Here is a 72089-nt window from a genome sequence, read left to right as displayed (position 1 = left end):
TATATTTTTTTTTTTTTTGACAGTCACACTGGAGGTCTAGGGTCTTCTGTTCTATGCTGTGTTGTGCGCTGTATTTAGTTGCTCAGTTGTGTCTGACTCTTTGCGACCCCATGGACTGTAGTCCACCAGGCTCCTCTGGCCATGGAATTCTCCAGGCAAGAACACTGGAGTGGCTTGCCACGCCCTCCTCCTTCTGTTCTATACCAACTTCTAATTCGATAGGCATGACACTTTATATTCATTTGGGTCATCAAAAAAAGAATGAATAATGCTCTGAACACAAATGAAAGAACTTGAAAGCCTTTGATGATTAGAGCAATCATTGTTACTACTCCCTAAGTTACAGAATAAATGTATAAATACTTCAAAACATAGTTTACACACAAAATATTACTTACTTCCAATAAGAAAAGTCTACTAGAATTTGAAGAAACAGTTCACAAAGACTACAGGTATTGTATAATAAATGATTTTAGAAGAAATCAAGGTCTGAAAATACAGAGAAAGTTTTCTTTAATGTAAATCTACAATAATATGTGATAGGGTTTAGAATCGCTTATTTGAAATTTATCAGGTTCTCATCAGGACTATTATGAGAATTTAAAAAATTATTTTTATTGCCACAAATCTTAAATTGATGCTCTATACATCTAGGAACATCATTTGAATTGTTTTAATAGAAAATCTAGTGAAATATTCCTAGCCTAGCACCTCTGGAAATTTAACTTCAGGACATTGTGTCAAAAATTATCCTCCCTTCTCAGTTATGCCACCACTACAGAATTGCCCAATACCTGCTGGGACCAAAAATTCTTTGGCATTATTTGCAGAAGTGCTGTGGGACAGAGATTTAAGTTCTTCTCTCCTTCTCCAATTAGATCAATGCTGACAGAAACTCTTATAGTACAAGTCTGGTTTAGAAGTAGTGATGGAAATGGAATTTACTGGATTTAGATTCAAATGTGCTAGTGCTCTATTGCGAGCTGATTGCTTTTCTATAGAATGTGGTTTCCAACCCTCACAGGCATCAGGTAAATTAGTTCTCCTGCTCTCTTTTCAGATGAGGTCGCAGGTAGTGAGTGGCAGGCCTGGGATTGGAAAACCAGTCTTTGGCATTTCTGGAGCGAAATTTTCAGAGGGAAAATCTTGGACAGCAGAGGGTAAACTGCTTGAGGAACTAACTAGGAAGCAAAAGACTTAATCTTGAAAGCTCGCTTTATAGCCCCAGTATATTAGGCGATTTCTTTGCTGACCTCCTACTTAAAACATTTTTGGTTTTCTTTCTTCAGGTACTTACTGTCTAACTACCTTGTCTTTGGGGAAGATAGCAGGAATACCATTCCTAAAGCTGTGCTACTTTAGAAATGAGCATGAAGATGAAATGCAGGCATTTCTGGAAAATTATTTTTATAACAAATCAAATGTCCCTTCAGTGAGAGTTTGTAAGAATGGCTTGGATAAAGCTGGTACAAGGACCCAGACTGAAGACTCCTGACTGCCTGATGAGACTTTTTCTTTATTGTTTGACCCAATATTGCTCTTTGTATAAGTGGATCTCTAAGAGTATGTTGGTTCTCTTATTTAAAATTGAGCATCTATATTTTTAGGAATTATTTCACAAAGCCATTACAGAGCCAAAATACAGATTTGATAACAAATAACTGGAAGTTTATTTTCTTTAATTCCACTCGGAGGAAAAAACCAAACAGTAGCTTTAAAAATTAGACTTAAGATCATGGGATCCGGTCCCATAACTTCATGGCAAATAGATGGGGAAACAGTGGAAACAGTGGCTGACTTTATTTTTCTGGGCTCCAAAATCACTGCAGATGGTGATTGCAGCCATGAAATTAAAAGATCTTACTCCTTGGAAGGAAAGTTATGCCCAACCTAGATAGCATATTAAAAAGCAGAGACATTACTTTGCCAACAAAGGTCCGTCTAGTCAAGGCTATAGTTTTTCCAGTGGTCATGTATGGATGTGGGAATTGGACTATAGAGAAAGCTGAGCACCGAATAATTGATGCTTTTGAACTGTGGTGTTGGAGAAGACTCTTGAGAGTCCCTTGGACTGAAAGGAGATCCAACCAGTCCATCCTAAAGGAGATCAGTCCTGGGTGTTCATTGGAAGGACTGATGTTGAAGCTGAAACTCCAATGCTTTGGCCACCTCATGTGAAGAGCTGACTCATTGAAAAAGACCCTGATGCTGGGAGGGATTGGGGGCAGGAGGAGAAAGGGATGACAGAGGATGAGATGGTTGGATGGCATCACCGACTCAATGGACATGGGTTTGGGTGGACTCCGGGAGTTGGTGATGGACAGGGAGGCCTGGTGTGCTGCGGTTCATGGGGTTGCAAAGAGTCGGACACGACTGAGCGACTGACCTGAACGGAACTGACTGAAAGTAAACCACACAGCTTTCTCTGATTATCGGTGGTTTAGTCGCTCAGTCGTGTCTGACTCTTGCGACCCCATGGACTGTAGCCTGCCAGGCTCCTCTGTCCATGGGATTCTCCAGGCAAGAATACTAGAGTGGGTTGCCATTTCCTTCTCCATCTCTGATTATTGGCATAGGACTTAGTTGGTATTAGAGGTTTCAGCACAGCTTCAGCAGTAATTAGTATTCAGCCACAGCATAATAGCTTCGGGTTTGTTTTGCAGGTCCTTTCCCACCCAGCTTGTTCCCAGAACTGAAAGCTGGAGTCCCTTTGAACTGTAGAAGTCAATTGCACGTTACATTACATCAGCCTTGTGGGTACATTGAACCCATCCTCCATCGCTGAAGGGAATAGGCCAGCAGAAGGCTTTGGGTGGCGTTGGCTTACACTTAAGTTTTATGTGAGACTGAGGATAATGTTATTCTGTTTCTGTATGAGAGATTTGTACTTCCCTCAGCAAACTGGCTTGCTCAAGAAACCACTGTGGTGTTCTCTACTAGGGCACATGATTTCCTCAGCAGCAATTCTGCATCTGTTACAAATGTGCTTCTGAATAGAAGCTTCTTCTAAATCCAGGTGAAGCAAATAGTTGGAAAACTGCCTGTGAGATTTGGGGAAAACCCTGGAGAGCCATCTTTCCCTTTTCCAATCTTGAATGTTGGGTCTCTCTAGGCTGTCAAATTAATCCACTCTTTTTTTTTTAAGAATACTGTGAAGCAGCACAGTCCTAATTCATTAATCTAATATGTTCTGCAAATGCTTATCAAGGCCCAAGTTTGTGTTATATTTCAGACATAGCAGCAATTAGACATGTTTGTGGACCTTATTAAATTCTCTACTGAAAAGAATAAAATAAAAATATCAGCGTTTCCTTTTGTTAGGTAGTTAGAATAGGGAAAACGAGTCCAGAATGGTGGCTAAAAGACCTGGGAGGGAAAAGCCTGAGAAAATAGAACAAGGAAGGTCTGAGGACTGGAGTGAGAACCTCAGGTAAAACAAACAACACTCCTGGCTGGCCCAATTTACATAGGACAGGCCCAGGGAGAGAGAAACATATAAACAGAGGAGCCAAAGCTCTTCTCTCACTCTCTCTCCCACGCGATGGGGCGCTCTTCTCTTTGCGTCTTTGGATCGACATGCCTTCATGCCTCGAAGATGGATTTTCCTGCTATTATCTAAATAAAATAGAGCTGTAACACTGAGCTGTAACACTGATTTATTTAAGAGCTATAACACAGTCTGTTCGAGACCTGAGAGGTCTGTCCAAGACCCGAGAGCTGTAACATGCTGAGGGAGCTTTAATGTCCGTCACTCCAAATCTTTGTTGTGACCAGACAAAAACCGAGGAGCATACACTCGCCTGACACTTTGTCTAAGTACACACTACCTGTAACTGATTTGAGCTCAGAGTCTGATCCTAGAATCCAAAGTCTTAACTGCTCTGCTATTCTGCTTTTAAGTGAAGTATCAGAACCTCACCGTCTCTAAAAGTCTTTCTAGCTTCTTTTGAATTTGCCTATGGGTTGTGTTCTAACATTTAAAGAATTCCCTTGGCTTGATGGATAGGAATTACTCAACAATGTAAATAAAAACAATTATTTGAAGAAAATGCTGATAGAATACATAATGGCTCTTGTTTTATTTTATACTGTTAGTGGAAATTTCAAAATATGTACTCTAGTTTTGCCTAGGAATGATTAAATCACCAAGAAGACATTATTTTAAATTTCAGGCAAACTCCATGAACCATCTTCTTGGGAGGACAGAATCTGTGAGAGGGACTGTGGGGGAGGGTGCCATCAAAGTCACAGTTTTATCATAGGCTACTCTGGACATTAGCTTGCAGTGTGCTCACTCATATTTGCTCTTTCAAACATCCCACAGTTGAATTTTTAGAACCACTGGTCAAAAAGTGATTAGGTTGAAACTGAAGCTTGATATGTTTGAAGTTAATTTTCACCTAAATGGAAAATTGTATAACATCTGATAGAAGCTTAAAAGGAACACTTATCACCTCACTCTTTCAAAGGCCTTTAAGATATTATTTAATTCACACTGAGTCACTTTGAAGCTCAGAATTTTCATATCCATTTCACAGATAAGTAGGAGAAGAACCATGGGAGGTTCAACATCTGGCCCCAGGCCATGTAAAAACTCAGTATCAGAGTAGAGATCAGAACTCTGCAAGCTTGGATCCTTTTGAATTCTCTGCTTTGAGGACAATGCATCTTGTAAATTGACCCAGGCTTTGAAAAGCTAGGCTCCTTGGTAAAGTCCCCATGGCCTTTGCAAATCAAAACTTTCTGACTTGTATTTCAGGTTCTTTGGAGACTCCCTACTTTCCAAAAGACATGGGGGATGGGAGATAGGGTATCAAAGAATCACAGTGGAAACTAAACTGATACAGAGTACTATACCCCTGATTTATCTATTAACTATGCCTGTTTAGGATCGTCACAACCAATGAAAGTGAAAGTTGCTTAGTAGGGTCTGACTCTTTGTGACCTCATGGACTATACAGTCCATGGCATTCTCTAGGCCAGAATACTGGAGTGGGTAGCTGTTCCCTTCTCCAGGGGATCTTCCCAACCCAAGGATTGAACTCAGGTTTCCCTCATTGCTGGCAGATTCTTTACCAGCTGAGCCACAAGGGAAGCCCAAGAATACCAGAGTGGCAGCCTATCCCTTCTCCAGTGGATCTTTCTGACCCAGGAATCGAACTGAAGTCTCCTGCATTGCAGGTGGATTCTTAACCAGCTGTTGTACGGCTTTATTTGGCAAAGTATAACATTTAAAATTATCCCAACAGTATTCTAGTGTACTGTGTTGACTCAAGAAAAAAAGCACAACCTAAAAGCTGAAAATTATGTCTTAGTGGACTTTCTGAGGAATCAAGCCTGGGAAGCAGTCTCTCAGTTAGCTCTGAGGGCCTATTCTGAAGAGATAAGGGCGGAGCCTGGATATATAGGAGTTTTGCAACAAAAACCTGGTAGTTGAAACTCAAAAGATTACTTCTAATTAAAGAAAACCAGACAACTCAAGTTAGTTAATTTAGTACTTTTCTACGTATGGAAAGATGTAAGAGTCTGAGCACATTGAAATCATTCCTTTGATATGCACCTCAACTATCTAGGGCCAGTATCCTCCTTTTCTTCATTCTAAAGTCCTTCATGGTGCACATCTTGGGGTGGCTACAGTGGCTGCTGGCCTGGTGGCCACAACATCCTTTGTGTACTGATGTAGCTGGCAACATGTTTTGACCATAACTCCTAGTTGAACATTGAGAAGAACCTAACCAGGATCAACATTTTTCAGTCCCTTCTTCCAAGGAAGAGAGGTCAACAAATTAACTTTTCAGAGAAGAAGCAGTTTCTTACATTTTTCTAATGTAACTCCAGGGCAAAGGTAAACAAATGACAATAAAACTTTAATCATGAGCATCTAAGTGATGATCTCAGTTCAGTCAGTTCAGTTGTTCAGTCGTGTCTGACTCTTCGCGACCCCATGGACTGCAGCACGCCTGGCCTCCCTGTCCATCACCAACTCCTGGAGTTTACTCAAATTCTTGTACATCGAGTTGATGATGCCATCCAACCATCTCATCCTCTGTCGTCCCCTTCTCCTCCTGCCTTCAATCTTTCCCAGCATCAGGGTCTTTTCTAATGAGTCAGTTCTTCCCATCAGGTGGCCAAAGTATTGGAGTTTCAGCTTCAGCATCAGTCCTTCCAGTGAATATTCAGGACTGATTTCCTTTAGGATGGACTGGTTGGATCTCCTTGTAGTCCAAGCTACTCTCAAGAGTCTCCTCCAATACCACATTTCAAAAGCATCAATTCTTTGGCGCCCAGCTTTCTTTATAAAGAGCCTCTTGATGAAAGTGAAAGAGGAGAGTAAAAAAAGTTGGCTTAAAACTCAACATTCAGAAAACTAAGTTCATGGCATCTGGGCCCATCGCTTATGGCAAATGGTGACTGCAGCCATGAAATTAAAAGACGCTTGCTTCTTGGGAGAAAAGTTATGACCAACCTAGACAGTATATTAAAAAGCAGAGACATTACTTTGCCAACAAACGTACATCTAGTCAAAGCTATGGTTTTTCCAGTAGTCATGTATGGATGTGAGAGTTGGGCTATAAAGAAGCCCCAAAGTGATGGTCTAATCCCCCCTTTTCTCTACGGAGAGATATTCATGTTCCTCTCAATCTCCTTTGGACCAGCTTGCAGATGATTTATGTACAACCTTGTTATTTGACCCACATTCACATTTAGAGTGCTTGGGAGACAAACAATCACTAGGGCTAGTTAGAGAAGGAAAAAATTCTTGGAGACCACACAGAGAGTTCATAAGATAAGGAATGGGATGGAGAGGCAGACCAGGCAGAGAGGACAGCAGCAGAAGTAAAAGTAACACTTGTAGAGTGTCTATTGGTACCTTATGAATTGCCACAGGAAAGGAAATCTTTGTAGTTACTTCTTTTCCTGTACACTCTGCCCCTTTTACTCCACTCCTCCTTCTGATACAGTTACATCTGTTTCCTTGAATTGCACATATTGTTATAAAATATTTTTTAAGTTCCTCTTTATGACTATGTAGCTATTCATGAAGTTTTCCAATGGAATATTATTATATCTTTATCTCCTTTAAAAAAGCTAAGCATCATTTTATATATATGTATACATGTTAGTTATTAATAATATATATATTAGTTATTTATTGCTGTGTATCAACTTACTACTAAATGTATCAGCTTAAAGTAGCTGATTTATTATTAATATTTAATCATATTGTGGGTCAAAAATCTGAGCACAGTTTAGCAAGGTCCTGTGCTTTAGGGTCTCTCATAGACAGCAAGAAGGATGTCAGCTGGAGCTTTGGTCTCATCTGAAGGCTCAATTGGACAAAGGCCAGCTTCCAAACTCACTCACTTAGTTTCTTGAGAGCTGATGGACTGATGGGCTTGGTTCCTCACTACTTATTGCTGCCTTAGGTTTCTTGTCAGGTAAGTCTCCTTAGGTTATTTTATCAGAGTAAGCTTGTGAGAAGAAAAAAAGAGATTTCATTTGTTTATTTTTGTTTTTATTTTCATTGCTCTAGTAGATGGGTCAAAAAAGATCTTGCTGAAATTTATTTCAGAGTATTCTGCCTATGTTTTCCTCTAAAATTTTGTAGCAGGTTTCCCCAGGTGCCGCTAGTGGTGAAGAACTCATCTGCCAATGCAGGAGACATAAGAGACATGGGTTCAGTTTCTGGGTTGAGGAGATCCCCTGGAGGAGGGCATGGCAATCCACTCCAATATTCTTTCCTGGAAAATCCCATGGACAGAGGAGTCCGGCAGGCTATGGTCCTTTGGGTAGCAAAGAGTTGGACACAACTGAAATAACTTAGCATGCTTAGCATTTTGAGTTTATTTCTGTGTACAAGGTTAAGGAGTGTTCTAACTTAGTTCTTTCACATGTAGCTGTCTAGTGTTCCCACCACCATTTATTAAAGAGATTGTCTTTTCTCCATTGTTGACTCTTGCTTCCTTTGTCAGAGATTAGGTGACCATACATGTGTGGGTTTATCTCTGAGATTTCTCTGTTGTTCCATTGATGTATATTTCTGTTTCAGTGCCCAGTACCATTTTGTCTCGATTACTGTAGCTTTGTAGTATAATCTGAAGTTGTAGTCTTCCAGCTCTACTTTTCTTTCTCAAGTTTGCTTTGGTTAAAAACAAAAATAAACAAACGGAACTTAAAAGCTTTCACACAGCAAAGGAAAAAATAAGATGAAAAGACAGCCCTCAGAATGGGAGAAAATAATTGGAAACAAAGCAACCAACAAAGGATCAATATCCAAAATATATACACAGAGCATACAGTTCAATATCAGAAAAACAAACAACCCAATTAAAAAATAGGTAGAAGACCTAGCAGACATATTTCAAAAGATAGAGAGATGACAAACAAACACATGAAAAGATACTCAACATGACTCATTAGAGAAATACAAATCAAAACTACAATGGGTATCACCTGACACCAGTCAGAATGGTTATCATAAAAAAATCTACAAACAATAAATGCTGGAGAGGATGTGCTGAAAAGGGAACCTTTATGCACTGTTGGTGGGAATATAAATTGATTCAGTCACTACGGAAAACAATATGAAGGTAACTTAAGAAACTAAAAATAGAACTACCATATGACCCAGCAATTCCACTACTGAGCATATACCCAGAGAAAACCATAATTCAGAAAGATACTTGCACCCCAATGATCATTGCAGCACTATTTACAGTAACCAGTGCATGGAAGCAACCTAAATGTCCATCAATAGAGGAATGGATAAAGAAGATGTGGTACATATATATAATGGAATATTACTAAGCCAAAAAGAACAAAATTGGGTCATTTGCGGACATGTGGATGGACACGTGGAAAGTCATATATAGTGAAGTAAGTCAGAAAGAGAAAACAAATATATATTAATGCATATAGGCATAGATTATTTTCTATGCAAAGCAGAAATAGAGACACAGACGTGAACACATGTATGGATACCAGAGGGGAGAGAGGGGTGGGAGGAACTGAGATTGGGACTGAGAGGTATATACTATTGATCCTATGTATAAAATAGGTAACTAATGAGAACACAGCATACAGCTCAGGGAACTCTACCTACTTGATGCTCTGTGAGGAGCTGAATGGAAGTCCAAAAGCAAGGGAATATTTATACACGTTTGGTCATTTCTCTTTCTGCACAATAGAAATGAGCGCATCATTGTACAGGAACTATGCACCAATAAAAATTAATTGAAAAAAGATTCAGAGAGAGAACAAGTAAGACCAAGTTCACCATCTTTTGTAAGCTCTTCATGAAAGTGACATTCAGTCATCTATTCAGTACTCTATTCATTAAAAAAAAAAAAAAAAGTCACTAGGTCCAGCTCACACTCCAGGAAAGAGATTACACAAAGGTTTGAAAGTCAGAAGGTGGGAAATCTTTGGACTAGATCAGAAGCTGTCTACCGCCGTATGCTTGGGTTTTAGCTAGCAAGTGTGTTTTACTTAAAATATACATATGAGAGAAATGTGTATTTGACAACTCAATTTTGTCAGGGAAGGTTTTGAACCCTACAATTAGTCAAATTCTCTCTCTCTAAAGAAGTTAAGACTGATAAACTATTGGAAAATATAGCCTATCCTCAACTCCTCTGATAGGATGAAATATGTCAAAGAGGAACAAGTCCTCATTTCTCATATATTAGCCCTGATGAGGATGGATCCATAAAGAGTTGTCCCAGTTTTTGATGGTCAGGATTATAAATGTGTGTGGGATGCAAGTGGCAGTTCTCTGGGAGATGATGGGACAGTCCTGCAGAAAGGCCAAGTTCAGTGCACGGAGGAGCCTGGTAGGCTACAGTCCATAGGGTCATGAAGAGTCGGACATGACTGAGCGACTTCACTTTCACTTTTCACTTTCATGCACTGGAGAAGGAAATGGCAGCCCACACCAGTACTCTTGCCTGGAGAATCCCAGGGACAGGAGCCTGGTGGGCTGCCGTCTATGGGGTCACACAGAGTTGGACATGACTGACGTGACTTAGCAGCAGCAGCAGCGCATAGCAGGCCTGTTCTGCTTTGAAATCAAATTCAACCTTTTGTAACATGCCTTGTATAAACATACAAAACAATCAAATAGGGTCCAAACATGCTTGTTGTCACTGAACATAAAATGGATAATGTTCTGAGAGACAATGTTCCTTTTGAGTCTCTTATTTTATAATCAAGGGTGAAAAGAGAAACGATTCAGTTATTTGATTAGTTTTGACTCTTACAGCTAATAGTAATAGGTTCCTGACCCCTTTTTAAAGTGTGTGACATTAATAATACTTATTTCAATTTAACCACATAGATTAAGAATGATGTAGATAAACTGGTTCTTAATTTCTCACACTACATTGTAAACCATTTTGTAACAACAGAACATATATATTTATAATTGTTTTCAAAAAAGAGGAAAAGCAGAGCAAAAATCAGAGTCGGTTTTGAGAATTAGGCTTTGTGTTATTGCGTTGACAGCTCCTATGAGTGCTCCTTATGTCAGTTCACTAATTAGCATATGCTTTATACCAGTGGTACTATATGTACCCTTGGAGTGCTGAACTATAAATAGACCACTGCTTTTTCTTCAGGAGCTTATGGGGAACAAAAATATATGTTGATTCATTTGTTAAATATATATTTATTGAGAGCTTATTTTATGATGGCTATTTAAACTAATCATCAAGGATGAAAAATAAAAAATATTGACAAGTTCCTTCTCTTGTGAAGCATATGTTAACGTCAGGAAAACACATATGAACAAGTGAACAAATATATATTTAAAAGAGATCATACTAAAGTGCAATGAAGAAAAATAAATTGTGTGGTGCATGCCTGTCCAAGGGATTGAACCTGGGTCTCCCACATTGCAGGCAGATTCTTTACCATGGGAAAGAACCCACCTCCAATGAGGGAGACCCAGGTTCGATCCCAGGGCTGGGAAAATCCCCTGGAGGAGGAAATGGCAACCCACTCCAGTATTTTTGCCTGGGAAATCCCAGGACAGAGGACCCTGGCAGGCTACAGTCTGTGGAGTTGCAAAGAGTTGAAAACAACTGAGCGACTAAGGCTTCTCTTCTCTTTACCATCTGAGTCACCAAGGAAGCCAGTAATAGAGAAAAGTAAGAAATAATTGATCATGGGAGATTGCTCTGAAGATATGACTTTTAGACTGAGCACTGAAAGATGAGAAGCCATATGAGAACTACTATTTTATGGAGATGGGACAGTAAAGGTTGAAGCTCTGTACAGGCAACAGTTGACTTGCTCCAGAAATGGAAAAGAAGGTCAGTGTGATCTTTGGACCCATAATTAGAAGGAGATCAATGGTTAGAGACAGCTTTTATGGTATCTTTCAGATCATACTGAAGATTTTTAATTTTACTCCAAGTACAATGGGAAGCCATGGAGGTTTTCTTTTTTTTTTTTTGAAATCAGGGAGAGCTATCTGATGTATATTTTTAAAATATGACTTCATTGTTTGTGTAGATAATAGATTAAAAGGGTACAAAGCAGGAGGATCATGCAGCAGACCATTGACGATATCTAGGCAAAAGATGGTAGTAGTTTAGTCTAAGTGGTGGTGGTGGCTGTGGGCAAAAGGGATAGATTCAAAATATGTTAGTAAGTGCAACTGCTAGGACTTGCTGGTGCTTTGAATCAGATAAAGAAAAAAAGTCAAAAAATTGTTTCCAAGTTTTATGATTTAGTACCTAAGTGTATGATAGCATCATTCACTGAACTGAAGATATGTACATGGCAGAGGATTATTAGGAATTCAAATATATTATGTTAACATTTACAATACAAATATTACACACTGTATACAGTCATAAAAATATAATAATCATGGAAATGTTTTGAGTTACAGAGGTCATATATATCAGACCTTTGCAAAGTTGAATTTGGTATAGTTTCTGAAGGAGGTGATACATAGCCATAGTGGATACCTCACAGACAACAGGAGGAGTAACATTCCTTGAATGGGATAGTCTAATACTCATATTTAAATTAGCTCAGCTCACTGAACTAGGAAGCACTTGCTCAGGAAGTGAGTTGGTCCACCCTGGAGTGTGTGAACACTTTCACAACAGCCAGTTCCTGCTTGGAGTCTTCTCTCAGAGTCTTCTCTCAGGAGAACATTGCTTGGCACTAAACCACTTGTTACTGTAACTGGTACAAAGAGTTTGAATGAATTTATTAAAAGATGAAGCTTGTGTTTCAATGAAGTGGAAAATATGAATCTCGTTATGGTACTTCATGGAAAGCCAAGAGACTAAGAGGGGCAAAGCTTGAAACTGGTCGCGTGTGGCTGTGTGTTGTGGAGTTCTATCCAATTTGTGGGGCTGTCAGTCAATGATGAGCAGACCCACCCAAGTCTTCTCAAAGCTAAAGTTCTTCTCTGGCAACACATAGAGATGCAGTGGAGCACACTCACTCTCCAGAGCAGGAGAAGCCTCTTTAGTGAATAAAGAGCTCAGGATGCCTTAATGAAGTGGATGTCTCACTTAGGCTGTGAGGACACTTAGGAGCATGGATGACTGCTATTGAGATTCCAGATGTATTCATCTCTATGGAACTGAATCCCTAAGTACTACATCTCTGTATTACAGCCCCAATCTTACCCAGAAAACAAACACATAACAAACAAAACACATTTTTTTCCTTTTTATAATGAAAATAATAGTAGATCGAATATTAAAAATAGAAATTCTCTTTTCCTCACATGGAAGGAATAATCAAGTACTGAGCCATCACATACAAAAAAGATGTTATGACTAAGAGATAGGACTCTCCAGTTCCCTGGTTCCAGAGCTGAGAATTTATTCCAGAGAGAGACAGTATCTCAGTCTCTCATTTCTCTCCAAAATATTCTCATTTCCCCCTTCCTTTCTAAGCGTTCTTCTCTATACATTTCTTGTTCTCTGCTCATGCCAAGCAGCATATCATAAGTGAATATCATATATGTGATGTTAGAACACATACCACTATGCAAAGAGGAAGTCAAATGTGCTTTCTCAATTAGCAAATTTGAAACAAGGAAGTTGTAGTTTTCAATAGAGTCTTATACTATACAGTAGAACAAAAAATTATAGGGCCAATCTGGGATCCCCAAATTGTAAGGATAAAATATATTTATATTAAAGTTTCTTCAGTTATGAGGGTTATTTCTTTAAAGTAATATGATTTACTAAACTTTGCTAAACTTAATGATTTACTCAAGGAATTTGCTTTTTCTTAGTAAAAATTCAAATATTTATGTCAAAGTGTGTTTGCATACAAGGTGAAGAGAATCCAGGTGGGGATGGTGTGGGCAGTAGTTCTCAAATATTAGCACACATCAAAATGACCTAGATAGCACATGTAGGTCACTGCAGGGCTCTCCACCTCTGCAGTATCTGATTTAGTAGGCTTGGGTGAAGTCTGAGAATCTGTGTTTCTGATAAGTATACAGGTGATTCTTATGCTGCCAGTCAGGGAGCATACTCAGAGACCACTCATCTAGGAACTGGTTTCTAAAAATGTGTTCTCTAGAAAGTCAGGTCCCACCCCAGGCTTAGTGAATTAGAATGCACATTTTAATGAGTTAATAAAGCAATTCTTTTTTCAAAATAACAACTTTATTGGTAATTCACCTGCCACACAATTCACCCATTTAAAATGTACCATTCAGTGGGTTTTTGTATGTCCACAGATATGGGCAAATCTCACCTCTATCTAATTTTAGAACACTTTCATAATTCTCAAAGGAAACCTCATATCCATTACCAGCGACACACTGCACCTCCTCTCTCTCTCCTTGAGCTTGGAAACTACAGATTTACTCTATTTCTAGGAATTTGTCTATTTTAGGCATTGCATATAAAAGAAATCATACAATATGGGGTCTTATGTGTCTGGTTTCTGTCTCATATTAATATTTTAAAGAAGCATCATGTTGTATCATGCATAAGTACTTCATTCTTTTTTTATGGTTGCATAATATTCAAAGCTATGGCCTTCCCAGTGGTCACATATGGTTGTGAGAGCTGGACCATAGAGAAGGCGGAGTGCTGAAGAACTGATCCCTTCAAACTGTGGTGCTGGAGAAGACTCCTGAGAGTCCCTTGGAGAGCAAGGAGATCAAACTAGTCAATCTTAAAGGAAATCAACCCTGAATACTCTTTAGAAAGGCTGATGCTAAAGTTGAAGCTTCAGTATTTTGGTCATCTGATGTGAGCAGCTGACTCACTGGAAATATCTCTAATGTTGGGAAAGATTGAGGGTAGAAGGACAAGAAGGCATCAGAGGATAAGACGCTTGGATGGCATCACTGATGCAACGGACATGAACTTGGGCAAATTTCGGGAGATGGTGAGGGACAAGGGGCCTACTGTGCTGCAGTCCATGGGGGTCGCAATGAGTCAGACATGACTGGGTGACTGAACAACAACAATATTCCATACTAGTTGTTTATCTGTTCACTTGTTGATGGACTTAATGATTGTTTCAATTTTCTGACTATTATAAATAATCCTGTTATGAGTATTTGTGTACAGGTGCTGTCTGGACTTGGGCTTTACAATCTCTTGTGTATATACCTAGAAGTAGGATTGCTGAGCCATATAATATCTCTATGTTTAACATTTTTAGAGCCTTTTAAACTATTTTCCAAAGTAGTTCCTCTAGTTAACAATCATGCTAGCAATGTATAAGGGTTTCAATTTCTCTATGCCCTTGACAATGCTTATAATTGTCTTTTTTAATTTTAGTTGCCCTAGGATATTAGAAATAGTATCTCATTTTGATTTTTATTTACATTTTGCTAAATACTGATGAGCTTGAACATTTTTTAATGTATTTTCTGGCCATTTTCTGTATTCGTTGGAGAAATGTCTATCCAAACCCCAAATGATTTTTGTGTACATTAAAATTTGAGAAGATCTCTCCTAGGAGAGGTTTCAGATTACACAGTCACTTATACCTAGGACTTCCCTGGTGGCTTAGACGGTAAAGCGTCTGCCTATAATGTGGGAGACCCGGGTTCAATCCTTGGGTTGGGAAGATCCTCTGGAGAAAGAAATGGCAACCCACTCCAGTACACGTGCCTGGAAAATCCCATGGACGGAGGAACCTGGTAGGATACAGTCCATGGGGTCGCAAAGAGTCAGACACGACTGAGCGACTTTACTTATACCTAGGACAGTGACTCTCAAATAGGGATGATTTTGCCCTCCAAGAGGACATCTGACAACTTCAAGAGACATTTTTGATCATCACAAATGGGAGGAGTCCCACTGGCAACAAGTGGATAGAGACCAGAGATGAACAACACAGGCTAGACTCTCACAAGAAAGCATTATCCAGACCACGTTGTAAATAATGACAGCGTTGAAAAACAACAGCAGCAAAATCCTGATCTAGGGTATCCAACCGCCCTCTTTGCCAGAATCTAAGGTGCTTCCCAGGATATGAGACTTTCAGTGCTAAACATGGGAACACTGCTGGCAAACCAGGATGGTGGACCACTCCACTTCACAGGGCTGGGGTCCTCCTAGGCTTTCAGATATTTAAAATATTGGATGAGAGAAAGTCCACACGGTGAAATAGACTGGGAATGGAAAGGCAGTTTGTCATGGACTCACTCACACTCATCCTTCTGAGTTTTAGGGTGCTTCCTGCCAACCAGGCCCCTGCAGGGAATCAGAGCTTCACAGAGACTTCTCTCTCTGTCTCCACACACTGTGAGCTGGGCTCAGCTGTCAGTGGTTACTGACTTCAAGGAAACTGCCTGACCGCTGCCTACATTTTAGGCCTGCTGACACCTTTGCTTCTCTTGTTCTTTCTTTAGAAAGAGGTATAATAATAGACACAATACAGCCCGGGGTGGGCTGAGTGGAGTCCAGGGACACAAGCAAAGAAACCATCACAGTCTCTCTGGTTGGAGAAGGGTGGGATAACAGACTGTCAGAAGCAGAAAAGGCCCTAGAGAGTGGGTTCAACCTCTCATTTCATGGAGCCTGTACAGCTCAGTGCTTGAACAAAGAGCAGTGGGTTGAATTCATTACCCTGTGGGGGTAGTATGAGAATAAAGCCTTCTAATCATCAGGATGGAGAAAGAGAAGCAAACACTTTCCTTTATAAATAAATCCTAGATGCCCCACTGGGGAAAGTTCAGTCACATTTAGAGACTGAAGTGTTTGTGACCCAGCTCAGCCAGGCCAAACTGCGACAGATGGTTCTGTCATGGATCAGAGCAGAGGTTCCCAAACTTGAGTGTGGAGCAGAACCACCTGCTGGGCTTGTTCAAACCCAGTGTCCCACTCAAGGCTTCTGATTCAGTAGATCTGGGGCGAAAGCTGAGAATTAAATTTCTAAAAGTTTCCCAGCCCTGGAGAAGGGCGAGGGATTCTGGCCTTTCCAATTCTTGCTACTCAGTGTGTTGAGCCTGGGCCAGGAACATCCACATCGTCTGGTAGTTGTGAGAAATGAAGACTTTCAGGCCCCCGGAAACAATCTGCATTTTGACAATATCCCTGGTTGAATTGTGCGCACATTAAAGTGTGAGAAGTGATGTCAAGGTTATTTAATCCTGGAGCCCATGCTTTGGCTAATCCTCTAAACCAGAGGCTGACTACACTGTAGCATCATTTGAAGAGATCTAGAAAGGCCCCTACTCAGATACGGGCTTCCTGGGTGACTCAGTGGTAAATGATCTTCCTGCCAATGCAAGAGGTGCAAGTTCAATCCCTGGGTCAGGAAGATCCCCTGGAGAAGGAAATGGCAACCCACTCCAGTATTCTTGCCTGGGAAATTCCATGGACAGAGGAGGCTGGTGGGCTATAGACCATGGGGGTCACAAAAGAGTCAGACACGACTTAGTGACTAAGTAACAATAACAACCCAGGATATACCCCAGGTCAATTAAATCAGAACCTCTAGTGCTGTGTTCTTAGAATCTCTAGGTGATTTCAGTGTGGCTATGTTTTGAACCTCTGTTTTAAATACAGTTGACCTCGCCAGCCAAATCCAGGGGTCTACCAGGGAACTCTGCGTACCTGCTCCATCACTTGTCTCATGATTGCCTCCAAATTTTCAACCAACCACTTGCTTTGAACTTGGAGCCACACCATTTGTCCTCCTCCTGCTCAATAATCTACTCCATTTTCTCAAACTTTTGTCCAAGTTTCCTCTCTTGGTTCCAGTGCAGGTGGAAAGTAGCATCACCTCTAACATCTATGATGAATGTTATTCAAGTTTGAGGCTAGACCACTTCAAAATCACTTGTGGTGCTTCTTAAAAATGCTGACTCCAGGTGCCACCATAGACTGTTGAAACAGAAGATTTGGGATGTGTTTGGGGACCTGCTTTGTTTCAAACAAAATCCAAGTGATTCTGATGCATATAACACAACACTACTGACCTAGACCTTCAGATATACCTTCATCCCCTTCCTCAGCTTTATTGAACTTGTGGTAAACTTGATATCTAGAAAATGTTCAGCTCAAGTGCGTGAATTGAGAACTTCACATTGGTGAGTGTGTTCTCAGCTCCCTCAGAAGAGGCTAGACAGGTATATCTTTGGTGCCTAGGCAAAAGCCAAGGCCTGAGTCAGTCTGCCACATTCCTCCTTGCCGTCCAGCCTCTCTAGATTTTCTGGGTACTACCCCCAGACTCCAGTTTCCAGCTGTATTTGTTGTTACCAGTGAAAGGTTCATGGAGTTGAAGTATCTACATTCTGTGGCCTCTTGTAGTTTTATTTTCATTTTAAAGTTTTCTTGTTTCCCCAATAATATTTCAAGTTTCTGGTTATAAGTTTTCTACAAGTTTTCTCGCATCAGTTTATGTTCTCTTCTTGGGACAAGAGATTATTTTTCTTCTGAGGCATAGGGTAAGCTCTTAGAGGTGATTTTTCAGCACAGAGGAATGAAACAAATCACAAAAATATAATTTGTCTCATTGGTCTCAAACAGCATCATAGGAGACTTTTATTACCATAGGCCTGAAGGTCTATAAGTATTTTCAAAACAAGCAAAGCAGCAAACAACCACATCTGATTAAGTTCTCTGTTAGGTACAGGGTGACTCACCGGAGCAACCTTCCAGGGAGCCTGCATGGTATCTGTTGCAGCTAAATTCTTGCTCTGATGCTTGTGAGCGAACCTTCCATGTGAGACTCAGGAGTGGTTCCTTCCTGACTTGTTCCTGTTCCCATGTAGATAAACAGCAATTACAGGGACCTGTATTCAATATCTTATAATAACCTATAATAGAAAAAAATCTGAAAAAGAATCACTTTGCTGTACTCTGGAAGCTATTAATAATACAACATTATACATCAACTGTACTTCTATAAAACAAAGCAAAACAAAAAGCCAAACAGTAATGGTGTTCTGGGGAGGTAAATTGATTTCTGAAGCAATTACATTTTGAAAGTCTTTAATTATCTTAGATTACTTAGAAAAGAATAGCTTTATAAAATTGAGTTGGGTTGAAAATAACTTCTAGTGTTCTTTTTTTAAAATCAAATATTAGACACCTACAAATGAAACATAAAATTTGATTGATATAATAAATAAACTGGTATCGGAGAAGGCAATGGCAACCCACTCCAGTACTCTTGCCTGGAAAATCCCATGGACAGAGGAGTCTGGTAGGCTTCAGTCCATGGGGTAGCTAAGAGTTGGACACGACTGAGTGACTTCACTTTCACTTTTTACTTTCGTGCACTGGAGAAGGAAATGGCAACCCACTCCAGTATTCCCGCCTGGAGAATCCCAGGGATGGGGAAGCCTGGTGGGCTGCTGTCTATGGGGTCGCACAGAGTTGGACACGACTGAAGTGACTTAGCAGCAGTAGCAGCAGCATGTAAAAAAGTATGCAAATGCTAGAAAGAAATACATCAAAAGGCTAATGAAGGATATCTATGGGAGACTGGGAATTATGAATGGTTATTAATTATTTTATATTTTAGTGTATTCTAGTTGTCTGCAATGAATATTTTGCATTGTATTGCTTGCAAAACTGGAAAAAAGTCATTAAAATTGAAAAAAAAATTTAGGTTTACTAAGGAAATGTTCCCTTTTCAAAGTGACACAATGATGTGGAAGAGTTTCTAGATTTGAAAACACAATCAAAATGAGAAGCAAGCGTAAATTTCTATAAAAACTTCAGGGCTGGTGCTAAGGAGAGTGAGCTGTGAACTGGAGGATGGCATCCAGCCATTGGAACAATCTCGGGAAAGCTGGCTCAGTTTTCCACATGCCACATGCTGGCATCATCCTCTGTATAAGCTGCAGCTGAAGCTTCCACTCCAATTACTGTTTGAAAACAGGCTTGCTGACAAACAGGAAGAATCCAGGTTGTCTTTATCCAACTTTGCCATTTGTTTCCCATAGACCAATTAGGTTTGGCTAGAGGCTCTCTTAAATAGTGATACAATTTTCTGTTGAAGATTAAATTGGTCAAAGAGAACCTCTCTTATTAGGGAGTAGATGAAAATACAAAAACACTTTGAATTTCATCAGAGCTGGCCCCTGATAAGACTATGACAGAGGATAAGTTTCTCTCGGATGACTTCCTGGCAGCACCACAGCCTTCCTAAGTGAAAATAAACCTGCAGATCTCCAAAGTTGGCACTAAAGCAGAAACACACTGGTGGGAAGGGGCAGTAGATCTTTGACTCTGAAACTTTCCTAGCCTTACCTTTGTGAACTCTCCCTGACTGTTGTTTCCAGTCTCCTCCAGTACTTTTTCAATGCTCTGGCAAAAAACAGGAAGTGAAAAAAATGAAAAATTCCATGAAAGTACAACTAAGGTATGGCCAAAGCCTTCAAGCGATGCTTCACCCAAAACTAGAAGATAAAAAAAAGTAACAACATAAATCTAGATAATTCCAACTAACACTGTAAAAGTTACCATAACTATCTTGTAGTTTACTCTAGAGGACTCCAGAGAACTTTTTCCTTTGTAACTATTGATATTTCACCATGTAGCTGAAACATTGTATAGTGGAATAGACATAGACTTTAGAGTCAGGCAGATTTGGGTCAGAATATTGGTTCTGGCTATCTAACCTTGAATGAAGTAGCCAACTTCATTGATGGCTTCCCTGATGGCTCAATGAGTAAAGAATGTATCTGCAATGTAGGAAACACAGGAGACTCAGGTTTTATCCCTGGGTCAGGAAGATCACCTGGAGTAGGAAATAGCAACCCACTACACTATTTTTGCCTGAAAAATCCCATGGACAGAGGAGCCTGGTGGGCTACAGTCCAATGGGTCACAAAGAATCAGACTCTGCTGAGTGACTAAACACACACAACTTCATTGAGCTACCATCTTCTCAAGCTTAAGTGGTCATGATAGCAAAGTGTACTTTATTTTAGTTGTGGTTGATCATAATCCTATTTGCCAAGCATTCCACTTGGTATTCTATTCCATATCAATTGTTATTAAGTCATCTTTGGAGATTTTCCGGCTATTACCAGGGCCAAAAATAGCCTATGGTGGAGCTGTGCATGCTCAGTTACTCAGTTGTGTCTTACTTTGGGACTCCATGAACTGCCTGCCAGGATCCTCTATCCATGGAATTTTCTAGGCAAGAATATTGGAGCCATTTCCTCCTTCAGGGGAATCTTCCCAACCCAGTGAGTGAACCCATGTCTCTTGCATCTCCTGCATTAGCAGGTAGATTCTTTACCACTGTACCACCTGGGAAGCAAGAGAAACTGGGTTGCTAACCAAAATAAAAGCACTAAACTAGTGAATCAGGACCCACTCAAGAACATTCCACATCTCCAGTTTAAAGTTCGCCATATTTTCCCAGTGCTGTTTTGGGATTAACTATGGACCCGTTACTTCTATGTGCCTTACAGTATCACATTTTCACATGCCAGGCTCTATCTCAATTATTCTCTTTGTTCCACAATTGATACTATATTATATATCAGGAAAGGAAGATAATATCTTTTTGTTCATAAGAGGACTAACCTAGGCTTATGGTAAGAAAATTGAGCATCACCTAGACATCCTGGATTTTAAGCTAACAGTGGTGACCAAATGGGACTTTCAGGTTGTCTCCTTAGGGAAAGGGGTGTATATTGCATGTAACAGGGGAATCAAGTATATAGTAACTGAATAGGGCACTGCCAATTGTATTTCTGTTGGCCATGTACTCCATTTCCCCCCTCCCTCCTTCCCTGCAAGAGGGTTATGCTTCTCCTCCCTGTAGAACTTGGGAGTGACTATCTGACTCACTTGTCCAACAAAATAAAGCCAGAAGTATTGTGTCACGTGTGAGCAGAAGTTTAAGAACCAACACATATTTACTGTGTCTCTCTGCAGTTTTCTAGTCAGAAGCTGTTCTTTCTGCTTACATTCCGGAACACTAATCTGGATTCCAGAAAAGCAACAATAACAAAACAATGTGGAGCAGAGCTAACATTGATCTGAATTAGATCTAGAGTAGAATAAAAAATAAACCTTTGTATTGTATGTTGTATGTAACTAAGTTTTGGGTCTTTTCCTTCTTCATGTTACTAAACTCAGGTTCAATTGCTCACCACTTAGAAGCCAATAATCAAGGGACAAATGTCTGTAGAAAGATGCTTTTTCAGAAAAGTTGGCAATTTAGGGAAAAGGTGGACTCACGTCCAGAGATCAGCTCTGAAGATTATGCACAGTCATGACAATTTTTAAAGGGAAAAAGAGGAGACAATCTCAGTTAGTCATTAAGAGGTCAGATTCCTTATCATTTTTCCATTGTGTGCAGTCCTGCTGACTTCTCCTGATCTTTTGGATGTGCTCTTTCCTGCATAGTCTGCCTGCAAATTTGCTAAGGGGGTAGAGAAGTCCTGCAAGGTTCAACTCAGTTCCATTCAGTATCACCTAGACTAAGCTGATTGATACAATAGTTGAGGCTATTGTGAATATCACATAAGATAGCAGTATTTACCAGTTTCTAGAAAAGTGTGTGACGCACAATGTGGGTTTAATCATTTGTGTTATGATAAAGTGGTGGGTATAATCTTAAGCTTACTTAATAGGGAGCATATATTTAATTATTTGGACCCCTCAAAACCCATCCTCAGAGAGGCCCAATTTTCTCTCAAGCCTTATAGGACCCTCTTCATAATTCTTGTTTTCTGTCTGAGTACTTTCTTAATCCTTGGTCGTTACTACCAGGGACAATCTCAGTCTTTCAGCAATGCTTGCCTTCCATTTAACAGGGGTACAGACAAGGAAATCTTCACACAAATGATAAAAATATGATAATGAATCATGGCACTTTTAATTTATCATTTTAATATATCAAAGACATGTATAAAATATCACATACAGTATAATGGATTCTACATGTAATGACTTCTTTATGGCATTTCTTGCCTGGAATGTTGCTGTCTTTCATTGAATCTTGAGAAGTACTATGGGCATAATTAAGGAATTAGCGGAGAAGGAATAAAACTCTTCATGGACATTAAAAAAATTTTTTTCTCTTTAAGTATTATATTTTATTGAAGTATAGTTGACTTACAATGTTTCATGTGCACAGCAAGGTGACACAGTTATACAAATACACATATATTACTTTTGAAATTAATTTCCATCATGTTATTACAAGATGTTGACTATAGTTCCCTATAGTAAAGTAAACCTTTGTTGCTTGTTGCATATCTATTTTATAATTAGAAATCTAGCATTCTATTCATACTAAGTTAAACAAGTGGAATCAAAATGTCATAATTTCTTTAGTTAGGCAAAAATTCATGTTTTTAAAAATATATATTATACATATTTATATATATGTATACAGAAGCTTTTCTGCTACACTTGATAAAGACCTGAGAAAGAACATAAAAAAAAAGAGATGGATAAATTGGAGAACATAAACTAAATGAAATGGGAGCACTGAAAATGAAATAGAAAAAGTGAAAAAACTAGATAAAAGTAAAAGATCATCATATAGTCCAATTGTTTTTAAACATGAATGCTCATTAGAAACATCTGGAGCTCTGGAGAAAAAAGCAATACCTGAGCATTTGTATTTTTCAAAAAATTTGAAGATAATTCTGATATGCTTCTGGATTTTATTTTATTTATTTTATTTTTTTTTCTTTTTTTGCTTCTGGATTTTAAAAAGTGATTATAGATTTTTCTATTAGGTCCTAGTTTTGGCAATATAGAGTTCTATTATTTTTCTGTTGACCAATCATGATATAATGGTATTAAATGAGTAATATTTACATAATCACAATAGTAAAAGATGTTTACCAGTTTTTACAATCAATAGCCAGACAAAAAACAAAAGATAATTACAATTGCAAGCCATAATGGGAACATGATTAACTTAACAATATAAAATAATTGCATACAATTTGGGGGAGGGCAAGCAGTGTGATGTGGTAAGTGTGTGTACGTGGATGTTTTCCTCTACCCAGTCAGTCTATATCTTTTGGTTGTTGTATTTAATCCATTTACATAATTATCCATATGTATGATGTTATTACCATTTTCTTAATTGTTTTGGGTTTATTTTCTGTAGGTCTTTTCCTTCTCTTGTGTTTCCTGTCTAGAGAAGTTCCTTTAGCATTTGTTGTAGAGCTGGTTTGGTGGTGCTGAATTCTCTTAACTTTTGGTTGTCTGAGAAGCTTTTGATTTCTCCATCAAATCTGAAAGAGAGTCTTGCTGGGTATAATATTCTTGGCTGTAGGTTCTTCTCTTTCATCACTTTAAATATATCATGCTATTCTCTTCCTGCTTGTAGAGTTTCTGTTGAGGAATCAGCTGGCAGCCTGATGGGACTTCCTTTGTATGTTATGGCCATTTTTCCCTTCTTGCTTTTAATATTTTATCTCTGTCTATAATTTTTTCTGTTTGATTACTATGTGTCTTGGTGTGTCCTCCTCGGGTTTTTCCCGCCTGGGACACCCTGTGCCTCCTGCACTTGGTTGACTATTTCCTTTCCCATGTTCAGGAAGTTTTCAGCTATCATCTCTTCAGATATTTTCTCAGGTTCTTTCTCTCTCGTCTCCTTCTGGGACCCCTATAATACAAACGTTGGAGCATTTAATGTTGCTCCAGAGATCTCTTAGGATGTCGTCATTTCTTTTCATTCTTTTTTCTATATTCTGGTTTGTGGCAGTGATTTCTACCGTTCTGTCCTCCAGTTCATTTATCTGTTTTTCTGCCTCAGTTATTCTGCTATTGATTCCTTCTAGTGTATTGTTCTTCTCGGTTTGTTTGTTCTTCACTTCTTCTAGGTCTTTGGTAAACATTTCTTGCATCTTCTCAATCTTCACCTCCATTCTTTTCCCGAGATCCTGACTCATCTTCACTATCATTATTCTGAATTCTTTTTCTGGAAGGTTGCCCATCTCCACTTCATTTAGTTGTTTTCCTGGAATTTTATCTTGCCCCTTCATCTGGGACATAACTGCCTGCTTTTTCATCATGATTAACTTTCTGTAATATGGTTTTTGTTTTAGCTGCTGTTAGACTGTGCTTCTGGTTTCTTCTGTCTGCCCTCTGATGGATGAGATTATCTAGTAGGCAGGGCCTTACTCAGTAAATCTTTAAGCCAACTATCTCCTGATGGGTGGGGCTGCACTCCCTCCCTGGTAGTTGCTTGGCCTGAGGCAATCCAGACCCAGGGCTGGGTCTATTGTAGGGTTAATGGTGAACTCCAAGAGGGTTTATGCCAACGGGGACCTTCCAATGCCCATGTCCCTGTGGTGAGCCCCTGTCAACCCATGCTTCCACAGGAGACATTCAAACATTAGCCAGTAGTTTTGGTTCTGTCTCCTGTGGGGTACTACTCCTCTCCTCTGGGTCTTGGTTCATGCAAAATTTTGTTTGTGCCCTCCAAACCTGGAGTCTCTGTTTCCCTCAGTCCTTTGGAAGGCCTGTAATCAAATCCTACTGACCCTCAAGGCCAGATTCCGTGGACATTCCCAGTCCCTTTGTCGGATCCCCAGGCTGAGAAGCCTGATGTGGGGTTCGGAACATCTAAGACTGTGTGAGAACTTCTTTGGTATTATTGTTCTCCAGTCTTCCGGTCTGTGAGTCACCTACCTGGCAGGTATGGGATTTGGTAGTATCATGATAGTACCTCTCTTCTGTCTTGCTGCAGCTTCTTCTTGTCTTTGGACATGAGGTATCATTTTTTTGGTGTGTTCCAGCATCCTCCTGTCGATGGTTATTCAACAACTATTTGCAACTTTGGTGCTTTTGCAGGAGGAGATGAGCACACATCCTTCTACTCTACCATCTTTATCTGGAAAATGTTCATGGTTATAGACATGAGATTTTGTGGCCTTAGGCACACCAAATAACTGCTGTATGCCTTATTTTCAACATATATAAAATGAAAATATTTTCTTTAGAGAAATATGAGGGTAGTATATTCAAAAGGTCTAGGAGAACATTTAGTGTATAGTTGACACTCAATACAACCACAAATATTTAAATTCAAATAAATGTGTCTCTAATGGTAAAATTGTAGGTAGTGGTGTTGCTTTGGTTGTTGTATAGTTTTTGTTTGGCTTTTGAAAGTGCTGTCCTAAACTCAAACAATTACCAATTTTTGCTTGCTCTAGCCCTTCTAAGTAAAAATAACAAATTTTCTCTTATGACAGAATGTCCTGGATTTCTTCAACAAAAATTACCAACTCTTGGAAGATGAGAGCTTATAAATGGTTGGACAATGATAAGAAGACTTGATGTGCGATATGTTTCAATTTCAGAAAAATTATTTTCCCTCTACCCCCAAGCCTTTAAAGCAAGAACATTTGGACAACCTTCCTGAATTATAGCCCTTTCGGTGTAGTTTAAATCATCATCACTCACAGAGGCAGAAACCATGACTTACAGGATTAAGACATGGGCTAATAATATCCCAGTCCTAGGGCTTCAGATTCTTGATTTTCTCAAGTCACATAACCCTGCATATGTCACTTGACCTCCCTCTACTTACATTTCCTCTGCTGAAAAATCATATTTACTGCCTTTTGTATTTGTTGTTTGAGAAAATGTAGACAAATGGTGTAAAGCCTTTTGTAAGTAATAGCATTTGTAAATATGTTAAATTATACTTTTTAGAAATAAAGATGACTGGCTTTCTAAACAGATGTTAGGTATAATCTTAAGGCACACATACATGGTTGTAAGATGTCAACTTTAATGACAGTTCTGTTGAACTTCATATATTCAATATTTTTCACTAGTTCAGTTTTATTATTAGATTATTTTCAAGGTCTTCTCTGGGATAAAGTCATATTTGCCCTTGGAGTTTTATTGAAATCTCTTGTTAATTTAAATTTGCCTATTTCCTACTCAAAAAACCTACCACCATTGTTTCCTAATATTCTTGAGTTTTATAAAGATAGTTTCATCCACAGTGAAACTGTTATTATTCTGTTTAATTTGGAATCACGATGTCATTGCAGAATACATTATGATTTCCAGTTTTTCATGGGGAAAGACCAAGGATGTTTAAATTAACTGAACACAGTAAAAGTGATACAGTTTAATGATGCTGATGATGATAGCTAATATTTATTGACTACAAACTACATATCAGCACTAAGTTGGTTATAAATTTAAACATTTTAATCTCATTTATTTTCAACAAAAGCTTTCTAAGTTAGATATTGTTACTATCCAAATTTTAGAAATGAGGAAACTGAGGTTTAGAGCATTATTTGCAATAGTCAAACAGATCTAAAAATTGGAGAAATCAGGCTCTTCAGAAAATTAATAGATTAAAAATGTCCACAAGTCTACCTTTTTCTTTGTTTAAATTGTTTCAAGCCAAATAGCCATTAAAAAAAATAATTTGGCTTGATTGTATAGACAATGAAGCATTTTTTGAAGGTCGGCCTGGAGAATGAATGATTTGCTCTATCTTGATAATCTATTGTGGTTAGGAATAATAAACAGGGAAAAGTGAGGCAATTGATTGATAATAGCTTGAAATAGGCAAGCCCGACTGGAAGGAAGGTCATTGTGTGAATTCTTGCCCCAGTCCTAACCCATCCCTCACTGTTTAATGGTAACATCAGGCCTTATGCAACTAGCCCCTTTTATCCCTGGGATTCATGAAAGCCTGGCTCTCTCATTTACTCACACTCCACTAATTGGTAGTCTTGGATGTGGCCTTTGTCCCTAACATATTCAAGGGTGGTCCTGTGTTTATTGGATATTGTTGGTATATGCTGACACTCCCTACATAGACATAGTTATCTACTAACCCACTTTTGAACAGGTCTCCTGGGTGATTTTTTTTTTTTTTCCCCAATATCTCTCATGGCTGTGATGTCTTGGTGGGGTACCAACTGTGTATCATGATGAAGTTTGCGTTCCATAGTTTCCGGGAACCACATTTGCCCAAGTCTTGGGCCTTTTCCTGCATATATCTTAGATTCTTTTTCAAATGTTTCTACCTTCTCTACCAGTATTTTCCAATCTGTGGCCCCAGGGCAAAATTTTCTTGGTTAATGTTCTCTGTGTGATAGCCCTTTGTACTCTGGTGAGCAGGGTGTCTGGGGTGTGCCCACAGTGGTTGCCAGATGTTTTCCAGCTGACCTGCTCCTTCTGCATTCTCTCATCTTCTAGGGTGAAGCACTAGAAGAAAGGACCACAGAGTTATTTAGTAGTATTACTGGGCCTGTAGTAGAAAAGAAAATCACAATTTAAAACAATGAAAACAGTTAACTACTGATGTTTTCATATTCAAAGGAAGCTCTAGAATTTACATGAGGAATAAATTTAGTCTTTCAATGAGGAAAATATTTATTACGTTTTTTGGTCAAGGAAAAACAGAGATAACTTGCCCTGCATAATAAAATAAAGGAGAAGTTGACCTAATATAAAATGGTCCTTGGTGTTTTGAGGACAGATCAAGAAAATCTGCCTGAAAAGGAACTTGATTTTAATAAAAAACAAAACTATGAATGAGTTCTTATATTGTTGAGGAAGGGAGTGCCAGAAAGGCACTATATTAGAAGAGTGACAGGGCGAGGCTGACAGAATTTAAGACTATTGATGTCAGATATGCACCTACCCTACCCTGTAATTTCCCTTCATTTTCTTTCCAAGTATCAGATACTGAGCAGGACCCTGTGGGGCTCCTGGGCACAAAAACCTTTTTGTGTCTTCCATTTCTTTGATTATAGGAAGCAGGCTTCATTCAGCATACATGAATTTCCCTGAGTTCCAATAAGCAGGTTCAAACAGTTGTTAATTAGGGAAGGGAGGGGATGTGAAACAAGGGGGAAACATTAAGAGAAACAATAGTGCAACCTTGGGGCAAGGTCCTGGTTCCCCATTAAGGTGTACACACAATATCTGAGTTGTTTTGCTTATACTGAAATTCCCATCAGGTAAGAGAAGTTAACAAAAGTATGCTGCCCACAAACATTCCACAAGCATGTAGACTGGCTGGAATCAGAAGGTTGACAGATGCTGACTTCCACTTACCTCACCACCATACCGTGTTGAAATGAGTGGATTACGTCCACTGTATGAGTGGATTACATCCATGTAACCTATGGATTATGTCCTCACTAAATGTTCTATGAGTGGATTGCATCCTTTTTGAACCATTACTGGAAAATTCTTTAGTACTTCCTCCAGGTTGGGACACACAGTTTTAAGGACATTAGCACACTATGGACCCTTCTGCCTGGCAAAGGGATGGAGCTATTATTTTCTACTTCATGAAAAACTCTGTTCCAAGATTTAATTCAGTGTTGGGGTACAGAGGCCAGATTCATCTTCATATCCAACAAAGATTTGTTAGTCAATATCATATCAGCTTTGATTTAGCCCCTCCTTTAGGCATAACAAAATGACTTTGAGGGAAATAGAGTAATGAGACCTAAACCACCCTGGAGACATGATAAGATGTAAAGAAGTGAATGAAAAGATGATAGAAAATGGAGAAAACAGTAGTCACTGGAGCTCAGAGTATGAGTGAACAAATGACAACTAGGATGCACAAGATAACCTGGGAATAATGAGAAAATCTGGGAGGAGACTCAGTTTCCTGGTTGGGCCAGTTATTAGGGTATTTGATTCATTTGTTTTCTTTAAATATTAAAGGAAATCATATTCTCAGAAGGCTGAAGGACTTGTGATCACTTGGCTTTATAGATCACAGAATCTGATAGAGAATACATAAAGTAGATTCATTCAAAGAATGTTAATCAGACATTATCAAAAGTACTTAAAATATATTAATGGAAATTAATGAGGTTTGAGTAATACATCCCAAGTCTTGAAGACAGATTAAAAAAAATCTCACAACTTCCCATTGATACTAGAGAACAAATTTCCAGTAGGATGATACATCCAGAATACTCATGTTAAAATTATACACAGAGCAGTGAATGGTTAGCATCCACCATTATTCTCTTTAGTGGCATAATATTTCTTTCTTATGTACTTTTCATAGTATGAGGTTGCCTTGTTCATTTGTCTATTGCCTGAGTCAGATCACAAATATTTACTCTCCTTGAGAAGGGCAAGACCTAATCTATATAACTCAGCTATATGTCTATCAGAACAATGACTGACAAACATGCTCTATAAAAATGTATTGACTTGGGCAAATGAAGCTAAAAAGCTATAGCATATATAGACCTTAAGACATGTGTTATTTAATGGAACAAAAGAGACAAAGTAAAATTACAGGTAACAGAAAGTGAAAATAATTTCACTACCTAAGAGCATGGTACAGATAACCTGGCATCAAGGCTGATAATGAAATGATTTATTCATTGAGCATAGAGATTATTTTCTTTAATACCTGGTTAATGTACTGCCTGTTCCTTACTGTCTGTGTCATCTGGCACTACAGTTTTTTTTTTAATAGAAATATATGATTTGGGCTTTGGCAGTTATGAGTCTGAAGTATATTTAGAAACTGCTTGAAAATAATTACAGCTTTTGAAAAGTTCAGAATGTAGCCATATAAATCGTTAGTCCATGAAAGCAGGCCACATTTAAATGCTGTTACCATAGTTCAAGTATTTTGAACATCAATCTTTGAACTGCCTTTTGAATCATCTGAAGAGTCACACACAGTAAAGTCTCTTCAGTGTCTGTATATATCCTAGGTTTTTTCACCCAAACATCAGAACGCAATTTGATGACTATTACATTTTCTCAAATAAACTCCAAAGACTTTTGGCTGCTTCCAAAGGATTGCTATATGTTGAGGTTGTTCAGGAGACTCTAATATTCATTTTTCTATTTTTCGGCTATGCCACATGGCCTATGGGATTCTGGCTCCCCAATTAGGGATGGAACTCATGCCTCCTGCAGGGGAATTTCAGTGTCTTAACCACTGCACTGCCAGGTAAGTCTCAACTTTGTTATTTTGTGAATACATTTCACAAGGTGCTTCAGGAGACAGTGGCCTCACCAGATACACTTGGTTACATTGTTTTAACATCCATTTAAAGCGTTTAGCTGTAAAATGTTCATTAAATGACCAATATTAAAACTTTTCCAAATGTAAGTTATAACCATTCCATATTATTGGTTTTCCCTCTGCCAATACGTCTGTAGTCAATTCAACACGTAACGTGTTGCTCTCTACTGGGGACCTAGAAACATTGTAATGAAGACTATTGAGAAAGGTAAACACATTTATTCTTCATTTCTATCATGATGTTACAATGTTGGTTTTAAAATACTACAATACACTGTAGATGAGGGAAGAGTTCATAAAGAAGACAATTATGCAAGCACATCCCTTAATGTTAGAGGATATTTATTCATGATGGTGAAATTCACAATTTTTTTTCCATTTATTTTTATTAGTTGGAGGCTAATTACGTTACAATATTGTAGTGGTTTTTGCGATACACTGACATGAATCAGCCATGGATTTACATGTATTCCCCATCCCCATCCCCCCTCCCACCTCCCTCTCCACCTGATCCCTCTGGGTCTTCCCAGTGCACCAGCCCCAAGCACTTCAATTGTTAGTAGACACAAAGAGTTAAGTTATATGCGTACACGAAGAGTTAAGTTATATGCGTACACAAAGAAATTGACCTTCATTGCCTTCCAGCTGGTTAAAAGTCTTTGGGATCTTTTAAATTATTGCTAATCATCCATTCCTAGCCAAGTTAGCCTACAGTTTCATTTAAAACTTTTTCTTTCATCTTTGGCCAAAAAGTGAAAGTAGCAGCAAAATTTCTTACTGCCTATGTATTCTATTACATATTTATATTAACTTACATATTTATCTCTATTTATCTATAGTTATCCATCTTTCTACCTATCTATAAGAGTAAGTGTGTTTTTCTTTTCACCCTCTGCTTAGCAAATATAAATCTAGCAGGAGAAGCAAGATTTCATTTTACTATCAGCTGCCAACCTAGACAGCTTATTAAATCAACCTAGACAGCATATTAAAAAGCAGAGGCATTACTCTGTCAACAAAGGTCCGTCTAGTCAAAGCTATGGTTTTTCCAGTAATCATGTATGGATTTGAGAGTTGGACTATAAAGAAAGCTGAGCGCTGAAGAACTGATGCTTTTGAGCTGTGGTATTGGAGAAGACTCTTGAGAGTCCCTTGGACTGCAAGGAGATCCAACCAGTCCATCCTAAAGGAAATCGGTCCTAAATATTCATTGGAAGGACTGTTGCTAAAGCTGAAACTCCAATACTTTGGCCACCTGATGCAAAGAACTGACTCATTAGAAAAGACCCTGATGCTGGGAAAGATTGAAGGTGGGAGGAGAAAGGGACGACAGAGGATGAGATGGTTGGATGACATCACTGATGCAATGGATATGCATTTGAGTAAACTCTGGGAGTTGGTGATGGACAGGGGAGCCTGGTGTGCTGCAGTCCATGGGGTTGTAAAGAGTCGGACATGACTGGGTGACTGAACTGAACTGAATCAGTTGCCCACTTGAAGGTAAGAAGTTTTCCTTCTATGTGGATGCTGACTAGCTTGAGTCTATAAAGCACACATGACAGTAGATCTGACCTATTCATTCCTTTTTCTTTTTTTACAAAATTAATTCTACATTAATTCAATAAAAATTTGCTTGCAACTATATGTGGCTACTTAAGACAGCCATGGATGCTAATTACATTTTTATTTATTTGTTTTATATCTTTTGACTTACATGAAAGCCATGGTGCAGAAACTGAAAGAACTAGCCTCCTGCTCGAAGTAGTCAGGTCTTTCCTGCAGAACTAAGTATCAAGAATTGAGTTTGTCTTATTGCCTTTTCCCCTACACACTGGCTTCAAAAAACACTTCTCAGAACAAAGTCCTCACTTCTTTAGATATCTTTTCAGATTCCTGAATACATAGTGAAGGAAAATAAAAAAGTGTAAAAGTATATGATAACTTTGACTTATTATTGGTTAGCAGTGTGCTCATTAAATACACAGCCCAATCTTACATTACATTAACCTATGTATTGTGGCCAAAAAATGGAAGATGGTAATACTGCTCTACTGTATACTGGCCAACTAAACAATGAACCTCTTGCTTCTAAAAAATGTGATAATTAAAATATTAAGGTGCATAAACAATAACTCAAGAAAAAAGAATGTTTTGCCTAGGCAGAAAACATTCAAGGAGAATATGATTCTGAATTTCTTATAGGCAGAAGAGAGAATAAATTTATTCTGGGCATCTCTAGTGGGTAAAATTGGAATATATTACAGATGTGGAGTTATTGCAATGGACAGGCCAAAGCAAGAAGAGTTATTATCGTCAGTGGCTTCATAGCTATACCTCTTTGGCTGCTCCAATCACCTCATCTCACCCAGTGCTCTTTGGGTTCTCTCTTCTGGTGTCCTAGAATACAATCAATTTCCCCATCAGTACAAACAAACTAGGAAAAGACAACTTCTTTGAATAAATCACAAGCAAGGGAAAGTATAAAAAGAAGTTTTTGTTTTGTTTGTTTTGAGGTTAAGATCAAAGATAAATCAAGATCTGGCAAAGTTTAGAAGTGAAAAGAATAGTGTTACAAAGAATAACACTAAAGACTATCTATTAACATTTCCCAAATAGTTTGCATAAAAGACTGAGAGATCGAGGGGATCAAGATCACAGAGTATGAAGACTCTGAACTCATCTGCCACAGGCACATCAAAATTAAACTTACTTACAGAGGAACTATCTATGAGACGGCCTGAAAACTAGCTGAGATTTTCCATGACTATAGGAGCAACAACCAGATAGGTAGAAGGGGTAGAGACATAGTCTAATCAGGGCCCAAACTCCCAGGTTAGCAACCTGAAAACATGAAGAAGGTTATGTGGGGATATCCTCTGAGGCATGAGGTAGCTAAGCTGCATATTGGGTTTCCTACTCCAGGGGTTCTGCATCAGAAAGACCAGAAAGTTGGGATTTGAAAGTCAACAACTTATTTTATGAAGAACCCTAGGGTTATAGGAAACAGGGACTCTGCCCATGGAGGGAACACACAAAATCTCATGTACCCTCTAAAACCAACCAATCAACCAACCAACCAAATAAACAAAAAAACCCAAATCCCCTCATTTCTAAGAAAAATCTAGGAAACAAACTAAAATTGAAATCTTACCCTAAATAAGATAGTTTTTTAAACCACAAATCATGTTTCATCTCACACTTTGAATACAGAAAAAGAAAAAAAAAGTCTCCTTAAGGATATTCACAAACCATCAAAAGCTATTTTCTTTAAAAAATAAAAAAATGAACTGTGACAGTTTTCAGACTCAAAATCATTAATCATTAATGTTTCCAGGAGGAAGAGCTTGGGTAAAGAACTAAAACTCTGTTATTAAAGTTTCTGTTTTATAAAAGAAGCCCTTCTCATAGAAAAGCTGGTGGGGACCAAAGTTGTTTCCACTGCTAGGTGATAACCCGAGAATCTTTATATTCCTCTGTAATGATCCATATTTAACTTCTAGGTGATGACTATCCTTTGTATTCACAAATCTTGGCCAAATATCATACAACCTGAAAAACTGTTTGATTAACTTAAAATAGACTAAATACTTAAATGTAAGAGTAAGAACTGAAACCATAAAACTCTTAGAAGACAGCATAGGCAGTATGCGCTTTGACATCAGTTTTAGCAATAATTTTTGCTCTGTCTTCTCAGGCAAGGGCAACAAAGCAAAATAAACAAATGGGATCTAATAAAACTAAAAACTTTTTGAATTGTGAAGGAAACTTTCAACAAAATGAATAGCCATCCAAGTGAATGGGAGAAGATATTTACAAGCAATATATCTGATAAGGGGTTAATATCCAAAATATACAATGAACTCATACAACTCAACATAAATAAACCTAACTTGAATTTTTAAAAAAATGGATAGAGGATGTGAAGAGTCATTTTTCCAAGAAGGCATTCAGATGTCCAACAGACATGAAAAGATACTCAAAATCAATAAGCATGATTCAGTAGAAGGCCTGGGCCCAGAAACTGTAATTCATTGGTTAAACAATCACAAACCTCTCTGAATATCAAGTGGAATTGACATGAGCCCATCTCTAAATGGAGAGTCAAAGAATTTGAAACCATCTTTACCCTCTATAGTACTAACTGTAGAAGTCTATGGGAATGTACACAAAAATATATACAATAAACTTCAGCATACACTGTCATTTCCCTCCTCTTAAAGAATGAATCTATCCATGGGATTCTCCAGGCAAGAAGTAGATAGCCATTTGCTTCTCTAGGGGATCTTCCTGACTCTGAATTGCAGGCAAAGTCTTCATTGTCTGAATCACCAGAGAAGCCCCAAATAATGAATGATGATTTGACTGGCCTTGTGTCTCTTCTTGCACAGTGATTTTCCTGCCCCATGTGGTACTTGACTTGTTCCATAACTATTTGTTATAGGATGTCACTTTTATATCACAATATATTTATTTTCTGTAGAAAACTATAGTTATCATTCACATGTGTCCACCATTCACTTTATTTACCACCGTTATAACTGTCATTCAACAGGAATTTTGGTTCTTTCCAATACATTATGTGCGGTATGGACTTCCAGCTTCAAATCCCTGGGAATGGTGCCCTTATTCCTTTTTTTCTGAGCTCTTTCCTAAGTTATGTTCTGCCTACTTGTTTTTGTGTTCCAAGATTTTATTTTTTAGGAAGTTTTAGGTTTACCACAAGTTTGAGAGGCAGGTACAGAAATTTCCTACATACCTCTTGCCCTCATACATTATCATCACCTTACATGCCCTCACATTATCATCATCACCCACTGGAACAATAAATTTTTTACTGAGTGACCCTATTAATACACTGACACATAATGATCACCCAAAGTCCATGGTTTATGTTAGGATTTCCTCTTAGTATTGTACATTTTATGGGTTTGCACAAGTGTATATCCATCATTATAATATCATACAGAATATTTTGACTGGCTGAAAATTCTCTAGGCTCTATTTATCCCTTGCTCAACTCCTAGAAGCCACTGACCTTTTTATTGTCTCCATAGTTTGTCTTTTCTAGAATGTCATAATTTATTCTATTTTGTTGGCTATCTGAAAACTATGTCTTTGGAGATGAGAGACTTTGAATGCTGTTTACTCTAGAAAAATTTTCTCAGTCTTGGCATTATCAGCATTTTGGGTGCGGTAAGATTCTTGCGGAGCACTGTCCTGTGCAGTGTAAGAGGTTTAGCTGCATCCTTGGCCTCCACATACTAGATGTGAGTAGCAGTACCCTCTCCCATTGTGCCAGCTGAGCTTAGACATTGTTGGACATGCCCCAGGGCACAGTTAGCTCTTGTTTAGAGCCATTGCTTTAGCAGCAACAATAATTTCTTCATTAGAGTTCAAGATGAAAATAATAATTCTACTGCTGAGTGAAAATACAGATCGTATGTAAAATATTGACACAGGAAACAGAAGCTTTACTCTTTAACTTATCAATACCAGAGTCCTATGGACTCTATACTACTCTACCCAACCTGATTCCCCAAGTCCTTTCCCTGACCTGTGGCCCCAGAGTAAGATTATATATAATCTCTCATCACTAGCTAATCTATTTAGTTGTCTCTTCCTGTCCTAGAGGACATGGGACTTGTTAGGTGGCTCAGAGGAAAAGAATTTGCCTGCCAAAGAGGAGACACAGGTTTGATCTGTGGGTCAGGAAGATCCCCTGGAAAAGGATATGGCAACCCACTTCAGTATTCTTGCCTGGAGAATCCCATGGACAGAGAATCTGGGTAGGCTAGAGTCCATGGGGTTGCAAAAGAGTCAGACACTACTTAGCACCTAAACAACATTTTTCCTCTTCCTTGCTGACTTCCATTGATCAATCAGAAAGGTTTTTAGGTAAATATCTCCATTTAATTTTCAAGAAATTACATGCAAAGTGATCACTGATTTGCTAGATCTTTATAAAATTTAAAAAATACTACTCAGTTCTGACCAAGATGGAGTTAGTCCAGAAAGTGTACTTTCCTTATTGGGTATTAGTTGTGCTCAGCTGTGTCCGACTCTTTTTGATGCTATGAACCATAGCCCGCCACACTCCTTTGTCCATGGGATTCTCCAGGCAAGAATACTCGAGTGGGCAGCCACTGCCTTCTCCAAGGGATCTTCCTGACCCATGGATGGAACCCAGGTGTTCTGCTTGTGGGCAGATTCTCTACCATCTGAGCCACCAGGGAAGCCCATTTTCTTTCTTAATTAAAATTAAAAATTATCTTTAAAATGGAAAAACGATGACCTGAGAACACTAAAAGAAACAACAGCAGATGAATTGTACACAAGAGTCAAAAGTTAAATATCAGAACATGACCTGTTTTAGGTGAATTTCCCACTTTATTATTTCTTCTGACTTGACTCTAATGGAAGGCCCCAGAAATGGATATGTATGGAAGCAAAAATTCTTATGGAAATTCTATGTTCAAAGGGCCTGGGCAAAAGCACTGCTGTGGTCCAAATCATGTTAAATTTTCTTCTTCTTTTTTTACTCCTGGAATTCCACAGAAGACAAGATACAGTAGCAAAGTTTCAGGGAAGTGACAGCATAAGAAGTTAAGCTCTGATTGAACCCTCATCTGTCTAATCAAATGAACTGTGAAAATGGTTTTCTCCAGGTCAGGGAATATTGGGAGAATTCTAGTAAGGAGAAATTTGAAGAAGATCAACCAATTCTTTACATGAATCTGTACAGGTACCAGGCTCACTCAACTATACATTCACAAGACAGGCCAAATCAGCAAAGATAAGGCTGCAAGAACTAAACTAAGTTTTATGTCACTATCCAAGTTTCAGATTGAGCCCTAAGTGGCATATATTTCAGGAGATCAAGACAACAGAACAAAGGTTTTACAAACTGAACTGAGAGTAGAGCCATGGTCCACAATAGGTCAGGCATAGGTTGCACTCTGAACGAAAATAAAACAATAACTACACAACAATGAAAGCAATCGAATGACAATTTTGGTAAGATTTTAATAGGACTAACAATCTATACATCATCCTACCTTACTGTTCTTGTGATCTCCTTTTTGCTCTTTGCAAATTAAGGGATTAATCTTCAAAATATATAATAGCTCATGAAGCTCAAAATAACAAACAAACAAACAATCCAATGAAAAAATGAGCAGAGGATCTAAATAAATATTTCTCCAAAGAAGACATATGAAAGCACATGAAAGATGCTCAACATAACTCATTATTAGGGAAATGCAAATCAAAACTATAATGAAGTATCACCTCATACTGATGAGAATGGCCATCATTGAAAAGCCTACAAACAATAAATGCTGGAGAGGGTGTGGAGAAAAGGAAACACTCCTACACTGTTGGTGGGAATGTAAATTGATACAGCCACTGTGGAGAACAGTATGGAGCTTCCTTACAAAACTGAAAATAGAGCTACCATGTGATTCAGTAATCCTACTCTTTGGCATCTTTCCAAAGAAAAGCACAATTTGAAAAGATTCATGCATCCCAATGTTCATTGTACAATAGCATGGAAGCAGCCTAAATGCCCATGAACAGAGGAGTGGGTAAAAGAGATGTGATACCTATATACATATATACAATGGAATATTACTCAACCATAAAAAGGACAAAATAATGCCATTTGCAGCAACATGAATGGACCTAGAGATTTTCATACTGAGTGAAGTAAATAAGGAATAGAAAGACAAATATCATATGATATTGCTTATATGTAGAATTTAAAATAAGGCTACAAATGAACTTATCTAGAAAACAAAATAGAGTTACAGATGTGGAAAACAAATTTATAGGTACTGGAGTAGAGTAAGTGGGAAGTGAAGGGATGAATGGGAAGATTGGGATCGACACATATAAAATACCTATAAAATAGGTAACTAATAATGACCTATTGTACAGCACAGGGAACTCTGCTCAGTACTATGTAATAGCCTATATGGGAAAAGAATCTAAAAAAGAGAGGATATATGTATTTGTATAACAAATTCACACTGTGATACACTTGAAACTAACATGATATTGTAAATAAATTATATTCAGTAAAAAAAACCCATCTATATAATCTTATATTTTAAATTACCAATATAAATCCAAAATTATTTGAAATATAAAAATAACAGAAAACACATGACTTAATTTGAAGAAAAAATAAGAATTTATTAGATGCTCTCTCTGAAGTGGCCCATGTATTAGAATTATCATACAAAATCTTTAAAGTAGCTACTGCAAATATGCTTAATAATGGAAACACACCTGAAATGAATAAAAAATAGAAATTTTCAGAAGATAAACTGAAACTACAAAAAAGAGCTGAATATAAATTTTAAAACTGGAAAATGGAAATTTAAAGACTTCACCTGATTAGCTCAACAAAGAATGAAAGAAAAAATCAGTTAACTTGAAGATAGAGCAATATAAACTATTCAGTCTGACAAACAGAGACAAAATATTGAATAAAAATGTGCAGACACAGAAACCTGTGGAACAATATCAAAAGTTTAACAAACAGATCATTAGTATTACAGAGGAAGAGAAAAAGATTGGTGCTGAAAAAAAATTTGATGAAATAATAGCTGTAAACATTTCAAATTTGATGAAAGACACTAATTTATAGATCTTAAAAGCTTGATAAATGCCAAATAGATGAAATTTTAAGAAAATCAAGTTATCATAGTTCTTAAAAACCAAAAGTATAGAAAAACAAGGAAAGCAGGTAGAGAAAAATGACAAATATATAGGGGAACAACAATTCCAATTACTGTGACTTTCTTATCAAAAAACACAGAGACTAAAAGACAGTGAAACAGTATCTTTATAAGTGCTAGAAGTAAAAGACTGTCAACCCAGAATTATACATTTAGAGAAAATATCTTTCAAGAAAGTAGATAAACTTCTCCAGTTATGAGTCATGTGGTTCTTAAATCTGTTGCTTCTGATCTTTAAACTTTACTACCCTCTGGTGTTGATTTCTAATTTTTCTTTTTAGAAGTTTACACAATGGAAGGTCTGATTTTTATTAATCAGATCATCATATGGCAAAGGATACGTGATGTTGATATCACAATGTCATAAATTTTCTAGCTATAATTGATATTAATTGGACTTTTTCTGGATGATTAATATAAAGTTCATAATATGTTATTTAAAGTTTTATGACAAAATGTGTTTTCTCTAACTTTGATAACCTGGAATTGGTTCATATAAGTATGACCTGGACTGTGAGATACATGGAAATAATGTTACTCACACAATGGATAGAATGGGTCAGTTTAGGGAACAAAATGCTTTACTTTCCAAACCAGTTAAACTGATCTTCCATTATCTTTGAATGTCTTATTCTACTTGGTATTGCATATGAAATAGACAGTATACAGAGTGAATATACAGCCAAATCCAGCCTTCTTAAGGTCTCTTGAGTCATTTTTTAGTGTGAACTTGGGTTTTGCTGTTTAGTGTTTTTATGTACATTTTCTGAAACTTTGAGGATTTCTGTCCTGAAAGCACCCTGCTCCATTTAAAGTAGATGGCATGGTGGTTTATTGTTGAATGATGAGATTAATTATCACACTGAGAAATCCAACAGTGAAAGAGAAGTTCTATTAGTGAAGTGTGACTGATTGGGAAAGGAGGATTTCACCTAGGAAAAACGTTAGGTTCTAGTGGAGACTCTGAAACAAACCACACACTGTATCATGTTTGACCTTGCATTATATGCCTTGAAAACAACATTTACAGTGCACTATGCCATCAAGGTATTACCAACATGTATGAGAGCAAAAATAACAAAATTCCCATGGTTTTACTTGCCCTAAAATTTCACCAGTCCTATGAACACTTGGGACTCAAGTGATTATTAGAGCAGAATATCAAAGATCCATTTTTTAAATCCTTCATCTATTTAGGTTAAATTTTGTTTTCACCATTTCCTCAAATCCTAGCACTTTCACAGTTTGACTTCCACTTGACTTCAGAGTTGCTACTATCTGACAACTCCCATTAGTTATGGGAAAAAGGTTTATTTTTGTCCATGATATTTAGTCATACCTCATTCAGTGCTTTCTGATACTGCATCTAGGAGCACTTCATATTTTTGAGTAGTCAGTTGCTTTCAGTAAAATATTGCCTTTCAAATTCTTCTATACAACTTTTTTCAAAGGTTAAAGAGAGCAAATCTATCCTCTTTAGTGAAATTGAGGGAGTGAGGAAGGATAGAATACCATTTAAGAAATGCTAAAAATGTTAAGCATGTTAAAAATCCGATTGATTTCTCACTTAGTTTTAAGGAGAGAGTGATCAAAATCTTTCCAAAGAAAAGAGAATGTAAGAAAGCAAAGTGGTTGGCTGAAGAGGCTTTGCAAATAGCTGAGGAAAGAGGACAAGAGAAAAGCAAGGGAGAAATGGAAAAATATAACGAGCTGAATGCAGAGTTCTAGAGAATAGCAAAGAGAGATAAGAAGGCCTCCTTAAATGAACAATGCAAAGAAGTAGAGGAAAACAACAGAATGGGAAAGACTGGAGATCTCTTCAAGAAAATTGGAGATACCAAGGGAATATTTCATGCAAGCTTGGGAATGATAAAGGACAGAAATAGGAAGGACCTAACAGAAGGAGAAGAAATCAAGATGAGGTAGCAAGAATATACAGAAGAACTAATCAAAAAAATCTTAATGAGTCAGGTAATCACAATGGTGAGGTCACTCACCAAGAGCCAGATATACTGGAATATGAAGTCAAGTGGGACTTAGGAAGCATTACTATGAACAAAGCTAGTGGAGGTGATGGAATTCCAGCTGAGCTATTTCAAATCCTAAACAATGATGCTGTTAAAATGCTGAACTCAATATGCCAGAAAATTTGGAAAACTCAACAGTGGCCACAGGACTGGAAAAGATCAGTTTTCATTCCAATCCCAAAGAAGGGCAATACCAAAGAATGTTCAAATTACCACACAATCATTTTACATGCTAGCAAGGTAATGCTCAAAATCCTTCAAGCTAGGCTTCAGCAGTACATGAATTGAGAAATTCCATATATACAAGCTGGATTTAGAAAAGGCAGAGGAAACAGAGATCAAATTGCCAATATTCACTGGATCATAGAGAAAGCAAGCGAATTCCAGAAAAACATCTGTTTCGTTGACTATGCTAAAGCCTGAGTGTATGGATCACAACAAACTGTGGAAAATTCTGAGAGATAGGAATACCAGACCGCCTTATCTGCCTCCTGAGAAACCTGTATGTGGGTCCAGAAACAGCAGGTAGAACCTTAAGGAAACAATGGACTATTCAAAATTGGGAAAGGAGTATGACAAAGCTATATATGTCACACTGTTTATTTGACTTATATGCAGAGTGCATCATGTGAAATGCAAGGCTGGATGAAGCACAAGCTGGACTCAAGATTGCCAGGAGAAATATCAACAACCTCAGATAAGCAGTTAACACCACTCTAATGGTAGAAACTAAAGAGGAACTAAAGTAACTCCTGACAAGACTGAAAGAGGAGAATGAAAATACTGGCTTAAAACTCAGTATTCAAAAAACTAAGATCATGTCATCCCATCCCATCACTTCATGGCAAATAGAAGGGGATAAAGTGGAATCAGTTGTAGATTTTATATTCTTAGCCTCCAAAATTACTGCGGATTGTGACTGCAGCCATGAAATTAAAAGACGTTTGCTCCTTGGAAAGAAAGACATGACAAACCTAAACAGCGTATTAAAAAGCAAAGACATCACTTTGCCAACAAGTTTCCCTATTGTCAAAGCTACGGTTTTTCTAATAGTCATGTACAGATGTGAGAACTGGACTGTAAAGAAGACAGAGCAGCTAAAGAATTGATGATGTTGAATTATTATGCTGGAGAAGACTCTTGAGAGTTCCTTGGACAGCAAGGAGATCAAACCTGTAAATCCTAAAGGAAATCAACTCTGAATATTCATTGAAAGGACTGTTGATGCTGAAGCTCTAATACTTTGGCCACTTGATGCAAAGAGCTGACTCATTAGAAAAGACCCTGATACTGGGAAAGATTGAAAGCACTAGAATAAGAGGGTGGAATAGGATGAGATGGTTAGATAATATCACCAGTTCAATAGACATGAATTTGAGCAAACTACAGGAGCTAGTGAAGGACAGGAAATGCTGGCCTGCTGCAGTCCATGGCATGGCAAAGAGTTGGACATGACTTAGCGAATGAACAACAACAATATTTGCATGCATCTGTTCCAAAAGATATTCATCCTCGTGTAACATGAAATGGTTCTCTTAAAGACCAGTTCAATTACATAATAATATCACTACCACCCCCCAAACCCTTATTTAAGACTGATACCTCATGAGGAATATATCACATTTGATCCTGATATAAGCCTCGAATGAGGGTCAAGAGAACATTATCTTTGTTATGGAAATGAGAGGTATGAGGCCCAGGGATGGTGAAAGCCTTTCAAGACCAACCTTGTGACTATCTTGACATGATTTGAGTGTTTATTATGTCTGAAGGGCTTTACTTCATTAGCACATTTATTCCTAAGTAATAATGCTGTCTTATCTTACTTTTGAGAAAACAGATGTGGATAGGTTAAGCAACTTGCCTAGTTCAATATCTACTAATTGGTATAATCAGGACACAAACTTCTCTTTGATCACAAAGATATGCCTCTAACTTGTCAGTGTGCAATGGAATCTAGAACCTAGTTATCTTCTCTTTTTTTGTTCAGGCAGTTCACGATACTTTTAGTCTATTTCTGTCATGACTATTTCATCTTTTATTAAATGTCCAATGTTATTTTGGCCTTTTGTATAGACTCTTTCTAAAAATTTAACACAGTTGGCATGGAGTAAGATTCCACCTGCCAATGCAGGAGACTTGGATTTGATCCCTGGGTCAAGAAGATTCCCCTGAAAAAGGAAATGGCAACCTACTCCAGTATTCTTGCCTGGGAAATCCTGTGGACAGAGGAGCCTGGTGGGCTACTGTCCACGGGGGTCACAAAAAAATTGAACACAACCTAGAGACTGAACAACAACAACAAGAAGTTGATTGGACCAACTGATTTCAGGTCCAGCTTCATTTGGTTCATACTTTGGATCCCTGGTCCGTGATGTTAATAGTTTCCTTGAGAAAGGAGAAATGCAAGTGACTATAAAAGCAGGGCAGGAAGTAAAATTAGTAGAATCCTGCTCTTTCCATTTCTTTGAATTTGTGGCTCTTGCTGTCTCTTGTCCTTCTTTTAAGGTATTGACTTTGCAGTTTCTCAGGATTCTGAGTGACAGGTTAGGCTGGGCACTAGGCCAGCAAAGAATGGAAGTCAAGGAGTGTCCCTGGGATGCCAATGCCAAGTGAATAAACCAAGGTGAGAGCCATTTGCTCACCAGGCTGGAGTGCATCCTTGAATGTGAAGAAAGCTGAAAAGCCAAGTCAGTTCATGGTTGGAAATAGGAAAGCCAAGAGGGAAAGCCATGATGATGATGATGATTATAATAATAATAATTTATTGACAACTTAAAAATTAAACAAAAGCATGGAATGATACTGGAAGTATCATACTTTCAGTATCAAACTGTAGACTTATTTAGTGGACAACCCACAGTTTTTTTTTTTTATTTTAAAGGATAAGAAACTGTATTGATTTTACTACTTACTATTTGATTAAAATATGGACAATGGAAAGTTATATGTAAATTTGTAGAACTTTATCTGCTTAGAGATGTAAATAATTTTTTCCTAGAAAAGATGAACCCAAAGATATGGATTATCGTCTTGTAGAACAAGTTTTATAACTAACTTCACAATCTTACTTGAATTTTATTTTCTGTTCCCACATGCCCCAGTTTCCCTAACTATAAACACATTATATTAGTGTTGTATATTCTTACAATTGCTGAGTCCTGATACATATTATTAATTAATCTTATTATTTTAAAAGACTATAAATAATAGATCTTCAAGTGCTTTTCAACTAGCATTACCATCTTACTGATATGGGCATACTTCATTTTATTGTGCTTAATGGGTATTGCATTTTTTTACAGATTGGTGATTTGGGGCAAACTTGAATCAAGCAAGTCTACTGATGCAATTTTTACAACAGCATTTGCTCACTGCTAGTGTTTTTGTCACATTTTGGTAACTCAGAATAATTCAGTTACTTTCATTAAATATTTGTTGTGGTGACCTGTGATCAGTGATTTTTGATGTTTGGGGGTGCCACAAACCACACATGTAAGATGGAGAATTTAACCAATAAATGTTGTCTGTGTTCCTATTGCTCTACTGTCTGACCATTACCTGTCTCTCCTCCTTTCCTTGGGCTTTCTTATTCTATAAGACACAAATACACTGAAATTAAGCCAATCAGTAACCCTACAGTGGCCTCTAAGTGTTCAAGTGAAAGGAAGAGTCACAGGTGTTTCACTTTGAATAAAAAGCTAAAATTGATTAAGCTTAGGGGAGAAGGCTTGCTGAAATACAAAGTAAGCTAAACTTCTTTTGTCAAACAGTTAACCAAGTTGCGAAAGTAAAGTTCTTGGATGAAATTAAAAATGTTACTCCAGTGAACACACAAATGATAAGAAAGAGAAGCATCCTTATTGCTGATACGGAGAAAGTTTAGTGGTCTGGATAGATGATTGAATCAACTACAACGTTTTGATAAGCAAAAGCCTAATCCAGATCAAGGCTCTATCTCTCTTTAATGCTATGAAGCCTGAGAGAGCTTAGGAAGTTTCAGAAGAAAAGTTTAAAGATAACAGAGGCTGGTTCATGAGGTTTCAGGGAAGAGATCATCTCCATAATTTAAAAATATAAGAGGGAGCAGCAAATGCTGATGTAGAAGCTGCAGAAATTTATCCAGAAGATCTAGCTGAAATAATAAAAGTAGCTACTCCAAACAATGAATTTTTCAATATAGATAAAAGAGCCTTTTATTAGAATAAGATGCCATCTAGGACTTTAATAGCTGTAGAAGAGAAGTCAATACCTGACTTTAAAGTGGCAAAGGACAGATTGCCTCCTTCTCAGAGGCTAATGCAGTTGGTGATTTTTAAGTTGAAGCCAATGCTCAATTACCATTCAACAATCACAGGGCCCTTAATAACTATGCTAAATCTACCCTGCCTATGCTCTAATGGAACCACAAAGTCTGGATGACAAAGACATTTGTTTACAAAATAGTCTACTGATTATTTTAAGCCCATTGTTGAGACCTATTGCTCAGAAACAAAATTTCTTCTCAAAAATTACTGCTTATTGACAACACACCTGGTCACCTAAGAACTCTGATGGAGATGTGCAGTGAGTTTAGTGTTGTTTTCATGCCTGCTAACACAATATTCATTATGTAAGGAATAATTTCAACTTTCAAATCATCTTATTAATAAATACATTTTGTAAGGTTATATCTGCTAGGGATAGTATTTCCTCTGATGGATCTGAGCAAAATTAATTGAAAACATTTTGGAAAGGATTCACCGTTCTATACGCCATGAAGGATAGCCATGATTTATGGGAAGTGGTTCAAATATCAATATTAAGAGGAGTTTGGAAGAAGTTAATTCTAGCTCTCAGGGGTGACTTTGAGGGGTTAAAGCCATCAATGGAGAAAGTAACTGCAGATGTGGTAGAGCTAGCAAAAGAAACAAGTGAATCCTGAATATGTAGCTGAATCGCTATAATCTCATGATATAACTTTAATAAATGAGGAATTGCTTTTTCGGATGAGCAAAGAAAGTGGTTTCTTGATATGAAATTTACTCCTGGCAAAAATGATGTGAGGAGTCTTGAAAAGACAACAAAGAATTTAGAATATTGCATAAACTTATTTGATAAAGCAGTGGAAGGATTTAAGAGTATTGAATATAACTTTGAAAGGTGATTATAAAGTGCCATCAAACAGCATCACATACTACAGAGAAATTGTTTTTGAAAGTAAGAGTCAATCAATGTGGCAAACTTCATTATTATCTTACTTCAAGAATCTGCTGCAGCCAGCCTTCAGCAACCACCACCTTCACTAGTTAGCAGCCATCACCATCAATGCAAGACACTCTTATCAGCAAAAGATTATGACTTGCTGGAGGCTCAGATGATGATTAACAGATTTTCATAATAAGGTGTTTTCTAAATAAATGTATACACTTTTTAAAAGCATAATGCTGTTACACACTTAGGAGACTATCAGTTCAGTTCATTTCAGTTCAGTCACTCAGTCGTGTCTGACTCTCTGCAACCCCATGAATCGCAGCACGCCAGGCCTCCCTGTCTATCACCAGCTCCCAGAGTTTACTCAAACTCATGTCCATCGAGTCAGTGACACCATCCAGCCATCTCATCCTCTGTCGTCCCCTTCTCCTCCTGCCCCCAATCCCTCCCAGCATCAGGGTCTTTTCCAATGAGTCAACTCTTCGCATGAGGTGGCCAAAGTACTGGAGTTTCAGCTTCAGCATCAGTCCTTCCAATGAACACCCAGGACCGATCTCCTTTAGGATGGACTGGCTGAATCTCCTTGCAGTCCAAGGGACTCTCAAGAGTCTTCTCCAACACCACAGTTCAAAAGCATCAATTTTTCGGCGCTCAGCTTTCTTCACAGTCCAACTCTCACATCCATACAGGACCACTGGAAAAACCATAGCCTTGACCAGATGGACCTTTTTTGGCAAAGTAATGTCTCTGCTTTTAAATATGCTATCTAGGTTGGTATAGCATAGTATAAACCTAACTTTTACATGCACTGGGAAACTGAAAAAATCATGTGACTTGCTTTTTTGTGATTTTCACTATTTTGCAGTGGTCTGAAAACAAACCTGCAATATCTGCAAGACATGACTCTATAGTCACTTATGAGTTTAATGCTTTTTATATTTGTATGATACACTTTTAAAATAGTATTCTTTGAAATAGGAACCTGAGCTTTCGAAAGAGAAAAATATTATCTAAAGTCATACAGCTAGTAGGTAACACAAGCAGGGAGAAATTAAAAAGCAAAAAGCATGAAGTGATTCTGGGTCAGGAGATGAATTGATAAAGAGAATGTTTCTCTCATGGTATGGAGCTCTTTAAGAATAAATACCATTCTGCCTTCGTGAACCATCTGTATCTTAAGGGAGTGAGGATTGGAGCTGATTCAGAGAATGGTGTCTAATTCTTTTGCTTAAAGTGACATGCCTAATTGTGCTAACTATGTCATGAATGCTCTGTGAGTTAATAAAAGCTCTTGTTAATAACTTGTATATTTTAATAACCTTAATTGTTCAATATAACTTGCTTAGTATGAAGGTATACTGTGCATATACTGTATAACTCTCCAGAGCAATAAGATTCATGCACTGTTACTTAAGTCAGTAACTTCTGGGTACCAAACATGTTAGCAAAATCTTACATCATAGAAATTATTTGTAGCTCATTAGCAATTTCATTCATGGATTTGAAATCAAAATCAAAGGCCATATGATATTTTTAATCTTCACAACATTTTGATGAAGGCAGAGTGCAGGTCTTCCATACTTATTTATGGAGGAAGACACCAAAGCTCAGAGTCTAAGTGGGTGGTCCAACATCAAATACTTGTTTGATCTAGTAATGATGTTTTTAGACCCATCTGATGCCTGGGCCAAGGAATGCTTTATAACACAATGTATCTAGAGGGTGGGATAGAATATTCAGGCACCCATCTGGCTGCCAATTTCTGACCAAAAGGGACTTTTCACCCTTAGAGATAAGATCCATATCTCTGAAATAATTAATAGTGGAAATCACTAAGATGGTGTTTAATAAGTATGGTGTGCAAGTTGACAGGGGAGGGACACTAGGTGTGGGCTAGAGTGTTCAGAGAAACCTTCATTCTGAAGATGGGGCTTGAACTAAACTTTGAAAGACAGACAGCATTTGGATAGGGAGAGGAAAGAAAGTGGAGAAGTCTAGAAAACAAAGTTTCAGGTAATCTTTAGAAGTGTCCCAGTAAACTCTTTGAATCACTTTGTACTTCCATCTACTACTGAATGCTTAGCGCTTATCATAGGCCATTTTACAAAGCTTTCTTATATTGTTTCATTCTTTAACCAACAACATAGAGCTTCAACCTTTTGAAGAAGAAGCCGTGTTTGCCTTATACACCTATACTTATAATCTTACAAAATGGTTTGCTTCCAACTGCAGTAATGTTTTTATTCTTAGTCTTCTATACTGAGATAAGTACTTTTGTCTCTAGCATTAAATCCAAAATCGTAAGCTTATTTTGAAATCTAGTACTGAGCTTTACTCTAACCTTCTCCAAATGCCAAATTGCAATTGAGAATATTTTTTATGCTGCAAAACTACAAGTTAATATCCTTCAATTTTTCTTTCAGTTTCCATGTTGTTCAATATGGTGAAAATATTTTATAGTAAAGATCCTAGAATATGAAACTTAGCAGGACACTTTGGGTCTTCTCTCGGGGCTATGAACCACTCCTACTTGTATTCCTGTCTATGTCCTCCTTCTCTTGAAGTTTAAGGCTTTGCTTCACGTTTCTCTGGAGTCCCAAAATGCTGGCTCAGGAGTTAATGATTGGAAGAATGTGAAGGTACAGTAACAAAGAATAACAATTGGACCAGGAGAACTGGTAACCATTTTAAACAGTACAGCAGAGTCACAGAATCTCTAGTTCCTCCTGAAGGACATAGATAATAATATATGACACACATTCCCAAACTGGATATATAGAAATAAGTCCTGTACCAGAATGAAACTACTGACTACAAGCATGTAGACCTCAGGGACCAGGCTGATGATGCTGATTCATGAAACATCACCCTGTTACCTCACCACCAACCAATAAGAAAAATGTCCACAAGCTGATTAGACACTCTGCAACCCACACCCTTATCAGGCAGTCTGAAACCCACAGACTTTTAAAAACTCTTCCCTGAAAGTTATTAGGAAGTTTGGGTCTTTTGAGCATGAGCTGCCTGTTTTCCTTACTTGGTGTCCTGCAATAAGCTCTGCACTTTCCATCCCTCAAACCTGTGTCAATAGATTGGCTTTGCTGGGTGTTAGGCAAAAGGACCCAAAATCTAGGTTCAGTACACATATATTTGCATCATAAGATTTATGGTGACAAGAAGAGAATGTGCATCAATAAATGCTTATGTGACACCCCCATGCAGGGCATTATCAAGGGCTCATATGTGATGGAATTAGTTAATGATCATTTAATATGCTGTCTTAGAGTAGTAATGCTAAAGAAGCTGAAGGTGAATGGTTCTATGAAGACCTACAAGGCCTTTTAGAACTAACACCCAAAAAAGAGGTCCTTTTCATTATAGGGGACTAGAATGCAAAAGTAGGGAGTCAAGAAACACCTGGAGTAACAGGCAAATTTTGCTTTGGAGTATGGAATGAAGCAGGTCAAAGGCTAATAGAGTTTTGCCAAGAGAACTGGTCATAGCAAACACCCTCTTCCAACAACACAAGAGAAGACTCTACACATGGACACCACCAGATGGTCAACACCAAAATCAGATTGATTATATTTGCAGCCAAAGATGGAGAAGCTCTATACAGTCAGCAAAAACAAGACTGGAAGTTGACTGTGACTAAGATCATGAACTCCTTATTGCCAAACCCAGACTTAAACTGAAGAAAGTGGGGAAAACCACAAGACCATTCAGGTATGACCTAAATCAAATCCCTTATGATTATACAGTGGAAGTGAGAAATAGATTTAAGGGACTAGATCTGAGAGAGTGCCTGATGAACTATGGGTGGAGGTTCGTGACATTGTACAGGAGACAGGGATCAAGACCATCCCCATGGAAAAGAAATGCAAAAAAGCAAAATGGCTCTCTGAGGAGGCCTTAGAAATAGCTGTGAAAACAAGAGAAGCCAAATGCAAAGGAGAAAAGGAAAGATATACCCATTTGAATGCAGAGTTCCAAAGAATAGCAAGGAGAGATAAGAAAGCCTTCCTCAGTGATCAATGCAAAGAAATACAGGAAAATAATAGAATGGGAAAGACTAGAGATCTCTTCAAGAAAATTAGAGATACCAAGGGAACATTTCATGCAAAGATGGGTTCAATAAAGGTCAGAAATGCTAGGGACCTAATAGAAGCAGAAGATATTAAGAAGAGGTGGCAAGAATATACAGAAGAACTGTACAAAAAAATTTTCATGACTCAGATAATCACGATGGTGTGATCACTCACCTAGAGCCAGACATCCTGGAATGAGAAGTCAAGTGGGCCTTAGGAAGCATCACTACAAAGAAAACTAGTGGGGGTGATGGAATTGCAGTTGAGCTATTTCAAATCCTAAAAGATGATGCTGTGAAAATGCTGCACTCAATATGCCAGCAAATTTGGAAAACTCAGCAGTGGCCACAGGACTGGAAAAGTCAGTTTTCATTCCAATCCTAAAGAACGGCAATGCCAAAGAATCTCAAACTACCACACAATTGCACTCATCTCACACGCTAGCAAAGTAATGCTCAAAATTCTCCAAACCAGGCTTTAGCAATATGTGAACTGTGAAATTCCAGATGTTCAAATTGGTTTTAGAAAAGGCAGAGGAACCAGAGATCAAAGTGTTGTCATCTGCTGGATCATCAAAAAAGCAAGAGAGTTCTGGAAAAACGTCTATTTCTGCTTTATTGACTATGCCAAAACCTTTGATTGTGTGGATCACAAGAAACTGTGGAAAATTCTGAAAGAGATGGGAATACCAGAGCACCTGACCTGCCTCTTGAGAAACCTGTATGCAGGTCAGGAAGTAACAGTTAGAACTGAACATGGAACAACAGACAGGCTCCAGACAGAAAAAGGAGTACACCAAGGCTGTATATTGCACCCTGCTTATTTAACTTATATGCAGTATACAGCATGAGAAAAGCTGGGCTGGATGAATCACAAGCTGCAGTGAATATTGCCAGGAGAAATATCAATAATCTCAGATATGCAGGTGACACCACCCTTATGGCAGAAGGCGAAGAACTAAAGAGCTTCTTGATGAAAGTGAAAGAGGAGAGTGAAAAAGTTGGCTTAAAGCTCAACATTCAGAAAACTAAGATCATGGCATCCAGTCCCATCACTTCATGGCAAATAGATGGGGAAACAGTGGCTGACTTTATATTTTGGGGCTCCAAAATCACTGCAGATGGTGATTGCAGCCATGAAATTAAAAGATACTTGCTTCTTGGAAGGAAAGTTATGACCAAACTAGACAGCATATTCCAAAGCAGAGACATTACTTTGCCAACAAAGGTCCATCTAATCAAAGCTATGGTTTTTCCAGTGGTCTTGTATGGATGTGAAATTTGGACTGCAAAGGAAGCTGAACACTGAAGAATTGATGCTTTTGAACTGTGATGTTGGAGAAGATTCTTGAGAGTTCCTTGGACTGCGAGGAGATCCAACCAGTCCATCCTAAAGGAAATCAGTCCTGGGTGTTCATTGGAAGGACTGTTGAAGCTGAAATGCCAATACTTTGGCCACTTGTTGCGAAGAGCTGACTCATTTGAAAAGACCCTGATGCTGGGAAAGATTTGAGAGTGGGAGGAGAAGGGGATGACAGAGGATGAGATGATTGGATGGCATCACTGACTCAATGGACTTGAGTTTGACTAAGCTCCGTGAGTAGGTGATGGACAGGGAGGCCTGGCGTGCTGCAGTTCATGGGGTCACAAAGAGTCGGACACGACTGAGCAACTGAATTCAACTGAACTTAGAGTTATGGGGAAAGTTCTCTAAGAATTCAGGTTTTAGAGAGAAACTGGCTCAATGTTTTAGGTGATTTGTGAATTAAAGGGCTGAGTTGAGGTGAAGAGGAATAGAATTGCCTAAGATATTTTTCTGTGCATAATGTATATTTCCTTTATTCTTTGACCTCCTCTTGTGTACCTCTTAGTTCTATAAACCTGTAGTCTCATGGGACTGTCAAATATATCTTCAACAATTAAACCAGGTGTTAATCCAATGGTTAATCCTCAACAGGATTAATATGTTCCAGAACTAAGTGAGTTTTTATATTAAGCATATAAAGCACAAATCCAAATGTGAGAGTAAACAATGATTGCAATTAAATGGGATAGGACTGGGCGTGTTCTGTCTAGTGCTCCATCAAATGAAATTGTTTAGAAGAACACACACCATATTGCTATTTATAGCCAATCATACTGAATACACTAAAATTATTATAAACAGCAACCTTGTGTTGGAAAAAGATTAAAGTTTTACAGCAATACTTTGAAATAAGCTTAGAATATGGATTTGAATCAAGATGCAAAATTACTGTTTAAGAATGGAAGTGCTCTTAACTTGGAAACATTTTCTCCTCAAAAAGTAAAAAGATGAAGAAGGAAAAAGAGACCGGAGCTACATATTACTGCTCTTACTATGAAGAAAAATGACTAGGACTCTGGAGCACAGAGAATAGTCAGTGTAATGTAGTTTTGGGAAAAATGCTAAAGTAATCCATGAAAATTTCTTATTCAAGTGTCTTCTTAGTAGCTGCCCATAGTTTTTAGTGATTTACTTAGAGTGTTTATCTAATTTCAATGATGAGACAGTTATTGTAATCCTTGCTGATAAAATAAAATAGAATTGAGGTTTAAAAACATTTACAAATAGAGATGGAAATGGCAACCCACTCCAGTACTCTTACCTGGAGAATCCCATGGAGAGAGGAGCCTGGTGGGCTACATCTGTGGGGTTGCAAAGAGTCAGAAATGACTGAAGTGACTAAGCATGCACACGCAACAAAAAGCCAAGCAAATCATATATCAATATATTTTTCCAAGAAATGATAAATATAGCTCCCAGAATTGTACAACTGGTAATTCATATTTACTTTTAGACCTGGAAATTTTACCTGTAAAAAGTATGAACAGATATTTGTTGTTGTTGCTTAGTCACTAAGTTATGTCCAAGTCTTTTGCAACCCTATTGACTGTAGCCCACTAGGTTCCTCATCCAAGGGGTTTCCCAGGCAAGAATAATGGAGTGGGTTGCCATCTCCCTCTCCAGGGGATCTTCCCAACCCAGGGACTGAATTCGTGTCACTGAGCCACCTGGGAAGCCCATGAACAGGTATACCTATGAAGTTATTGATGATGAGGACCATATTTGATTCTCCATTGGAAAGAGAAACATTATTAGCATAATTCTTCCAGATACTAGGCTTGTGTTCAAACAAAATGAACAGTATCTTGAGAAGGATTACTTCAATAAGGAGTGAACTGTCTTTTATTTTCCTAAACAATATTCCTTAAGATTCTAATTAAGCTGTGTGACAGTGTACGAAAGCTTCTACCTCCCCATTCCTGAAAGTATGTACCTGGAGATATTAATTAGATATTTAATGAAACAAGTATTTCAAGGTGAAATCAGTTTGCAAAATGATGTTTAATACTAAGTTGCTTCAGTTACGTATTGCTGTGTAACAAACTTGCCCAAAATTTTGTGGCATAAAACAACACATTTGTTTTGTATTTGCTTACAATCCTATGAGTCTTCTGGGCAATTCTGCTGGTCTTGTCTATGGTTACCAACGTGGTACAATCACCTATTGTTGACGGGGGTTTGATGGTCTCAGACGGTCTCACACCTCTGATGGTTGGTGCTGACAGCAGCTGGGCCCATCTCCATGCGGCCTCTCATTCTCAAGGAGATAGCTCAGCTTCTTTACAAAGTGGCAGGGGGTGTCCAAGAGGGTGAGAGGGAAGCTAAAGACCTTGTGCTAAAGGCTCAGATACTGCACAAAAGCATTTCCACTACATGTTATTGGCCAAAGCAAGTTTTAAGGCCTGCCACGACTGGAGATCCTGCTCTTGATGGGAGCATCTGCAGAGAATTTATGACCATTTCTAGACTACTACTTATGGAAAACAATTTTCTACACCGCATAATGTTATGCAATTACTAAAAATTAATTATATCCATGGAACTGTTGTATGTATTGATTGTGAGTGTGTTTATGTGCATGTGAAAATTCATTGACTAAGGGTTATAAGAATATACTTAGGGAAACTCAACTTTGGTCCATTAATCTTCCTCTTTTGATCCTCAGGTCCATTTAAAAAAATAATCTCTAGATCTGAGAAATTTCTGAGGTTCATTCTCAATTCCCCCACCACTGACTGGAACCTGGTCTCATTAGTAGTAATGATTAGCTTAGGACCCATGGATGGACAAAACCTAGTCATTTGCTTTCAGTTTTATCTTGTAAATGGAGGAATGAGAGAGGGAATAATTTTTCAAGAATACATCCATATGCAGCAAACCTTGATTAGCCATATTAGCTGTTATCATGAATTTTATATCTATTAAAGTTTAGTTATATTGCTTATCAGTTTTACAAGCTATGGAAAGATACATGCCCAGTTCAATTCTTGGCCCTGATTCCCATTAGCTGAGAGATTTAAGACAAATAAACAGTTTTAGAAATAATTGCCTCACTTATTAAGTATAAACAGTAAAATCTATTTCACTGTTATTTAGGATTTAGTGAAATATGCTCAAAGAAGTGTTGACCTAAAGTAACTGCCTATAAATATATGCTACTGCTGTTACTGCCAATGCACATTTGATGCTGTAGGTTTCTCCCTAATTCTTTCCTTCTTTTTCATGCATTCTTCTGGAGTAAGTGCCTCTAATCCCGTTACCATCCAGCTTCCCTTCTTAACCTCTTTGTAAAAATTGCCTCCTCAAAGTTCACCAAATATAATGATGTCAGACTACCCGTATGTTTTTGGAATAAACCCTGCATGATCTGAATGTACAGCTGGGTCCTCTAAAAAGAAAAAAAAAAAAAAAACAGACAAAAATGAAGGTGCCAGCAATTTATTCAGAAGATGCTGGTTTAGAACTGTGGGGTTTAGTGAAAAGGAAAAATTGAGGTCAGAGAAGATGCAATGCATTGCAGTATGATACATTCTAGCACTGGCCACAGCTTCATCATGAGCTCTGGATAAAAAAGACTGACAGGATTCTCAGCTGGCTTTTTAATTTAGCATATATTTCTCTGGCAGCGCTGTAGAGAGAAATCATGTCTCTGAGAGGTTACATTAGAGAAAGGAGGAAGAATTTATCTGTCCAGCTCCTTTGGAGTCCACATTTTTAATTGGTCATGGTTTACCCACGGGGCCCTAGAGCACCCATGTTTCTTTATTGTACCATCTTGGTGGCTGCTTTGGAAGGTAGATCTCACATTGCAGACTGTGGTGCTTCATCCATATCTGAAAGTGGAAAAGTGTCCCATCCATTACCTTTAGAGAAAGTTGCTAGAATGTTCTAAAGCCACTGGGCCTCTAAAACTTTCCCTGGTAAAGCAATACTCTGAGATTTGTTGAGTAGTTACTAAGTCATGTCTGACTCTTTTGAGACCCCATGGACTGTAACCTGCCAGGCTCCTCTGTCCATGGGATTTCCCAGGTATGAATACTGGAGTAGGTTGCAATTTTCTTCTCCAGGGTATCTTTCCAACTCAGGGAATGAACCACATCTCCTGCCAAGGGCAGGTGGATTCTTTACCACTGAGTCCCCTGGGAAGCCCAATACTCTGAGCACTTTGGTTATTTTTCTTCCCCTCTCTGAGGCAGGTGTGTCTAGTAGGAAATTTAGTACAGTCTAACATACATATTTATTCCTACTTACCTGGTTCATAATTGTGTGACATCATCAGTGTGGTAGTCCTGGTAATATTCTTTGGAATGTCAAAGCCTTAGCATCCTTAAGAACTACGTTATGACTGAGAATAAGTTAATATAACTGAGGCAACAAAGGAGACAAATTTAATGGCCATGTGATATGAATTATCAGACCCACACTAAAAAAAATCTTTTTAGCAATAGCTCTAATCTCTATAATTCCTCCAGAAAGCCACAGAAATTAGAAAAAGCATGTTTTAAGGTAAATGGCTCATATAAATTTCAGCTGCTATTGGGATTCATTAACAACAATAGGTAATTGTTGGGAAAAGGTATAGAGATCAATCAGAACTTCTCACAGTTCAGCTATACTGCATTGTGGTGGTTTTTAATGTCACAGGCCTGCTTGTTTCCCAACTCTATACAATTACAGCAATTAAAGGTCAGCTTCACTCTTCCCCAACTATTTCCTCCTATCCTTATTTCCATTAAATTTCATAGAGAATTATAAGGTATATCTATAGCTAATTTGGATTAATGACAGGGATTTAGAGTGAAGAGAATTTCACATTGAAGAATTCTAGTTCTTTGGTTAGTGCTCGAGGCATTGTGTACCCATTCATCCATCCATTTATTTATTTGTTCCATAAATTCTTATTTAATAAGAACATGTGGAGTTCTAAACCTAGAACTCTAGGGAGACTAGAGAAGTCGACATTTGAGAACCAATTGCATCAAGATGAACAAGGAAGATTGAAGGCTGCTCTCCAAGAGAGAGGGGTTCCTAGGTGGCGCTACTGATAAAGAATCTGCCTGCCAATACAGCAGATGCGGGAGTTCAACCTCTGGTCTGGAAGATCCCTGAAGTAAGAAATGGAAACCCACTCCAGTATTCTTGCCTATAAAATTCCATGACAGAGGAGTGCACGGGGTCGCAAAGACTAAGACTCGACTGAGCACATATGCATGCACTGCAAGAGAGACGGAACATAAAAAGATGTCAAGAACGAGTTTCAGGGAAAGCTCAGACAGGAGGATAAGAAAAAGCTATTATTAAAAACAAAACTCCACTTGGTTGTAAAAGGGACTGTTCTTGTAGAAGACACACTCAGCTGAGCTGAGAACATTTCAACTCTTTAGGGAATGTTGATACTCTCAAAATATAGTCACTGTGTCAGCAGTTTCAGCATACTGGTTAGAGGTGCAAAGTCTCACCATAGCCTAGTGCACCAGAAATCTGTGACTGAGGCCCTGAAGTATGATTTTTTAACAACCCCCTCAGGTAATTCTGTTGCACACTGAAGGCTGAGAAGCACGGCTGTAACAAATTCTATCCCTTGACTTTCAGAGGTAATCTATGGAATTCCTACACCCTCCTCCAGAGTAACATGCTTATTAGGGATGAGATGACTTTTTTCCTCCCTATTCACTGGTCTGTTATGAATGTTCATGCTCATTAACTGAGGGGAAAAGTATCAACCTACAGTCAGAGTTCTGACAGGCAGAAACTGGAGGTAATATTTATTATTATTCTTACCGACCATGACACTAGGTTGGCCTTACGACATATGAAGCACTTTTTAAATACCTGCTGAATTAGTTCCAATGAGAACAAATCAATCTTGAGGTTTTAACTAGAAAAGTAAAATTCAATAATTATGTATTACATTGGAAGCTATTCAAACCTAATCTTCTAGATCCACGATCATTTCCTCCAGTGTGCAAGAATGAGAAATGAAGTTCAAATGAACATCCCTAGAGACTGTGAGAAACCCAATGATAAAGAAAGATTAAATTATGTACTGAGGCAGAAAAACCCAGTAGGGTAGAAAAAGATCTCAGATGTTTTAGAATGATGTTAAACAACAAAACAGAACAATACACAGCAAACCCCTTGTTTTGTTAAGAATTCATGCATATATAATACTACACTTTAGAAAACAGAAAACAATGTTAAGACATATTGTAAAGATGAGGCATAAAAAAAACTTTGAGTTAAAAAAATGATTGTGATTATGTGATTGCTTACTATATGTTGGGCTTTATGTTAAGACTGTTGTTTATGTTTTCACATGGAAGCATGTCAGGTAGGTGTTATACAGTTAATGTAAGGGAAAACTGAGAATCAGGGAGATTAAGTGTTTACCCAAGGTCATGAGGTAGTAAGCAGTCTAGTATGAGGACTCCACCTAATCATGCCTTCCTGTGCTGTGCTTTTTGCATTTCTTTTTTTTTCCCTTGGAGATGGACTTGATCACTGCCTCCTATACAATGTTATGAACCTCCATTCATAGTTCTTCAGGCACTCTGTCTATCAGATCTAATCCTTTGAATCTATTTGTCACTTCCACTGGATAATCGTAAGGGATCGATTTAGGTCATACCTGAATGGGCTAGTGGTTTTCCCTACTTTCTTCAATTTAAGTCTGAATTTGGCAATAAGGAGTTCATGATCTGAGCCACAGTCTGCTCCCGGTCTTGTTTTTGCTGACCGTATAGAGCTTCTCCATCTTTGGCTGCGAAGAATATAGTCAATCTGATTTCAGTGTTGGCCATCTGGTGATCTCCATGTGTAGAGCCTTCTCTTGTGTTGTTGGAAGAGGGTGTCAGCTATGACCAGTGTGTTCTCTTGGCAAAACTCTTTCAGCCTTTGCCCTGCTTCATTCTGTACTCCAAGGCCAAATTTGCCTGTCACTCCAGGTGTTTCTTGAATTCCTACTTTTGCATTCTAGTACCCTATAATGAAAAGGACCTCTTTTTAGGGTGTTAGTTCTAGAAAGTCTTCTGGGTCTTCATAGAACCATTCAACTTCAGCTTCTTCAGCATTATTGGTCAGGGCATAGACTTGGATTACTGTGATATTGAATGGTTTGCCTTGGAAATGAACAGAGATCGTTCTGTTGTTTTTGAGATTGCACCCAAGTACTTAAGCAAGAGAGTTGCAGAAAAACATCTACTTCTGCTTTGTTGACTATGCCAAAGCCTTTGACTTTGTGGATCACAACAAACTGTGGAAAATTCTGAAATAAATGGGAATACCAGACCACCTGACCCGCCTCCTGAGAAATCTGTATACAGGTCAAGAAGCAAAAGTTAGAACTGAACGTGAAACAACAGACTGGTTCCAAATTGGGAAAGGAGTATGTCAAGACTGTATAGTCACCCTGCTTATTTTACTTATATACATCATGAGAAATGCTGTGCTGGATGAAGCACAAGCTGGAATCAAGATTACTGGGAGAAATATTAGTAACCTCAGATATGCAGATGACACCACCCTTATGGCAGAAAGTGAAGAACTAAAGAGCCTCTTGATGAAAGTGAAAGGGGAGAGTGAAAAAGTTGGCTTAAAGCTCAACATTCAGAAAACTAAGATCATGGCAACTGGTCCCACCACTGCATGGCAAGTATATGGGGAAACAGTGGAAACAGTGACAAAGTTTATTTTTTGGGGCTCCAAAACTGCTGCAGATGGTGACTGCAGCCACGAAACTAAAAGACATTTGCTCCTTGGAAGAAAAGTTATAGCAACCTAGACAGCATATTACAAAGCAGAGACATTACTTTGCCAACAAAGTTCTGTCTAGTCAAAGCTATAGTTTTTCCAGTAGTCCTGTATGAATGTGAGAGTTGGACTATAAAGAAAGCTGAGCGCCAAAGAATTGATGCTTTTGAACTGTTATGTTGGAGATGACTCTTGAGAGTCCCTTGGACTGCAAGGAGATCCGACCAGTCCATCCTAAAGGAAATCAGTCCTGAATATTCATTGGAAGGACTGATGCTGAAGCTGAAACTCCAATAGTTTGGTCATCTGATGTGAAGAACTGAATCATTTGAAAAGCCCCCGATGCTGGGAAAGATTGAAGGTGGGACGATAAGGGGATGACAGAGGATGAGATGGTTGGATGGCATCACTGACTCAATGGACATGAGTTTGAGTAAGCTCTGAGAGTTGGTGATGGAGAGGGAAGCCTGGTGTGCTGCAGTCCATGGGGTTGCAAAGAGTCGGACACGACTGAGCGACTGAACTGAACTGAACTGTGCTGTGCTTAGTTGCTCAGTCATGTCCAACTCTTTGCGACCCCATGAACTATAGCCCACCAGGCTCCTCCATCCAAGGAATTCTTCAGGCAAGAATGCTAGAATGGGCAGTCATTCTCTTCTCCAGGGGATCTTCCCAACCCCAGGGATTGAATCCTCCAGGTCTGTTGCATTGCGGGCAGATTCTCTACCGTCTGAGGCACCAGGGAAGCCTATTACCTTTGGTAGTAAATATGTAGAGCTAATCCTCTATCTTATCAGAGCTTCTTCAAGGACACATTTCTAAGACCCTCAGACAACTATGCTTTCACCTTCCCAGAGCTGACGTGAAATCCAGGGTGACCATGTATGCCGTCAGGAGCGTTCCTATGCTTAAGGTTCCCCTTCAGGTAGTAGTGAATGAGAACAGAAGGTATCCAGTTACTGTTAGAAGTGAAAAAATAAAAAACAGAAACAGGAAATGTGTTCAGAGCCTGGCCCTGAATGCAGTATCATGCACATAAAGGCTATACTCCACCGGAACTCCCCACTGGTGAGTAAACCAGTGGGGGCTGGTTGCTCAGCCCCGTAATGATCAATGGTACAAAGCTGTGTACCCATATCTAGAGACCACAGTAGAAAGTGGCATTTGGATTATAAGATTTCTGTCAGCAATTGAACTAAATGACATGGGTCAGTGGTTTCCCTTTGTTAGAACTTGAGCCAAGGGGAGCCGAATGACCCTGAGCAGAGAAAGTGGCGCCTGGGAGTCTAGGCAGCCCAGCAGCACTTGAAAAAAGTCAGAAAATTAAAGGGAAGAGTGTGATATGGGAAGTGATCCTGCAGGGAGCAGGGCTTTATGGTCATTTAAACCTATATTTGATCTAAAACAATCCACCTCATGGTTTGGAACTGGGAGGAAGAATGGGTGTGACTAAGTTCTATGAAAAAGGAAAGCCTGAGGTGTGTCCATGTGTCCAGTCATTACCTCTAGCTTGTTATTGGGAATTCAGCGCTTGGTGGAACAGCTTTCTCTTTTTCAGTGAGCATCTTCTTTCATCCCTCCATTACTCATGTGTATATTTCATAACTGTTGGAGGAACTCAGGCCAGATAAGGGGCTGCCAAACTTTTTCCATAAAGGGCCAGATATTAATAGTAAATATCATAAGCTCTGTGGTTATACAGTTGTTACATTATTATTCAGTTTTGCTAGTGTAACATGAAAGGAAGATATTCCGTGGACAGAGGAACCTGGCAGGCTACAGTCTATGGGGTCACAAAGAGTTGGACACAAATGAGGAAAACATAAGCAATACATAAACACAAGAGTATTCTGTTTTTGAATTATACTTCATTTTAAAAGCAAGCAATCTTAATTTGGCCCACAGGCTACAGTTTGCTTACCTCTGCTCTAGTTTTGGTTTCTAAGTCTTCTATGACTGATAATAATAGAGGACATAAATATCATAAAATCCATGAGACTTTTTAACAACGATGCTGCTCTCTGGTGTTGTAGTATCATGAGTGGCCTCCTTTGACTCACCTAGCTGGAGTTGGGTGATGCTTCAGGTAAACTTGTGACCAATACTGCCATCCTACTGGCCCCAACCTTAAAAGTAAGTTTTCCTCAGTGGGCTTTTGACCTAGAACAAGGCTTCCCCAAATTTTGACCCTATCCTTATCCAAATCTTTCTCCTATAGTTCAAAGGTAAGGTCATGATTTTCATTAGGTCACCTGTAAAAAGTATGTGAGGTTTTCCTGGTTAAATTTACAAAATTCATAAAGCAATAAAATATATTCAGAATTGGATTCAATCATCTGGACATTCCTCAAAATGCCATTTAACTAAAAGCTGTTTATTTGGAGAAAAAAATGATTTATATTTCTTATGATTTCATCTTTCAGAAAGTTATGAAAATGAACTTCTGCTGCATAAAATATCATTAAAGATAATAAGAAAGAAAGAGATTGGAAACGTGAATCAACAGAAGACTTGAGGGGAAATGATGACATCCTATAAGATTTCCATTGTGTTTGAGAACAGTTGGATAGAATCACATAAGAAACCTGAGAAAGCAGTTTTCTTTCTAACGAGGATAAATATGAAAAGAGGAACTAAAATTTTAGGAAAAGGTAAAAATATTTCTGTTTATATTTGGGGCATGTAAATTAACAGCCAAAGAAAAAAGCTTGACATTTGGTCCAAGGATGACAGATCATTTAACAAGATCATACTTTCTCTTGGGTTACCTAAGTGACTGAAAAAATAAAAATAGTAAGCTAGAGAAAGGAGAATGGAACTGGAGGAATCAACCTGCCTGATTTCAATCTCTACTACAAAGCCACAGTCATCAAGACAGTGTGGTACTGGCACAAAGACAGAAATATAGATTAATGGAACAAAATAGAAAGCCCAGAGATAAATCCACGTGCCTGTGGACACCTTATCTTTGACAAAGGAGGCAAGAATATACAATGGAGAAAAGACAATCTCTTTAACAAGTGGTGCTGGGAAAACTGGTCAACCACTTGTAAAAGAATGAAACTAGAACACTTTCTAACACCATACACAAAAATAAACTCAAAATGGATTAAAGATCTAAATGTAAGATCAGAAACTATAAAACTCCTAGAGGAAAACATAGGCAAAACACTCTCCAACATAAACCACAGCAGTATCCTCTATAACCCACCTCCTAGAATATTGGAAATAAAAGCAAAAATAAACAAATGGGACCTAATTAAAATTAAAAGCTTCTGCACAACAAAGAAGACGATAAGCAAGGTGAAAAGACAACATTCAGAATGGGAGAAAGTCATAACAAATGAAGCAAAGACAAAGAATTAATCTCAAAAATATACAAGCAACTCCTGAAATTCCAGAAAATTAAAAGACCCAATCAAAAAGTGGACCAAAGAACTAAACAGACATTTTTCCAAAGAAGACATACAGATGGCTAACAAACACATGAAAAGATGCTCAACATCCCTCATTATCAGAGAAATGCAAATCAAAACCACAATGAGGTACCATTACACGCCAGTCAGGATGGCTGCTATCCAAAAGTCTACAAGCAATAAATGCTGGAGAGGGTGTGGAGAAAAGGGAACCCTCTTACACTGTTGGTGGGAATGCAAACTAGTACAGCCGCTATGGAGAACAGTGTGGAGATTTCTTAAAAAACTGGAAATAGAACTGCCATATGACCCAGCAATCCCACTGCTGGGCATACACACCGAGGAAACCAGAACTGAAAGAGACACGTGCACCCCAATGTTCATCGCAGCACTGTTTATAATAGCCAGGACATGGAAGCAACCTAGATGCCCATCAGCAGATGCATGGATAAGGAAGCTGTGGTACATATACACCATGGAATATTACTCAGCCATTAAAAAGAATTCATTTGAATCAGTTCTAATGAGATGGATGAAACTGGAGCCCATTATACAGAGTGAAGTAAGCCAGAAAGATAAAGGCCATTACAGTATCCTAACACATATATGGAATTTAGAAAGATGGTAATGATAACCCTATATGCAAAACAGAAAAAGAGACACAGATGTGCAGAACAGACTTTTGGACTCTGTGGGAGAAGGCGAGGGTGGGATGTTTCAAGAGAACAGCATCGAAACATGTATATTATCTAGCGTGAAACAGATCACCAGCTCAGGTTGGATGCATGAGACAAGTGCTTGGGCCTGGTGCTCTGGGAAGACCCAGAGGGATCGGGTAGAGAGGGAGGTGGGAGGGGGGATCAGGATGGGGAATACATGTAAATCCATGGCTGATTCATGTCAATGTATGACAAAAACCACTACAATATATACAAAAAAAAAAAAACAATTAAAAAAAACAAAGTATGGCAAAACCAATACAGTGTTGTAAAGTAAAATAAATAAATTAATTAATTAAAAAATAAATAAAATAAAAAAAGAAATACAGTTTTATCTGTGGCACAGATAAAAAACAAAACAAAACAAGACAGAAAAAAAAACCAACAAACTCACTATCTATTCTTCTTTAAAAAAAAATAAATAGTAAGCTAGGATTTCAGACATGAGCATAATCTTTTTCTCAGATTTTACCCATCCTCTCCTTTAGTATATTTTTGAGCTTTTTTGAAGATTCTCTGCCTTAGGGACGCTTCTTAAAAATCTTGATGTTGTACGGTGGAAATTAACACAACATTTAAAGCAATAATATTCCAATTAAAATAATAAAAATTACATAGCCATCAGCTTCATTCTAAAGCTCCTGAGTTAGAATTTCTGGGTACGGTAACTTTTATACATGTGATGTTAATGGATACTTTAGTGCGTCTCAGCCACACTGAAGCCTGAGCACTACTCTTACTCCCCTTCCTTGACCAAAAACTTTCCCCTTTTCCTTGGGCAAGTGTTGCTCAGGAAAAACTCTGAAAAAGGCACTGTTACAGATTGAATTGCTCCCCACCACCAAACCAAATTTACATGTGAAAGCCCTAACTTCAAAGTTAATGTAGCCCTTAAAGAGGCAATTAAGGTTACATAAGATTATAAACATGGGCTTTAATCCAATTTTGTGTGTCCTCTATCATGTCCAACTCTTTGTGAACCCATGAACTGTAGCCTGCCAGGTTCCTATGTCCATGAGGTTTTCCAGGCAAGAATATTAGAGTGGTTTGCCATTTCCTCCTCCAGAGGATCTTCTTGACCCAGAGGTTGAACCTGCGATTCTTGGCCTCCTGTAGGGGCAGATTCACTCAGGCTTTCCTGGTGGTTCAGATGGTAAAGAATCTGCCTGCAATGCGGGAGACTCGGGCTTGATTCCTGGGTTAGGAAAATTCCCCTGCAGGTGGGAACGACTACCCACTCCAGTACGCTTGCCTGGAGAATCCAGGAAACTGGTAGGCTATAGACTGTGGAGTCTCAAAATGTCAGATACGATTGAGCGAATCCAATTTTACTGGCGTCTTAATAAGAAGAGGACCTTTGGGCAGGCAAAGGGGACACAATTGATATGTGTGCACAAAGGAAAGACCATGTGAGAACACAAAGAAGGTGGCAGTCTGCAAGCCAAGGAGAGAGACCTCAGGAAAAACACACCTGCTAACATTTGATCTTGGATTTCTAGCCTCTAGAAATGTGAGAAGATAAATTTCTCATTGAACTTGATCTCTGTGCCAATGCTTTATATAATCAAATTACATCCATTCAACAACCCTCAGAAATAATATCTATTATCATCCCCATTCTATAGATGAAGAAATTGAGGTTCCAAGGACCTGAATTTGCTGGCTAACAAGCAACAACTTATCCAGCAAATAAGAGGCAAATTAAGGCATTAAGGCCAGGCCTTAACTATTGCCATAGGTGATATTCTCAAGAACTTGAGTGAGCACCAAGTACTCAGCAGGTCATGGCAAGAGGGTGGAGGTCTGTGGTTGACCAGATAGAATGTTCTTCTATGCTGAGGGCAGCGTTCATCACAGCACACAGCTGTTGGGCCAGCTAGTTAGGAGGATAGCAGCAAAGTTTAGAATATCTCATGCGTGTGTTGCTACTAGGTCATCCCATGCAACAAGGGCTGATAAGAGGGACTAAGGAAGCCTAGAGGTATAGTCTCACGGCCTGTAGTCTTGTATAAGGTGTGGACACAGTGTCTCCCATCAGCCTTCTTTAGAGCTCCTTTGGGCCTTCCCTGCTGTGCTCTGCTCAGCCATTTCCGTCGTGTCCGACTCTTTGCAACCCTGTGGACTGTAGCCCTCCATGCACCTCTGTGCATGGGGTTCTCCAGGCAAGAATGCTGGAGTGGGTTGCCGTGCCCTCCTCCAGGGGATCTTCTTGAACCAGGGATGGAATCCAGGTCTCTCGCATTGCAGGCAGATTCTTTACTGTCTAAGCGACCAAAGAAGACCTTGGGCCTTCTTGTGATGAGACAAATACAATAAAACAGCAACCTAGAGCTGAAATTTCACTGCTGCTGCTGCTGCTAAGTTGCTTCAGTCATGTCCGACTCTGTGCGACCCCGTAGATGGCAGCCCACCAGGCTCTCCGTCCCTGGGATTCTCCAGGCAAGAACACTGGAGTGGGTTGCCAATTCCTCTTCCAATTCATGCAAGTGAAAAGTGAAAGTGAAGCTGTTCAGTCGTGTCCGACTCTTAGCGACCCCATGGACTGCAGCCTACCAGGCTCCTCCATCCATGGGATTTTCCAGGCAAGAGTACTGGAGTGGGGTGCCAGTGCCTTCTCCGTGGAATCTCACTAGGAGCTTATAAATGTCCATCAGGTAATGATGTCTTCAACAGCAGGTAAAATATCACAATACAGTGTGGAAAGGTTTATAAAGTTGGACAATAAACTAAATATTTGGTTTAGTGGTTTGTAGGGAGATAGCAAAGCATAGAGCTTAAAATGTGCGGGTGCTGAAATCAGATTGTTGGGATTTGAAATCTTAGTTCTGCTACCCTAAAACTTTCAGCAAGTTATTAGACTAAGGCACAGTTTCCTCATCTGTAAACTGAGCTAATAACTGTATGTACATCATAGGTTTATTATATATATTGAGACAGTTCAATGAAATGATCCACTATAAAGACTCCTCAAATGTTAGTGTGAATGACAATTGTGATGCCAGGTAGATATTTCTACAGCTTTGGAGAAAGGGTATTAGGCCTAATAGAAGGGAGAGGAATTGTCAAAGTGGACAATAGAGTATACTGAACTGGGGATCAGAACCCTCTTCCTTAGTTTTTTGACTTCCCTCTTTCTTCTACTGTTTTAGTCACTGGTTTCCTCTCTGGATACCTCTTTAGGATTGTCTATTTCCCTCATTAATGATTTAATCAACTAATCCAATCATATGTTCTTTCATTTCTTCATTAAAGTTGCTGAACATTAGTTTCCTTGCAGGATACAGGGATGATAGGATGATAGTTTTACTTCTAAAGATACAAATATAAGTTTTGCACTAACATCCATGGTTTAGGAAGATCTGTTAAATACATTGTCAAGTCTGGGAGGATACAGTAATTCTGGAATATAGATAAAACTGGTATCATGCCTTTTCTATATAAGAGAACCAAAGCTAGTTACGTCATAAATGTTAGCAGGTATTGTTTGGGGACTTACTCTGATGCCATTGAACAATGTCCAAGTGTTACTTAAGTAGCAGCTATATCAAGTAATGTGTTATGATGCAATAAGAAAATATATTGATTGTTGGGGTTTAAGATAGAGAAAAAAATATTTCATCTGAATGAAGTAATCATGGAAGATTTAATGGGGGAGGTGGGATTGAAACTATAATTTGATGGAAGAGAAGAAAACTCTAACTTTGTTTCTCTAATCTGAAAATCAGAAAATCTCCTAAATCTGGACCTGAAGTAAATTTATGTGACATTTAAAGGATAATCAGGTTCAGTATTCTAGAGATCATGCTTCCAATTGCTTATAAATAGATGAAATTTAATATAATTATCAGTTGGGCTCTGTTTAGTAGCTTGTTTATTGCTATTTAAGCAATCAAGTTTTAAATAAAACATGAAAAGAGAAATGCAAAATGCTGCCAATGGAAATAAATCAAACTTAATTAGTTTCCAGGTACACACCTCTTATTTGGGCCTCCAGCTGGCTTTCTTTATGGTCCTTGTCAATGCAAAGAATGAGGAATGACCATGTTAAAGCAGATACTCAGAGGGCAAAGACAAACAGGTGTACTTCCCACAGTTTAGAGGAAAAAATGAGGATTTTGTTGATTGTTTGTAAAGTTAGACTTTTATGCTTTTTAAGGGAGTGATTGCAGTTTCCTAGAATGTTCATTCTGAAGTAATCATGAAAATAATTAACACTTTACATAATCATTATGAGTTGATGATATAATTGAGTACTGATAGAAAACATACTATTGATTATTATTTTGTGGATGAAGAAACACACCTTTTTCTAGCTTAGCCTCATTCAAAATACAAGAGAACACAAAACACGTAGTTGAACCATAAAGTAAATTAGATAGATTTTAGTTCATGCCACTCTTTCTTTGATGTTGAAAACTCCTAAGCCAGCTTATTTTACATTGTATAAGTTATGATGTCAGACCAAGATCAGCTTCCTCATTTTCTGTATATGGCACAAATAAGTGTGGGAGAAAACAAAACTTATATTGAATAAATTTACCCTTGTTTCCCTATGAAACTGAAGATGACAAGAATTCACCTTTAAAAAAACATATACTTACTAGGCAAAAATGTGTTTTTAATTTATAAAATGTGCAAAAGTATCTTTTGTCTTGTTTCTGAACATTGCTTAGTGCTGCAGATTTTCCCCCTGGTTTTTTATCTGTGAAGTGCAGCAACTCATTTGCATATTTCTAGTCTCTTGAAAATTTAAGGGTACAGGACCTAAGTGAATGATTTTCTATTTTACTTGACATTCAGGCTGTGAACAACCCCTGGATCTATCAAATTTTTGTCTTATTTTCCTATTTCTTTTAGTTATGTGGTGAAAGAAAATTGTATATCCAACTGGAAAGCTTTATATAGCAAGTCAGATTTGCACTTAAGATAAATAATGTTAACCATTATGGTGATTTAAAAAAACTACATGCTTTTGTTTGTATTCTTTTGGTATTAATATGTTCTCTCAAATTCTTCCTTAAAATACAATGATTTTAAGACATTTCTATTTGTGTAATAACCTGGAGAATTTCCAAGTAAGATTATTTTTTGGATTACAGTCTTCCTGTGTATTTATGTAGTATATAACCCCAGAACTATAAACAAGATTAAATTTGATAGTGCCCAGCCTGGCTGGAGCCAAAGTAGATTACTTATGATTAAATGCAGGTGAATTTTTATTTTGCAGAAAAAAGAAAATATTGTTGAGATGAAGCCCAAATGATGAGGTTTTTGTGATAGTGGTTGGTGGGGGGAGTGGTTAGTAAAGGAATGAGAGGAGAGGAAGTAAAAGGAGAGTAGCTGTATTTTAGTACCCAACTCTGAGTCAATGAGATTAGGCAATGAAGTAGTTGCCAGTAACTACCTGTGCCCTATTTGAATATATGCAGACAGTCAGAGACCAATAACAAGAGTGGGAGTCAGGGTGAGAAAAGTCTTGAATATAGACTTTGGACACCATTGTGCAATGAGGTCATACATAGGTACCCTGAAAAGATGTATTGTATTAATACTTGTATTTGAAGCCTAGTATTGGAAAGTTTTCTTGAATTTCAAAGCATGTTTTATGTTCATTACTTTTTTAATCTACAGGTAACTACCAAATAAGACACAAGTAGTCAATAATACTGTTCACTAAAGATTTCCAGTTCTATAGTTTATGTACAAGTTCTGGTTTCCTTGTGGTTGAATGAGGCTATAACTAGTTCTGGCCAATAAGTTATAAGCAGAAGAATCATGTGTACATTCCGCACTGGACCTTTAATTGCTACTTCAAGACCTTTTGGAAGTCTCCTTCCTCTGAAACAGTGACCTGATCAATTAGCCTGGTTTCCTGAAAGCAAGATTGCCAGCCCCCTTCCAAAATGAAATGGATGTGTGATGTGAATTACAAATAAATCACTGCTATCAGACTATTAAGATTCTGGGGCTGGTTCCTAGCGGCAGCATATCTGAGGTTATCCAACTGAAATACATCCCTGTTATATTTTTAGGTTTTCCAGTTTCTAGACCAGTTCTAATTGAGTTACAGCTTCATTTTAACAGCCTCATTCTCCTGTCCAAGAGAGTGAGATATTAAGTCCTGCTTCAAGATGCAGATCTGATGGCTTATTATTACTTCTCACAATGTCTGTTTCATGTGACTCTCTGGTTATATCTAGTTATATCTGGTTCTTCTGTTCTTTCTTCCCTTCTCTCATACCTGACTGAGGCTACTTCCACAGATTTGCTATCATCTTTAGTTCTCAATGGTATTCTATTAGTCCAACTATTTTCTAGAACAAGAGCCTTCCCAGAAGGTCTACTTTAATGTCAGTGAACCCCACTGCCTGCCTTCGCCATGGTCAATCTATTGCTCTAACCCTCTTGTCAGCCAAGTTTTTTGAAGTTCTGCTTTCTTTGTACAGAGTTTACAAACTTACCACTAGCAACCAGCCTGACGCATGGCTGGATGATAGACCTTGTTGAAAGCGTTGGTGCCAACTAGTGATGAAATAAGAGACTGTGAGGATGGTGCTCCCTTGGACTTGGCACAAGGTCTGTGCAGCCGTGCCTCTAGAGCCAAGCACTGATGCTACATCCATTTTCCAAATGTTGACTTCACCATGGTGCTCAGTTCTGGGCTAGATCCTGGATCTTGCATCTCTCATGCTGGTTCCATATGGTAAAATGTGACCCACAATGACTCAGAGGCAAGTTCAGAATAGAGAAGAGAATCCCTGATGAGTGAAACCAGAGGTAGAGAGCTAATTAAATAGCTCAACAAAAGAGCATTATAACAAGGTCAGGAGAAAGAACAAAAGAAAGACTCTCAGGTTTTGAATGCCCAGAATCAAGAAGTAGTGTTGGCCAATGCCCATGCCCAGAGCCCAGCAAGGTAATCCAAGACAGGTGCCTCCATAGGGACTTGGAACCCTGGGCCAGGCACTTAGAAAAGACCTCAGTTCTGTAGCTCTCCAGGGAACTTAGAGAGGTCCTCAAAATAAAAGCAGGGTGAGTTATTTTCAAAGGAAATCTAAAACAGAGACAGCCTCTAAGGGAGCATGTGATAGAATACAACTCCATTTTTGACTCTTGTGTTTGGTATAGAGGAATGTTTCACAAAGTGTTGATCAAACATCAGTTGCCTCGGTGTCACCATGTAGGAGTGCTGATAACATGAATATAAGGACTTACTACTTCCTAAAACCCAGATAATTCAGATGAATATGAGAAGATTCTGTTGCTCACTAAGAAAGACATGACTCCTTTTGTCAAGAAGCTTAAAGCCAAATAGGGCAGCCAGAAGTATGAAAAATTATTAGATAAACTGAGGTTAGCAAGCACAGAGGTGAGAATTGAGTATACAGTATATTTAAGGGAGAAAACACTTTCCTGGGTGCATTCTTTAATTTGAAGCTGTTTGGTATCAATAAGAAAGGAGAGAAAAATGTCAAATGTGAGAAAAAGAAAGTTAAATAAGGCAAACTTTTATAAATAAGACAGAGAATGTTATGGGATTGCAGAGATTGCAGAGTAGGGATGTTTATTTCAAATTAAGAGAATATGTTGTTTTTATTTAAAGGAATATTTAAGTTCATGTGCTTTTTAGAATAGAATATTGTGGAAAGATATTCTAGAGGATGAAAGAATATAATCAAAGGCTTGGAGGTGTAAAAAATGTTTATCTCCCAATCTAGTGGCTCCCAAACATTATCTCATAGAGTTAGGTCATACTTATTGCTGACAGGTAGCTTATTAAACAATTCTGGGTCTTAGACATGAGGATTTTGGCTTAGGAGTTGAAATAAATCTCAAGGAATCACAATATTGAAAGTCTCCTCAATCCATTAGGAATCTGTGTTGCAGGAGTAGAATATCCTCCAGGGACATGAAGAAGAAATATATGTGAAAATCCTGTGTAAAGGAAGCATTATTCATAACAGTCAAAAAGTGAAAACAACCCAACTGTCCAAACTGTGATATAAATAAACAAGAAGCCATCAATGGAATGTCACTTAACAATAAAAGAATCAAAGTATTAATACATATTACATCATGGAGAAATTTTAAAACACCATTCTCAGTGAAAAGAAGTCAGATGCAAAAGACCACATATTGCATGATCACATTTATGTGAAATATCCAGAAAAGACAAATCTACAAAGACAGGACAGAACTTAGTAGTTGCCTAAGACTGGGGGATAGAATCAGGATTAACTGCAACAGGCACATGAGATTGAAATGTTCTAGAACTGGGGAGTAGTGGTGAAAGTACATCTCTGTAAACCTACAGACCTGTAAATGATTGAATTGTACACTTCAAAGGGCTTCC

This window comes from Cervus elaphus, chromosome 11, assembly GCF_910594005.1.
Source record: "Cervus elaphus chromosome 11, mCerEla1.1, whole genome shotgun sequence".
NCBI classification, from domain to species: Eukaryota; Metazoa; Chordata; class Mammalia; order Artiodactyla; family Cervidae; genus Cervus; species Cervus elaphus.
The sequence above is the reverse complement of the archived record's forward strand: the minus strand, read 5'-3'. Positions refer to the sequence as shown.